The 65,549-nt window shown below is 35.9% G+C and overlaps 7 protein-coding genes, 1 long non-coding RNA gene and 2 pseudogenes across 8 annotated transcripts; 5 read left to right on the forward strand and 5 right to left on the reverse strand.

Moving 5' to 3' along the window:
- The first annotated feature begins 708 nt into the window (after positions 1 to 708).
- LOC106430479 lies at positions 709 to 7,088 on the forward strand (annotated as a pseudogene).
- A 4,044-nt stretch (positions 7,089 to 11,132) lies between these two features.
- LOC125604141 (probable trehalose-phosphate phosphatase H) lies at positions 11,133 to 13,622 on the reverse strand. The gene is made up of 12 exons (XM_048774694.1): positions 13,486 to 13,622; positions 13,195 to 13,397; positions 12,965 to 13,105; positions 12,795 to 12,866; positions 12,620 to 12,712; positions 12,448 to 12,501; positions 12,255 to 12,356; positions 12,079 to 12,156; positions 11,923 to 11,992; positions 11,763 to 11,833; positions 11,548 to 11,640; positions 11,133 to 11,425 (listed from the first exon to the last, which is right to left on the reverse strand). The coding sequence occupies exons 1-12, from the start codon at positions 13,487 to 13,489 to the stop codon at positions 11,369 to 11,371; spliced, it is 1,038 nt and encodes a 345-aa protein (XP_048630651.1). The 5' UTR covers positions 13,490 to 13,622; the 3' UTR covers positions 11,133 to 11,368.
- Positions 13,623 to 22,901: 9,279 nt separating this feature from the next.
- On the reverse strand, positions 22,902 to 24,247 carry LOC125604142 (ethylene-responsive transcription factor ERF060-like). Its single transcript, XM_048774695.1, has 2 exons — positions 24,032 to 24,247; positions 22,902 to 23,963 (listed from the first exon to the last, which is right to left on the reverse strand). Exon 2 carries the CDS (start codon positions 23,957 to 23,959, stop codon positions 23,150 to 23,152), a length of 810 nt encoding a protein of 269 aa, XP_048630652.1. The 5' UTR covers positions 23,960 to 23,963; positions 24,032 to 24,247; the 3' UTR covers positions 22,902 to 23,149.
- Positions 24,248 to 26,803: 2,556 nt separating this feature from the next.
- LOC106430487 (protein NEN4-like) lies at positions 26,804 to 28,906 on the reverse strand. The gene is made up of 5 exons (XM_013871276.3): positions 28,378 to 28,906; positions 28,142 to 28,188; positions 27,684 to 27,747; positions 27,152 to 27,280; positions 26,804 to 27,051 (listed from the first exon to the last, which is right to left on the reverse strand). Exons 1-5 carry the CDS (start codon positions 28,813 to 28,815, stop codon positions 26,959 to 26,961), a joined length of 771 nt encoding a protein of 256 aa, XP_013726730.2. The 5' UTR covers positions 28,816 to 28,906; the 3' UTR covers positions 26,804 to 26,958.
- Positions 28,907 to 29,115: 209 nt separating this feature from the next.
- LOC106430501 (trafficking protein particle complex subunit 12-like) lies at positions 29,116 to 30,762 on the reverse strand. The gene is made up of 2 exons (XM_013871291.3): positions 29,500 to 30,762; positions 29,116 to 29,408 (listed from the first exon to the last, which is right to left on the reverse strand). The coding sequence occupies exon 1, from the start codon at positions 30,707 to 30,709 to the stop codon at positions 29,501 to 29,503; it is 1,209 nt and encodes a 402-aa protein (XP_013726745.1). The 5' UTR covers positions 30,710 to 30,762; the 3' UTR covers positions 29,116 to 29,408; position 29,500.
- Positions 30,763 to 34,176: 3,414 nt separating this feature from the next.
- LOC125604144 lies at positions 34,177 to 35,235 on the forward strand. Its single transcript, XM_048774697.1, has 2 exons — positions 34,177 to 34,388; positions 34,498 to 35,235. The coding sequence occupies exons 1-2, from the start codon at positions 34,341 to 34,343 to the stop codon at positions 35,080 to 35,082; spliced, it is 633 nt and encodes a 210-aa protein (XP_048630654.1). The 5' UTR covers positions 34,177 to 34,340; the 3' UTR covers positions 35,083 to 35,235.
- Positions 35,236 to 35,478: 243 nt separating this feature from the next.
- Positions 35,479 to 38,001, reverse strand: LOC125604145. The gene is made up of 3 exons (XR_007335997.1): positions 36,970 to 38,001; positions 36,732 to 36,882; positions 35,479 to 36,647 (listed from the first exon to the last, which is right to left on the reverse strand). It is a non-coding gene; the product is annotated as an uncharacterized LOC125604145 (long non-coding RNA).
- A 12,558-nt stretch (positions 38,002 to 50,559) lies between these two features.
- On the forward strand, positions 50,560 to 52,287 carry LOC125604143. Its single transcript, XM_048774696.1, has one exon. The coding sequence runs from the start codon at positions 50,720 to 50,722 to the stop codon at positions 52,067 to 52,069; it is 1,350 nt and encodes a 449-aa protein (XP_048630653.1). The 5' UTR covers positions 50,560 to 50,719; the 3' UTR covers positions 52,070 to 52,287.
- A 2,956-nt stretch (positions 52,288 to 55,243) lies between these two features.
- Positions 55,244 to 63,563, forward strand: LOC125604140 (annotated as a pseudogene).
- A 153-nt stretch (positions 63,564 to 63,716) lies between these two features.
- Positions 63,717 to 64,873, forward strand: LOC125604139. The gene is made up of 2 exons (XM_048774693.1): positions 63,717 to 64,058; positions 64,169 to 64,873. The coding sequence occupies exons 1-2, from the start codon at positions 63,717 to 63,719 to the stop codon at positions 64,871 to 64,873; spliced, it is 1,047 nt and encodes a 348-aa protein (XP_048630650.1).
- Positions 64,874 to 65,549: the final 676 nt, after the last annotated feature.

Consider the following 65,549-nt stretch of genomic DNA (forward strand, 5'->3'; position numbering starts at 1 on the left):
CGTGTTGTAATCTTAAGGGATTAGAATCTGTAATGTCTTATTATTATTCATAACATAATGTGCCCTTATATATGTGAGATTACAAAGAGATAAAGGAAAGATACAAATATGGAAAGTATACAAATACAAGTAAAATGAAACTAGGGTTTGTTGTCTCTCCTAGCCGCCTTTCTCTCTCTCCTTTTGTTGCGGCCACCTCTCTCTTTCTCTAGGTATTGGGCCGTTTATGGACCGGGACGGTTATGGACATCCATCATATATGGTTTATAACAATTTCAAATTTTGGATCACACGTCAATTAATTAACCCGCAAGCAAACTTATCTGGACGTACGAGGGCTTCTTTGTGAGAAACTAGAACCACATGATTAGGTTCCAGAGCCCAATAATAGGCCTTGTTTGAAGCCTTCTTATAAGGCCCATTTGTCTTCTCAAGACGGACTTTGACTATAATTAAGTCAATGGGTCAGTTTTCAAGCAGGTTAAACAAAGGGTATATATATATATATATACTGTGAATGCAGGTTTTTATAAAAGACCTAATCTGTCTCTTTTCTTAATAATGAAGTATACAGAAGAAACAACATCTCGAGGCTGGTTTGATCTCAAGAAGGCGAAGAGGTATTTTTAACATAAGATTACTATATGATAATTCGTATTTTCATAATCTACAAAGCTTCATCTTACTTTTGTTACAATCTCAGCCGCTATGAGTTCCGATGTCGAACAACTGCAGAAGAAGAAGAAGAATCCATCTCCTCCGTCGTTGTTGTCACTTCCAGAAGAAATAGTTGTAAACTGTCTAGCCCGAATATCAAATCTTACTATCCAAAACTCTCCCTAGTCTAGTCTGCAAGACCATTTGCTCTCTCATCTTATCCATGGAGCTCTACGTGGCTAGATTGGAACTTGAAACCCATGAAAACGTCCTTCACGTCTGCTTACAGTTGCTCGATAAAACCCGTCCCTCGTGGCGTCAAGCCCCTAGCATGACGGTAGCTAGAGCAAATGCCGTTGCGTGCGTCTTTGATGATAAAATTTACGTGATGGGAGGTTGTCATGCAGATGAATATACAAATTGGGCTGGGTTTTTGATCCAGAGACTCAAACATGGGAACCCTTACACTACAAGAAAACAACATGGATACTGAGGGAAAAAATCGTCGGAATTTCGTCGGAATAACGTTATTCCGACGACATACCGACGAAACAAGTCCTCGGAAATAATTCCTCAGAATTTTTTCTTTCCTCGGAAATCCCTCAGATATTTCCGACGGAATTCTGAGGAAACACATTTCGAGGAAATTCCGAGGAGCACTAGTTTATCGGAAATCTCCTCGGAATATACCGAGGGAGATCTTCGTCGGGATATTCATCGATCGATGCGTTTTTGAACTTATACCCATCGATCGACCCGTTTATAAAAACACGTTCGGAATATACCGAGGGACACCTTTCCTCGGAATATTCCGAGGAACATGTCCCTCGGTATATTCCGAGGAACATCTCCCTCGGTATATTCCGAGGAACATCTCCCTCGGTATATTCCGAGGAAGATGTCCCTCGGTATATTCCGAACGTTTTTATATAAACGGATCGATTGATGGGTATATGTCCAAAAACGCATCGATCGATCGAGTAAAAAATATAATTAATTTCCTCGGAATGTAAAAAATATTAATTTTTTATAAAAAAAAAAAATTTTGAAATTTAAATTCGAAAATATAAAATTAAAATTAAAATTGAAATCATATTAATTAATATTCAAGTTTCAGAAATAAAAATAAAACATTCCGAGTTTTTGGAAAAAAAAAAACTACGGGTCTGGCACGTCCGGGAACACCTCGTTCGGGTACATCCTCTGCATCATCTCCATCATTTGCTGGTTCAGCCTCCTCTGTGCCTCATAGACCGCCTGTTGAGCCGCCATCTGGGTCTCCAACAAAGATATGCGATCATCCTTGTCCTTCAACTGAGCCGTAAGTACTTCTGGATCAACAAAGGGCGGTGGTGCAGAAGAAGGAGGAACCGACCGGGTGCGACGACCCAAACCGACCAAACGTCCCTTCTTCTTTGGAACCGACTGAATAGAAAATAGCCAAATTTACAAATTTAAACCAAGAAATAAATGAATTGAACTTTAAAAAAAAAGAACTTACGGATTCAACGATTTCGTTGATTCGAAACCGGGACAAATTGGTCGAAGCCGTCGAAGCGTCATCCTCGGTTTGAAGCTGAGACACCTCGTCTACCACCTGAGTTTGGATCAGGTCGACCACGTCCCTCACAAGACCGTCATCAATCTGGCCGGTCTTCTTGTTGGTATACGCCCTCCTCATTAGGGCGAGATCATCAACCGGCTCGCCATCATTTTATTCCGCCTTGAAAAAAAACATAAATTAAAGAAACATTAGAAATTAGAAGAAATGCACAATAAATTAAAATTCTGAAACTCAAATAATTGAAGAAAAAACAGTTGAACTTACCATGCGATCTCCTAGAGTGGCAATAGATTGAGCACCCAAGTTATGCTTGTAGATGTCCATCCCTTTACGGTCGCTCCTGCGGTTGGTGGAGTTGGTGGAAGAAGTTTCTTTCGTCTCTTCCTTATCCCAATGCGCACACAACTCCTTCCAGACCGTGTCGTTCATCGACTTTGGGACCTTTTAATAAAAAAAAAATAGTTTATTAAATTTAAAAATAGTTTAATAAATTAAAAAATTGTTTAATAAATTAAATCGAACCTTATTGATTTCCCACTTCTTCTTCCACTCGTGGATCTGCTTCCCATAGTTGTCCATAACTTTATGGACGAAGTGGTGATAGATAAAGAGCGTCTCATCGGAATTCCAGTTGAACTTTTGCTGGAAAAAAAAACACAATTAGTAGAAAATTTATATTAAAGATTAAAAATGGAAGTAAAAATTAGAATACTTACCGCAAACTGACGAAACCACAGAACCTGCTTGTCGGTAGGGAAGTGAGTGAAAATCGGATGTCCCTTGTCGAGGGCCGAGTACATCATACGGTTGATCCATGCGCTGATCCCGTTCCCGGATCGGTTGAACCTAATAAAAAGAACAAACGGTTAATAATGAATCCAAATTTAAAGAAAAAAAAATGTTTAATTACCATGTTTGACCCCGTCCATGTGGATACGGAGTGAGATACGGAAGATGGTCACGACCGGGCTGTTGAACCAACTCCGCAACACTCATCACTCCCGGAGGACCCGGAGGAGGAGGAGCGGATGCAGCAGCGGGAGCGAGAGGAGCAGGAGCGGGTGCAGCAGAGGGAGATGTATGGTTGGAGCTGTGGGGCGAAGGAGAATCCTGAAAATGGCTGGAATCCCGAGACTGGCTCCCCGTACCACCACGACCACGACGCTGTCGAGGCCGGATCTGATCATCATAAGACCTGTAAATTAAAAAAATATATTTAATAAATACATAAATATATAAATTATTTTTGTTTTTTTAAAAGTCTCAAATAATTTAATCAAACAAAAATATTTATAGATATTAAAAATATTTAATAAATATATAAAAATAGTTCTAATAAAAAATAGTTTTAATAAATAAAAAATAGTTTAATAATTACAAAAAATAGTTTTAATAATATATAAATATATTAAAAATATTTTTTAAATCCCAAATAATAGTTTTTAATCAAAAAAAAAGTTTTTAGATATTAAAAAATGTTTTGTAAAATCCAAAAAAATCAAATTTATATACAAAAAAGATTTTGTAAAATCCAAAAAATCGAATTTATATAGAAAAAATCGTTTTGTAAAATACAAAAATCGATTTTATATACAAAAATCGATTTTATAAATACAAAAAAATAAAAAAATTATAAATCAATTCAACAAAACAAATTATTTAACCAAATCACAATTCTAAACCTATTATACAACCAAAATAACAGTCCTAACCAATCTAACCAATCATCCTAACAAAAATCTATCAAAACTACACAAAAACCTAACAAATAGAACCTAAGAGAGTGGGATAGGGTCCTTACATGATTTGTGTGAGAAAAGAGGGAGATCGCCGGAGATATCGTCGGATTTCAGGGGGAAATCGCCGGAGATAAAAGAGAGGAGTCGCGCAGAGGAAGAAGAAAGAAATGGGGAAGAAGAAGTGGCTCGTGGTTATAAAACCTAGGGTCCGACGGATATTATCCGTCGGAATTCTAATTTCAATTTTCGCGAAATATTTGCCCGGTAAAATGAAAATATTCCGAGGACATTCCGACGGATAGTAAAATATCCGTCGGAATTTCCTAGGAATATTCCGAGGAAATACCGAGGAACTAGTGTTTGGGGTTTCAAAACATCAATTTTTTTGCCGTATTTCATTTCTTATACAATTGTAATGTATACCATTGAGGAAAGCATCAGTGTTATCTTGACAATATGGACATGATAGCCTTCCATGCGTTGTCCATCCAGACAACATACCATATGCTGGAAAATCACTTATTGTCCACATTAGTACTGCCCGCATTTGAAAGTTTTCTTTACACGAAACATCGTATGTTTCAGCACCTTGAGCCCATAGTTGTTGCAACTCATATATTAGTGGCTGAAGAAACACATCAAGTGATCTCTTAGGATGCTCTGGTCCGGGAACGAGAATCGAGAGAAACAAAAACTCTCGCCGCAAGCACAAGTTTGGGGGTAGGTTGTATGGTGTAAGAATGACGGGCCATAGATAATACTGTCTTCCACTCTTGCCAAACGGACTGAAACCATCAGTACATAATCCAAGGTAGACATTTCTTCTCTCATACGCAAAGTCGGGATACTTTGATTGGAAATGCTTCCACGCTTTTGCATCTGAAGGATGTCTGATCTCACCATCTGTTGAGTGCTCCGCATGCCATCTCATTGGTTGCGCTGTGCGTTCAGACATATACAACCTCTGCAACCTTTCCGTCAAAGGCAAATACCACATCCTTTTATATGGCACTGGAACTCTTCCACTCGTATCTTTATAATGAGGCTTCCCACAAAATTTGCATGTAACCCGCTGTTCATCCGCCCTCCAATAAATCATGCAGTTGTCGCTGCATACATCTATTACCTGATACGATAAACCAAGACCAGCTACGAGTTTCTGAACCTCGTAGTATGAACCAGGAGCTACATTATCCTCGGGTAGAATACCTTTTACAAAATCAGCAATCGCATCCACACAGTCTTCAGCCAAATTATAATCTGTTTTAATGCCCATCAATCATGTAGCAGATGATAAAGCTGAATGACCATCTCTGCAACCTTCGTACAATGGTTGCTTTCCAGCATCCAACATATCATAAAATCTCCTAGCTTCTGCATTGGGTAAATCTTCCCCTCTAAAATGATCATTTACCATCTGCTCAGTACCTACACCATAATCTACATCCGCTCTAATTGGTTCTTCTAATCTAACCGCTGGCTGAGGTTCGCTAGTACTACCATGTTCATAATCAGTTTCCCCATGATGATACCAAATTTTGTAACTTCGTGTAAACCCACTCAAATATAGATGAGTCCAAACATCCCACTCTTTAATAACCTTTCTATTTTTACAATTAGAGCAAGGACATCTTAACTTACCTGTTTTTGCTTCCGGTTGTCGGTGAACTAACCCCATGAATTCGGTTATACCTCGTTGGTATTCTTCCGTAAGCAATCTCGTGTTCGGATCCAAATGAGGTCGATCGATCCAAGAACGAAAATAATTTGAAGAAGACATATTTTTTATGAATCAAATTCGTGTGTAAATAGAGTAAGAGGGAGGATGAAGATATGGAGTGAATGAAGAGGAAGAGGAGTGCTTGTATTTATAGGTTAAATCTTGCCGACAGACCGAGGAAATTCCGACGGAATTCCGACGCCAACGGCTAGTTCGTTGGAATTTCCTCGGAATTTTGTAAAATCCCCAAACGGCTCTCCAACGGCTATAATATTTCCTCGGAATTCATCGGTTTTTTCCGAGGAAATAAATTTACTCGGAATTTCCTCGAAATATTCCGACGGATTGATATTTCCTCGGAATTCCGTCGGTATATTCCGAAGAAATTCCAAGGAAACCAAATTTTGTGTTTCCTCGGAATTTCCTCGGAAATTCCTCGGGATATTCCGAGGATTTCATTTTCCGTCGGAATGTCCGTCAGAATATCGCTGTTTTCTTGTAGTGTTACCAGACCCTGGAGCTGAGCTACGTGTAACTTTGATTAAGAAAGTGGAGGTGAAAACAGGAAAAATTTGCGTTAAGAGCATTGAGGAGATGGATTATGTTTATGATCCGAAGGAAGGTAAATGGGATGTTCCAGAAGCATTTGTGATCGAAAGTGAGTGTGAGATAGATAACGTAAGGTATCAATGTGGTAGACAAAGTTGCTTGTGGTATGACATAAAGCATAATGAATGGAAAGCTGTTAAAGGTTTGGCTACATTGAACGGGAATCGTCTTTGTTATTTTGTTGAAATAGCTAACTACGGTGGGAAACTGTTGATCTTGTGGGGAAAGTTTGCGCCGCCTCGTCGGCAAAACAAGAACATTTGGTGTGCGGTGATTGCGCTTGAAAGGGGCAACAACGATGAGGAAGTTTGGGGAAAGGTTGAGTGGGCTAGTGTTGTCCTTACGGTTCCTAAATCATATGTTTTCTTGCGTTGTGAAGTGAAGCCGGTTTGATAAATATCTGTGGTCATGCTTTTGTTTTGATTCTGTTGATTTGACCATCGACAATGCCTTTTTTCTGATGGTTGTGTATTGTGGTTTTATATTTAGCTCTTAAACAAGCAGTTATCTAAAATAAGTACTATATTCAAATAAGTTATTGGCAACACGAATGGGAATACATTCAGATATGGTCACCATAGTATACTGCCATAGCTAGTGCAATGGATTTTGGAATCGGTATTATGCTAGTTAACCACATACCACAACAACCCATTAAGCTTTAATTAGCGAATAAGTGGAACTAGATAGTGGATATCAACAGGCGAGGCAAATTGGCCATTTACACTGAAGATGCATAAATGGGCGAGGTTTATAAAAAATATAGTTGGGCAGTGGAACTACTTTGAGCCACCGGCTAATACTAAAAGGAAAAAAAAATCATATGATGATCACCTAGAAAAATCTTGTGTGTACAAAATCCACAGCCTCATACTCATCTTATTCGAAAATCATTTTTATAAACAAATTAATACAATTGACATGTTTTGTTCTTCATATAATTTTATTGGTGATCAAAATTTCTATCCCATTTGGAGACCAGTGGTTGGTGATACAAGTTAAACGCCGGAAATTAAAAGAACAATACAAACTTTTTCTCCTACACTTCCACATGGTCTCGTTGGAACGCATGGTTCTTGCCATCTCTTATTTATATATGTTTCTTCTTATGGTTTTTGTACTTTCTTTAACCGTATTCCCTTAAAAGTATTACTTTCTTATTTCCCTTGATTTATTTAGTTTAAAGCCCATCAACTATTCACTAAATCATTTAGACTTAGTAAACAAATAATTATAACAAGTTAGAGAAGATTGTCCAAGTAAAATATCGACACATAAGTTCTGCTCCCTATAATGAGGGCATCTGAGTCACATGCTTCCACATGCTGCCAAAGAGTTTGGAACTTCCCATACACACATATATATATTATATATTAGATGTGGTATGCGTATGAACACAACATTCAGAGAACACGTTTTAGAAAGTCATTCATAAGAACACCTTAAGATGATCCCAGATGGTTCAAGAAAAAAAGAATCTTGGTCATGTGAACTGTTCTTGGGGTTTCTAATGAACAACTATAATATATAATTTCTTTTACATTGTAGATACATCCAATGAGGTATTATATAATACATAGTACGCAAGTCTTGCTGGTCTTGGATTTATTTAATTGAAGGGTTCATTTACCCAATTTTTATTGTTTTGATTAATTGCTTGTTGTTTTACTTATTACAAATTTAGGAAACTTTCTATGTGTTTCGTCTTTACACATATTTCTTAAAATATATTTCATTAAAACATTAAAGATTATAACATTTAACAAGAAATACGATTCGTGGAATATTTATATATATATAATAAGTAGAACTTTTTGGAGAATAGTCGATTTGGGCAGGTTCCTTAGAAATTTAATCTCGGCTTTGTTTTTATTGTGTTAAAGTGCTAACATTATTATTACAAGGAAAGTAATGCCCGAAATTTCCAATTTATTTTATGTCAAAGTGAAGCACGTTAGCTTTAGTACGCTTGCATTCACTTGATATCAAACTAAAATTTCAAAGAATGCATGCATTATTTTCATACTTTCTTGAGTGAATAAATCTCTTAAGATTGACCTACGTGTAAAAGAAAAGGTCTACGAACTTAGAAAATTACGGCGAACAATAATTGGTCGAATACTACTATTATCGTGTTTCTAGGATTGTGAATTTTTGTCGGCCAATAATTGGAGCCTGAGATATTTATTTTTCAAAAGACATAGTTGTAGAAATTAAAGTTTAAAAGGTGAAATTATAGAGAATCTATCTCACCTTTTCTGGTGGGTTCCAACTCTTCACAACCAAGGCCCTGTTCGTTTATCTATCGCGCGACCTGCGACATGCGACCTGCGACTTATCGCAAGTCGCAGATTGTTGTACGTTTTGCTGTCGTGTAACATGCGATTGGTCGCATGTCGCAAGTCGCAGGTTGTTATTCGTTTTGATGTCGCGCGACTGATCGCACGACCAGTCGCGGGTTCCCATTCAAATCGTCCGAAAAAACAGCGACTAAAAATTAAGAAAATTTTGATCGCGCGACCTGCACGTAAACGAACATAGTTTTAGTCGCAGGTCGCAGGTCGCAAGTTGCAGGTCGCGCGAAACGAAAACGAACGTAATCTTAGTCGCAGGTTGCAAATCGCAGGTCGCACGACACGAAAACGAACGTAATCTTAGTTGTAGATCGCATGTCGCATGTCGTGCGACACGTAAACGAACAGGGCCTTAACTTTTTTTCTTTCCAACAAGTTTTAAGATATTGTTTAGAGTCATGCATTGTTAACCTATGCTTTTTCTTAGTTGAAATTCCTAACCCAATGGAAAAGGTTTTATTTTTCTTAAGCCAGAGTAGGAAAAAGTGTTTAAGCCAAAATAAAAATAATGATACTACATACTTATTAATTTTGGCTTGATTTAATCATAGTGGACATATATAATATAAGGTCAAAGTCTCAAAGCTTGTCCTCGGTTTTGCATTTTTGCCTCTTTCATATTTTAAATTCTACAAATAGGTAATTCTGCTTTCCAAATTTCTTATGAGTAACCGATTTTAAAAAGAATATGATAGAATTTTTTTTTTTTTTTTTTTTTTTTTTGCTAAAGGAATATATGATAGAATTTCCTTGCTAAACTCTAATTATTTGGTAAAATAGTTGGCGAGAGTTCGAAATTTATCGTAACTATGTTTTTATATCTTACAGAACATTGCCAAACGACTCAATTCTCAGATGCATTATGATTTATGAGGCACATATGATTCTATGAAAGATTCGGATCTAGAGTTGCTTCCCTTATTAATAAAAGCAAATTAGGGTTTGTGTAGTCGATATACATTAAATACTCCGAGGTTTGTTGAATCGTTTGAATAAGAAAATACATTAGTTAAATTTAGTGATAACACGTGTCAATGATGGTGTGATTGGAAATCTCAGACAAGCTTCACAGTTCACGAGCCAATTGGCTTAAGTCTCAATTATTTTTCTGTAGCATAGGAGTCTCCCTAAGAACTTATTAGGGTCGTTTAAAATGTATACGCACTTCATATAGATTAAAATATTACTGCGATAACAATTTTGGAGCTTTAACATTTAAACTAGTTAATGGATCGTATAGTTAAAGCTATAAATTAATCGCCACCAAATCTCACAACGATCTTCTTGTGGCACGTCGGGAGAAATGGGTGTAGTATCACTAATGGTTTGTTCTAAAGTTGACAGCCAATAACGTAAGACAAAACCCTAATCAAAGCCTAAATAACGATAATTATTTATCTAATTACCTACAGTCATTAACAAAATGTTTTCTTCCTAACCTCTCATGACTACAAACACACTTATAATTAGGTCCACGTCTAGGATATAAGAAGTCAATCAAGTTGGTCCTTGAACATGTTATTTAACTAGAGCTAGTTGTTTTTTCCTTACATTAATTATTTATAAGGAAAATATTGAAAAGTCTTATTTTGCATCTTCTCTCGGAGTCAAAATATTGAATTGACCACATGGGATGGTGACCCTATAACAATTCAAATATTAATACTAGACTGTCTAGATTCTATTTTTTTTTGGAAAGTATCAAAAATTTACTAACAAATAACAATGAGTTAAGGAATTAAATAAATAGAAAATGGTTTTCAAATAAATTTTTAATAATTTATGTTTTTTAAAAAACTAATGTGTATGTAGTTTAAATTTTAAAACTTGCTAATAGTATATATATATAAATCAGAGAAATGAAAACAAATAAATGGTGTACATGTGTGATTTAATCATTTTACAAAGATTTATCACTTTTCAAAAATAAAATTTAAAAAATTTAAAATTAAAACCCGAACAATAACTCCCAAAACATGGTTAAGAATATTAACTAGCAGTCGATTATAACCTACTCAAAAACAAAAAACAAAAAAGTATTTTGAAAAGTATAAATTGATAGTCTATAATCTACTATCAAAATAAAGAAGCATCTCACCGCCAAAAATTTTAAACCAATTTTATTCAAAATTCTAATTTGGCAATATAATATAAACCAATTTTTATTTAGTTCAGATATTTTAGTTTTATACTTTTATATATGAAATGGAGAATCAGAATAAGAATATAAAAACTCAAAATTTTTAATTAAAAGTAAGTTAGTAGTATATTTGATTGACTATTATCAAACATTCAACCCTGAACTGAAAAGTGCTAATTGCATCAATATCTGGTAGAATTTGTTTACTTTGATTAATTGTCATTATTTTGAACTTAAAATCCAAAAAAACTTATTAAAGACTGAAATATTATTTAATACTGAAATGAAAGAGTTACTTATACCATTATAGTTTCATTTCATTTTTAAAATCATGATAACATTTAGATGATATATGTCAAGTATTTATATACATGCGCAAAAAAATTATACAAAACTAATCGCAATTATATAAATATGTTCTTTAAGAATTGACAACAATTAGTAATAAGATTTTATACATACGCGTTGAGCCTTTGAGTACAATTTTTTTTCTCTGTTTGTCAAAGATACGGTGAGTACAATAGGGAAAAACTAGATTAACAAGTTATTAAAAAAGATTTCATTCTTATGTACTTATAGCTCTCATCATGCGCCAGATCTCAGTTGTTCCCATTCCACTAAACGTTGCAAGAAATCCATAACCTGTGAATAATTTAAAAATGGTGTGGTCAGTTAATGACATATGCACAATAAAGAACAGTTTAAGGAACTGTAAATTATTTGATAGGAACTTAATAACATAGATCGAACTATAAACTTAATACCTCATCAGGCTCTTGCAGAGAATAAGACGCATTAGTCTCCTTCGGAAATTTGGATACAAGAATGCCAAGACCTTGTCTTTTGTCTCTTAATATCTACAACATCAGTTGAATCAAATTTACTTAGATCGTTGAAAATGACTTTTTTTCTTGGGCAAAAGAACAATAACGATTTAATTTGAATATTACAGTAATTACGATTATATATATATATATACCTTAAATGCATCTTCGTCTGTGCGATCATCGCCGATGTAAATGGGGAAAACGTCAGTACAATTAGCATACCCTACGCAGGCCAATATTAATTTTAATTAATACTATAAATCTCAACAGTAGTCATGTTACTCATAATTAATTAATTGGTGAAGATTTTACCAAGTGACTCTAATAAAAACTCTAGTGCTTTGCCTTTATCCCACTTAATGATAGGACGAATCTCCAAAACCTGAACGATTTTACCAAAACATAACCCATTAATTAAGAAAGTAAACATAAAACCATTAAGTAAAATAGTATTAATTAATATCTTACTTTTCTTCCTTGAGTAATACGGAGTTTAGGGTATTCCTTAATTACTGATCCAACTTGATTAGCCAGATCACTCCAGTTCTGTCAATATATAAATAAATTAATTGATCGCGTCATTTTATTTTTGTCACACTAATAATAGAATATTAAATAGAATAATAAATAGAATATTATCGTACTTTCTCATCTACGCGTCGGAAGTGAACAGATGCACAAAACTTATTGTTCTCTACGTTGGCTCCAGGAGTTACTTTTGTTTTCTCCACTAATTTTTGATAAACCTGCACAAAAACATTTAAAATAATGTAAGTAACAATAAAGTAGCTTTTTCTTATTGTATATATGAGACTGAATCTTGAAGGCGAATGTGACCTCGTCGATCATGGGGAGGAACTCTGTAGCTGGTTGGCAAAGAAGAGATTTACCCTGTAATTTTCATAATAATAATTGAAAATGAGAAATATATAAGAAAAATTCTAAAGTAGAAAAATATTAATGGTTTATTTACGTCAACGGACTCAACACTATAGAAAAAAAAACTTACTTCCTTATACTTGGACCCTTGCGCTGGTCCCTTGATGTCCATGCCATGACTTCCAGCATAGTACAACTCAGTTAATTTCACGAAATTATAAACCTGAATATTGTCATTGTTGTATTTAGATTCAGTATTTAGTCATGACTAGTAATTAATCGCGCTACTTTAAAATTTAAAATACCTTTTCTCTGCACCTCCCACTAACTATGGCAGTCGGAAAGCAAATTGCTAGTTTCCTTAATGTTCTTCTCATCTAAAAATCAGACCGAAAAAGAGAATAAGTAAAACATATTTTCTTTTTGAATAATTAGATTTCTTCTATTGTTTATATATATAGGTTTAGAAATGAACCTTCTTAGACATGAAAGCTCGATCTGGATTATCAACAATGGGGGATAAAGTGCCATCATAATCCAAGAACATAACGATTTGTTTTCCTTCAGAAACATGAAGAATCTCTTCGAACATATCTAAAGCTGGTGGATGCTCTGTCTGCAAATATTATACAACCCTCTTCTATTATAAGAGAGAAGATAAGAAGCAGATATAAAAGCTTGATGATCACTGAATAATATACGTACGAGCCAAGAGCTTTGTTTCATCAAAGATTTGAGATGAGTAGGAGAACAAGCTCTCATGGAATTGACCCATGAATTGACTAATCCTCCTCCATTGTTGATACTAAGATCTTGAAGAACTTTCTTCTTCACCGTCGTTACATCCGTGTTTGATATGTTTCCTGTTTCTTTTTCCATATGTTTTGTGTTTTCTTCAACGAATCTTACTGAAAGTAACATAAAAACAGATGAGGACATATGAACTATATAAAAGTTTGTTTACGTATTATCTAACAAACTGAACAACTTACGTACCCATTAATTGTTTCTGTTTGCAAATATGAGCCGAAAGAGAAAGAGATTTGAGTTGTGAAATTGTAAATCAGTAAGTGTGTGTGTGGGCTTGATAGAGACAGAGGCTGAAGCGTGGTATGGTCTAAATTTATAGTTGCAAATTATTATAGGAAAATAAAACATGAGACTTTAATGTTTTGGCAAATGTTTTTACTTGACTAAAAAAGAAAAAGGAAAACCAGATACTGCGGTGTGTCTGAACGCTGGAACCCATTTGACTGTGGGGCCTACAAAGCGCTTTCCGCCTTTCCCGCTCTTACCGATCGCTAAGAACATGATTATTTGCTAATAACATGATTATTGGGATTCTTAAGGTGGAGGTCTTAGCGGAATACAAAAACCTGTCTCTTAACTTTTAACTAAAAAAGTTAAAAACCGTTTTAAGAACCGATTCTTAGTTTTTTTACTTAAAAATTAAGAAACAGGTTCTTATATTCCGCTAAAAATCCTACTTTAAGAATTCTTCAATAATCGTGCTCAGAGTTCGCGCTGCAGAGTTCCCAGCAACTGCTACGTGGTCCCCTTCCATTACTACACCATATGCTTTCTCAGTTTCTTCTATTTTTTTGTTGCAATATTAACAAAATAATATTATGCATTAAATTGTAAAGTTGCAATTGTTTTGGGAGGTTTATGAAAATTACAAGATACATAAAATTTCAATATATGCTAGTCTGCTGGTTAATTTTTTTTCTTAGTTTTTTTTTCAATAAATCATGAGTTCTAATTAATAATGAGTGAGTGTGGATATATTATATACTAACTTAGAAATATTATATTGTTTTTTTTAACTGTTAATTATATTGTTAATTAGTCTAAGAAAATATTATATTGTTAATTAGTCTAATTCTGTAGTACCCATACTTTTAAAAGGTTTTACTGTTTGATTCCATCAAAAGATGTATTCATACAAAATATTTTCTTATGGTGAGATACATGTGATGTAAATACATCTACGCATATCTTAACTCCTTGAGTTAGCTTAGCTCTCTTGGAAACTCTGGGGATATCGACCGTTCTATATTTTTCTTTATTAATTCGCCTTATTATAAATGTGTTGTATATTATTAAAATAAAGATTAGGCAACCATATTTATCATCTAATTCGGAGTACGATCGATTAAAATCGAAACCCCATATTCTATTACATTGTTCCGCAATTAAAAAAATTCAAAATGAGTTGAAGAATTTTTTTATTAAACAAAATAATCATGTTAGCTCATTATTTTAACGGTTACGATTTACGAATAAAGACTTTAGTGGTGCATCAGCCAATCATTCCCGCTAATATGTAATTTTATAAAATGACAAGTGTCTCGTAGTTGCATCGAACATTTCCATTAATAATTTCTGTTAGCTAATAGCTATAGTCTGTAGACTATATAGATGTTGAAATTTTTTTAAATACCACGTGGGTAAGCAGTCATCACTAATAGAGATTCCTCGAGAGTTCGAATCACACTTGTATGCAAAGCATATATTCGGGTTTATTCCGTCGTCAGTTTCGATCCAATAAATTATCCAAGAATGATTTGCAGAATCGATTATGGATCGTATACGAGTATTAAAATCAATTAACCAACCAAGTTGATCGAACATTTCATTGATATATTTAAACCTGCATGCCCCCGCGCCGCACGTATGCTTAGCTCAGGATTTAATTATGAAAATTTGAAGAATCCGAATAGGGTTCTTAGTGACTTCTAGGAGAAGGAAACCTCGTGAAAAACATGATTGTGGGACTAAAAGAGTCTAAGATTATTCTCGTGGCCAGTCTTTTCAAATAGTTCGGTTTACATTTGCGTAGAACTTTTAATTAGCATATTTAAGGTGTGATTGGTTAATATGAGAGTAAATGGTGAAAAAAAAAATGGGAAAAGGAGGACAGAAATTAGAAAATGGGGAGTGGAGATAAATCTTACTCTACTTTTGTTGAGTTTTCTCAAATTTTTGAGTAAAATGGTTGAAATATTATTCACTTGATTAGTGGAAAGAAGTGAAAATGAGAGTAAAAACTAAAGTTAGAGTAAAATTTTACTCTAATAGGTACATCCAATCACACTCCTAGAATAGATAACATGAAAAGTTCAAACGTTTCACATACATAAAAACAACTAATATCACATTTTTATATAACTTCTGACAGGTCTATAAAACATAAATCATCAGTCTCCAAAAGTAATTAACACCTAAAATTTGAATTAAATTTGATATTCTTAACCAACGTTTTTATCTGCTTGACGAATTCTAAAGCACATATATACAATGCATAAAGAAGTTTTCGCGTCGTAATACTAGCTTGAACAAACCTAAACTTAGTATAAGAAATTAGGAAAAATCTCCAAAATAGTGTTAAAAATCTAAAATAGCATACAATGATAAAATCTAAATCAAAATTCTGAATTCTAAATCCTAACCCTTAGTAACTAAAATCTAAATCAAAATAAGAATTTTTTTTTTTTTATCTTTGATAAAATGTGAGATTTTTGATGTGCTAATTTTGTCATAAAACATGAATTAGTGCTATTTGAAAATATTTTTCTAAAAATTAAATAACCAAGAAATTGACATATATCATTATATGATACATATATTTATACCGGTATACGTGAGTTTGTGTGTGTGAATTGCATGAAAGTAATATATGCGTCTCATTGCATGACATTTAGGCCATGTTCAAAATTCCGAACCGACACATCACATGTAACGAATCGCGAGTGTCCTATCAAATAATTGTCCATTTTTGTTAACCCTCTCTTATCGAATCCTTAATTACCTCAAATCGGATGATATTAAAGCGGTATGATGGGTTAGTTAATTACGCCTGATCGAAAGAAAAATTTGGAACAAGATTATAAGTTTATACTACTGGAGACAGTTCAGAATTAAGTTTATACTACTGGAGACATTTCAGAATTAAGTAGTTAAAACAATCTAATGACAATTAATTTTCGATATGTAACAAGTAAGTTTCATGTTAATGGTTGACAATTTGACATCATCCACATTTACATCGATTCCTTTTTCAATAAGTTAGCACTTTTAAGAAAACCAAGCATAATGTCGTAGGCATCAGACATATTTTATAGTACTTCTTTGACCATATAATTATATCACATGACATTTTTGGATGAGACAAGCTCTTATTGTAAACCACCAAACGAGTAAATTCCAGGACTGTGTACTTTATGGAAAAGGCATAGAATAATTATAACCCCGTTAGAAAAAACATGATGAAAATCCTAAAAATCAAAAATCTGACCTCTTTTCTTTTGGGAAATATAAAAAAACAAAACAAATAATGGGAGAGAAAATAAAAATCTTGACAATTGAGTCAATGGCTTTGACTAAACTGTTAACGGCAACCGCTTCTCCAAACTTTTCGGCGTAACTCTTGATTGGTGGGTCCCAAGCGTGCAACCTCGACAGAATTCGCCACGTGGGATAGTCCATGGGTGTTCACAGGTCCTGCTATACCTGCTTTCCGGTTAATACTTTCTTCCATAAAATTAAGTACTTTTCTTCCGTAAAACCAAATATATTGCATAAATAAACCAAATATATAGCTGTGATGAAATTTATGAAAATCTATATCTGCGATAGGTTTTGTTAAATTTCAAAAGAATATAAAAAGTTGATAGCCTTTAATATGAGAATATTAACAGATCACTATATGGACGTCGCCTATGAAAGGAGAAAAGGAACGATTCTTTTTGTCAATATATATTTCACTATTCCATCAAGTTGCTCTCGTTTCTTTAATAACAAGTTGCTCTATATTTTCATTCTAGATACCAAATTCTAATTAAGTTTACCTGGCGTCCCAACCAACCAGTAAAACATTCTAAATCGTTTAATTTATTTTGTAGAGTCGATCCACGGCTACATTATATGAACCTATATATGCAATAAACATTGTAATTACTATGTGATATGAAGAATATTATAGATCACATAGATACTATATGCCACTATTAAACTAAGATTTTGGGTTCTGATATTGGTGTAATGATATAATCTTAGGTCAAAATGCCCCAATCATTGAGACCTTTTCCACTATTTATAAAAGTAATAAATTAAGCACAAGCTATGTATTACTTTGTTAATTATATAAATAGCTCAGTTATAATATCTAGAAATGATCGATTTGCTAAGGTTCGGCAAATAAAAATGAACATGCACATATATACGATCATAATGAACTCGTACAACTTATTTTTCATGTCACATTTGATTCTTACACTCTCGATATAAAAAAAATACACTAGTTTAAAATGTACTATGTAAAATTATTCTTCAACAAATGCAGACAATATTGTTTTAGGATACTTTTATTTTCTTAAATCAAGTATGTACTACCAATTCCAACCATCACCACATAAAATAAAACAGAAATATATATTAAGGTTTACTAATACTGAGAACCTTTCAGAAGTGTTGGGGCTAAATCACCAGCGGCCTTTTGGGCTAGTGGTACTTGAGGGGAAAACCCCCAATACGGTACCAGCAGTTCGAACTCCGCTGACCACCCGGGCTAGGGTTAAATCCCAAGAATACGTGGAGTGCCGTGGGCCTCGCGGGAATAGTCGGTTGACCACGGTCGTCGGAAACCCGCGGTTACCTAAAAAAAAAAAAAAAAAGTGTTGGGGCTAAATATGTAGTGCAGAAAATTCGCTAAAGAGTAAAACAAGCACGTTCTTACTTTATAATCATCGATATATGTGTTAAAAGGAAATGTCTTAGGTTACTCTTTATCATCTCCAAGAGTCGCCAATCTACAACTTGGGTGGCTTCTCTTTATATCTCCATGGCCTTCATCAGACCTTTAGTGGACCGACACCTTTTCGATAACTAAAGCTATGAGGTTGATATGATCTTCCTTTTAACGTATCTGAAATGCATATATGTTAATCATCCCAGCTCGTTTTCATGCGATGAAGTTTTTACGGATATATACTTTTAGTTATGAAATATCCGTAAAGGAAATTACCTGGTTATAAATGTGATCTCCATTTGTATGATATCTATAGCTGAATTGTCGCGATGTGAAATATTTCTATACTATATTGAATTCATTGTACCGTTTAACGCACAAATTAAATAACTCAGAAGCATATCACTGTAATATTGAATCCAATTTAATCACTAAAAATACATATATCTATCCCACGCGAACCACACAGTGCATAAATGTAGCTAGGGATGTCGATCACGGAATTATTTTAGTTTTCTTATAGAAAATGATCAACTGGTTAACCATTCTAACAACGTGAAAAGACAATCCATTAGAGATCATATGTGTATATTACAAAATGAAATCGTTCGACGGATTTGAACAGAAACTAGTTGAACTGATTGTGATATTTGTAAAGAATTAGAAATGGATCATAGTAAGCTTCGCGTTGGAGTTGTTCACTTTCGACGTGTCTTGCATTAGAGATTAATCCTAAGCCCCTTTTTGTTTTATATGATTAGATATATAAGAAACAAAACATTATTATTTTATCTAAACTCATAAAGTTGAAATATCCTCTAATGTTCTCTTTATTTTGTCCTTAATCGACCAAGCACGTACCTCCATCACATTAATGTGTATATGTGTATTTATATTATAAACACATATATTTAAAGTTTGACGTGTATATTAGTGTATACACGTCTAAATCTACACTACAAACACTTAAATCATATATCTACTCCCAACTGGATGAAAGTATATATAGTAGATTTCTATAGAATAATCACATTTAGATTATAATATTTTATTAATTTTAGAGAGATCAGTTTATAAAAATACCAGATCTAATTTAAGATTTACGAATTCTTCTAATTTATGAAATAATAATTTATAGGGGTTATACTGCATATGCTATATATTTGGCATGCGATGGAAAATATAAAGAAATCGATTGATGAAATCTTTCTTATTAAAACATAAACTTTCCTTTGGACCCAGTCTTTTTGTAAGTTTTCAAATTAAATTCATTCATTTATTAGACTATTATAAAGTAACTATGGAAATAATATTATATTACTATCTATATTTCCAAACAACATCATAATTAATCTTAAGTCCAAAACATTATAATTGATTAAAACATTCAAAAAAATTAATGAAAAATCAAAATAAATATAAATAATAAAACATTATTGTGTTTATTTAAGTAACATAATAATTCAATAATAGCCATTACATTAAAAATTATATATATATATAAACATTATACATTGAAAATAACTACAATGTACAATAAATATAGTAACACAAATAATTATGAAAAATTTCAAAATATATATTATTTAAAGATAAATGCTTAACACTAATTAATAAACAAAATATCAAATTAATTATAATATGAACCAAATTATTAGATATATAAATTAAAAAAAGTTATGACTGTTAATTAAGCCACATTAAATAAATATTATATAATTAAAATCTCTCTTAACACTAAATACCATTCATTTAATTTATGAAATTTGTTTAATCAATTGTAGCTACATCAATGGGCTGGCCTGGCCAATTTTAGTATAAATATTGTTTTTTCTGAAAGCTTATCGGGCCTGGTTTTACAAATGGAATCATAATCCAATCTTTTTGGGTCATACTCACTGAAAACACTAGTAGTATATCATCTATACTTTGGCCCAATTATCTCCAATTCTGCTATACCATGCCCAAAAGGCCTATAATGGTACTTTTGTATAATGATTCCAACAAATATATATCAATAAATTTCAAAAGAACTAAACATATAGATAATAGATCAACTAGTTGATTCTCTTGTGCTCTTGCACGTGAATAAAAATTTACAAAATTAGTAACTATAGTATTAAAAATATTTTCTTTTGTTTGTTTATATGTTTTAAACAATTTTGTTATTTCTATGTATGAAGAAAAACTGTATTAAGTATATTTATGTTACGATCTTAATTAGATATATGATTTCATATAAAATATTTTGTATTAGTTTAACTATTCATTACGGTATGTTGATTTGTTTCTATTTTTTTAAATTGACGATGATTTTTTGTTTTTGTTTTAATCAGGTTTAAATTGACTTATTAGTTGGTAGTTCAGTTTATCCTCTTATATTTGTAAATATATTTTATAAAATTTTGTATGGTTCAGAAATAGAAAAGAGAAATATCAAATTAGATATGCATTAATAAAAATTACTTGTAATATTATGAAAATTAAGGCACATATATGAATATATATATATATATATATAATAGATAAATCATAATAATGGGTTGATTTAATTTTTCATATTTTGATTGGTTGCATTATTTATATTTTGGTATATTGGATTATATCATTTTTTGAAATGAATCATATTTTTTTGTTATAATTAAATTAAAATAAGAATAATATTGTTAATTATATTTTTTAGTTTTTCCTTAGGTTGATAAAAAATATTTTTGTATAATTTTATATATGTAATTCGATAAAATATATATCTATATTTTTAAAATTTATAGATATTTAATTTTTGTTTGTGTTTTTGGACAAATATAAAGAAAAATAATTTTTTATATATAATCTATCTTTTTATATTTTATAAATATTTACTTGTATTTTTATGTGCCATTGTGAAAAAGGAAGTTTAAGCTTTTTTGAAAAATGGAAATTCGAGTTAAAAAGCTAATTATTATTTTTTTTCAAAAAGAGAAACAAAATAATTATCAAAAATGGTATTTAGGTATAATTTTAGCTCATTAAGATTATCTATGTAATTAATATTTGTGAAACATATGATATTAGATGATGATTTATGTTTTTAGATTATTTTATTATTAATCATTTGATAAAACATTCATAATAAAATATCATTATCTTATATAAAATAATGTCTAAATTATTTTACTTTTTAAAATTTTTTTGTGAAGTTGTGTTTCATATACATAAGTAAATACATTTTAAAAATTTCTAGATATTTTATTTTTATTTATGTTTTTGGGAAAATATAAGAGGTAATAAAATTTAAACTCATTTATATATAAAAAATTATATGTATATATTTTATAAATATTCCTTTGTCTTATTTATGTGCTTTTGAAAAAAGGAAAAATTATTTTAAAAGTTTATTTAAATTTTATTAAGAAAAAAAAAGAAATAAAAATAGTTGTTATTAATGGAAATCATATAAAATATTTTTAGTTTATTAAGGGTAGTTACGTAATTAACCGTCCTGAAAATTAACGTGAGTGTGACACATAGAAAGTGACTTCTCAAATAATATTATACATATATATCTATGCAACATTAGTTTATTCAAGTATATGCCAGTATAAATAAATATTTAGTAGTTATAAAGAACTAAATGTTTACAAACCTCCATTTCAACTTTTGGCGTATGGAACACTGTCTGTATGTGCTGAAAGAAAAGAATCAGAATCTTGGGGTTGGATAAGGCTGTTTTGTTATTTTTATCTGTATAATATTAATAAAATACTATACTGGCTTCATATATACTTTTAGAGGGATATATCGAATATGAAATGTAAAGTGTTTGATTGTTAAGCGAATCAGAAAATTTGGTGTGATTTTTGTCAATTCTAGAATTTTATATAAATTTTTATTTTTATTTTTATAACTAAGGAACCCTATTTAGCAAAAAAAAAAAAAAACGAAGGAACCCTTCTTAAATATTTTAGAAGTAACTAAAATATATATTTTTTTTTTGGATAATCCAGGTATCCGGACCTCTCACTTAGTCCGGAACCGCGTCCAACCGGAACTGGCGAGGAAGGTCCTGGAAGCCAAACGGAAACCATGTTAAATCCGCTGTTGTCAAGGCTCGAACTCGTGATGGCGGGCACCTCAGTCGAGGTTCCTTTACCACCAGACTACGAGGCCCGATTGTAACTAAAATATTTTAAAATCTTCAACTTAATTTTCTTTTAATAATAGTAAATTTCGGAGTATTTTATAAAATGATAAGTTTAAAAACACTGGATTTTAAAATGTTTTTTTTCATCCACGTTTGAATTATAGTAGATTTGTCATTTTAATATCAATAACTTAAAATTACCAGTTGAATACACCTCCCTATTGACAAAAAAAAAAGAATACACCTCCTTAAATTAGTTATATGTGTACATAATTTTTAACATTTGTTTTTTTTTAACTAAAAACCAAATTTGTTGTATTGCAAAGATTCTTTACCTTAAAAAATCAAACTCTGTGGTTTATGTGTTCTTATATGTCAATTATGGACCCCTCTCTGACCCTCTTCCTTCCACAATAAAGAATAAACACGATGGCAACATAAACCTTTTAAAAATAATCTCGTGGATAAATTCATAATTTGTTTTTATAAAAGGATTTCTTTAGAAGAAATAGAAAAGACTATGAACATAAGATCGTAAAATAAAAGAGTAATAATTTACATTCAATAAAAACTTAAAAATATGATAATACACAAAAGCTTCTCTGATTGGTCAATGACAAGGTTTCTGAACAAAAAAAAACATAAACCAGCCAGACCAAACACATAGAGGACTTCTTTAGCATAAACAAAGCCTTAAACAAGTCTCTACAACTGTAAAAATTTCAGTTGCAGAGATTAACTACTAACTAATATGAGACATCAATAGACACTGAGTCGAAGACAGGCTCCTAAGATTCGGACAATTTGCTAATCGCATCCCAATCAATCTCCACAGAAGGAAACTTCTCCAGCACGAAACTCCCACTCTCATCATCAAACCCTGAATCCGAAAAATCCAAGAACGTACCCGGCGACGAAGATCCCACCTGAGACTCATCAGAGAACAAACTCTCATCAGCTCTCAAAGACCACCTACATTCACTTTCTTGATACTCTGCTTTTGGCGGGAAAAGCTCTGTTTCAGAACAGGGGAGATCATCATCATCCTCTGTTTTCCCCAAGCTCTGACAAATCGCCTCGAGTTTTACTTCAACAGAGGGATGAAGAGCCTTGAATCTGCTATCACCATACTCGTGCCTGATGTATGGGAAATTAAGCCTCGCTAACTCGCCTCGGAGCTTGTAAGCAGCTCGATCATAAGCCATGGCTGCTTCTTCAGCTGTGTTGAAAGTTCCAAGCCAGAGTCGGGTCCGGTTCTTGGGTAAACGTATCTCAGCAACCCATTTCCCCCAGTGCCTTTGTCTAACTCCTCTGTAGAGTTTCTGAGCTGCCATGTTCTTCATTGGCACTGGCTTTGGGGAGAGGGTTGAGATGGTGGCGTTGCGTCTCTGGTTAAGCTGGTTTTGGATCTGGTGGATTTGGTAAGGTGTGAGCTGGTTCAGACCGAGAGGTGTGGTTTGATTGAAACCGAAGATTGAGTTTGGAATTGGAGGAAGAGAAGAAACAGAGTTGGTGAAAGGTTTAAGTACTTTCATGAGCTCTTCTTTGAAAGGATCTGAGAGATTTGTGCTGCTATTGAACATATCTATTGCTGCCATGGATCTTAAAAAGGAGAGATGTTTGATATTTAGATTGAAATAACAAGTAACAGAGAAGGATCAGAAACACACCTTGTTGGTTTGATACTTGGTGTTTGTTTTTTGCTCTCTCTAAATTTGATTTGATTTTTTTGTTGTTGCTCTTGGCTTTGCTGGATGCAAACTTCTTTGCTTATATAATACGAGAAATCAAGCCCCCCATTGAATTCGTAGTATATGTTTTTAATTATAAAAAGTAGGTCAATGCAATTTTTTTCATTATTATATCTTTGTCTACATTTTGTTTGATGCTTTTGTTCTATTCACATTCTGTTTGACGCTTTTAAAAAGAAAAAAAATTAATTTGATGTTTCACACTTGTTTTGGAAAATGTTTTCAATAAAATTCCGAAAAGAATCTTTTCAGCAGTAAAAATCATAAGAGCCAAAAGGGGTATTGTTGATTCTAAGGCAGGTTGAAAGGTCAGTATCATTTTTTTCATTACGTCAAACTATAACACCAAATTACATGAAACTTTCATAAACTGGATCATTTTTTCTTTCATAAACTGTATCATATATATAACTAATGTGAATTAGAAGAGAAAAAGCGTGAAATAATTCATGGAAGTATTGTATATCATCCATGTCAATAAAATGAAGAAGTTGTAGTGATAGTGTAATACCAACCATGAGAACATTTGGTGGTCATAGTATTTTTTCTACGGTCATAAAGTCGTATTGCGTATACCGCACAGAAGTGAAACTCTTTAGCAAATTATACGTTGGCATGCATATATATAATATAATGTATGTAAAAGTAGGGAATATGAAGATTTAACATTAAACTAAAAGGCTTATAAGTTTGTGAGCAAGAAATATAGTGAAAGAACGTCAAGAAAGCTATTAGAGGTTGATGGAAAGAGGTTAGAATTGGTATAAAGTTTGCGTCACAAGGCAGCTAATGGATGTTCTTCTTCACCGATAAAGCACCACTTTCTTACATCAGCAGGGTTGTTTTCCCTCCACGTTTATTCCCAAAAAGGAAATTAAAATTTCAAATTAACGGTGGATTTAATATCAATTAAGAGCAGCCCTCCACGTAATTGTATTCTCTTATTGTCTTACTTCAAGAAAACAGATTCTTGAAAACTATATTACGCGAAAAAAAGCCAGTATGTGGCCAACTATTTAACGAGCAAGAAAATAATTTATGGGACCTGCTTTGGCGTGTTCACACGTAAGATCCTACATGGAAGTCACTATCTCTCGGTTCTGTAAGACCTGACAACTGACAAAAGATAAAGAAAGAACCCCTATCTTTGATCTAATCTAAAGCCATCGAGATAAACTCTGATTACACGTCTGATAAAGTTAGCCGATAGAGAATCTTAACTTTCTATATTTTTCCTTCGTAGATAATGATCTAGAATATGGCAAAGACACGTAAATCAAAAAAAAAAAAAAAAAAGACACGTAAACCGACACACAAATCTAATAGAAAGGCCTACCCAAAACAGCTCTTAGACCTTAACTTATCGCATCAAATTTTCAAGCTTTACAACCACTCACTTAAATATTGTAAGAATGATTATGAAGTTCATGTACATTTTCTTATAATCCTTTAATCTTATTATCTAATAGAAAGAAGCCATGTAATCATATTAGCATGACAACCTAACCTTATCATGGACAATAGTTAATATCCAAAGTCATCCCCGAAGTGTATTTAAATTTATTTTCTAATTCTATATGGACAAGATCATGGTGATGTAGTGGCCACTGAACACATTGAGTAATTATTATAAAGTCTTGGATATTGTTTAAAATTCAACGGTTTGACTTTTGTAAATGTCAACTCTTCCTCCACCATTGGAGGCTTGGAAGTCAAGATAACATCAAATGAAAGCTATGATTCCCTGACGGTGACCCAACTTTTTGACTATTGTCCTCTGGTGACTGAGATATAACCGTTCTTTATAATTTATGCTTTCTAATTCTAGTTTATAGAATGCAAATCTGCAAGGATGTATTCAAAATAGTTCTTGAACCCTAGAATATTATTTCTAATATTTACTTAGTAGATATAGAACTACATTGACAATTTAAACATTAAAAAAAAAAAACTGAATTGACAAATTTCTTTGGACTGAAACCACGATTTTATATATAAGTTGTTTACACACATATGGAACCGATTATGAAATTATGGTCCAACCTAGAACACTTGCACAATGTACTAACCCATCCGGTTTACTACACATACAAGTTACTTCACACCATATAAAGATCAAACTAAAAGCTCTCTGATCTCTGAAAAGTGAAAATACAACATTCATCATAAACATTTAATAATAATAAAACACACAAAGGACACACAAAGGTATTGCGACAGGGAAATCAACCAAGACAGATTTCATCTTGTTTTTTTTTTTGGTTGAAGACAGATTTCATCTTGTTCTGACCACTCTTGAGTCTTGAAATCATCTCCACCGATTAAAAAATTGTTCTTAATAGCCAAGTCAATACGACCTGAAACAAAGGGGTTCTGAGGGCTTCCATTGATGAAGGGGATGTTTTTGATAGGTATAGTTGTAGCCATGCATGCGCACGTTTGAACATTAATAATTTGTCCTAATTTCTAAACCCTTCTTCTATATTTCTCAACATCACATATTTCTCTTTATTTCACTGTCTTGTTTTTCACTCTTAAATCATATTATATGTAAACATGATTTATTGATAAATGAAATAGCTAATTAGTTAAATCTATTAAAAAATTGTTCTTAATTACAATTTTTTTTGTTCTTATAGGTAAATCTATTAAAAAATTTGACATGATATATATTGTTTTGTTGAATTTCACTTCAGATTGAAAACATGATTTATTGATAAATGAAATAGCTAATTAGTTTGACCCATACTAATTTACAGTTGTTGAGGATACTTCTACAATATATACAATTGAATTCCTTTTTATTTTAAATAAACAAATTAATAATTACTAAGGATATATATTAATCATCTAAGCAAAGAATGAGAATGTTTGATCAAGTTTTGAAGAGCTTGGTTGCCTTGAGCTTTGCTTAAGAGATTCTTTACATTCTGTGTCATCTGTATTGATTCAAAAACAAGTTATAACTAAAAGATATATATATAGTAAAATCTTATATAAAAATTTAATAACTTGAGAGGAGAAAAACAATAGTATTACCTTCCCGAGACTACCACCCTTCGAGTAAGGCATAGCCCTTGGAGCTATTTGTTTATTACTTCGACTTCTTGTCATGATCTTTGAAGAACTTTGCCATTGTGCTTCCAGTTGATTGGGAAGTGTAGATTCCTGTATAAATACATTTCATATAATAAACTCTCCGATAGCTATTTTTAAGTTTTTGTTACAAAAATAGCTCTCAAGAAAGAAAATGACCAAAATAACTTCTTTTTATTTTGAAAATTTTAATTTTTTATTTTTTAAAATTTGAAACCATATCCCCAAAATTTCACCCCTTAACTCTAAACCATAAGTATAGATTAGTTAACCCTCGGGTAAAAATACATTTTTATCTTTTAATAAAAATTTTATCCTTTAATAAAACATTTTTGGCCATTTTCTTCATTGATAGCTATTTTGTGATAAAAATTTTAAAAAAACTATCATAGAGAATTTATCGTAAATGAATTTGATATATATTATAATGAAAAAGAATAAAGAAATGGGAAGAAAATACGTGAATACGACATACCAAGAAAAGAACTGTTGCACAGTGCTTGAGGACCTCTAAATTCATTCGAACATCGTCAAGACTCCTGCAATTATCAACGTATATATGTGTGTAACATTATCTTACAAAAAACATAACATTAATATACACAAATATTATTTAGGGCAATTCTTTCAAATAACATTTTTTTAAGTTTTTGTCATAAAAATAGCACTCAAGAAATAAAATGACCAAAATAACTTTTTTTATTTTGAAATTTTTAATTTTTAATTTTTAATTTTTTTTCAAATTTGAAACCATATCTCCAAAACTCCACCCCTTAACTATAAACCTTAAGTCTATATTAGTTAACTCTAGGTTAAAAATACATTTTTACCATTTAATAAAACTTATTTTAGTTATTTTCTTCATTGATAGTTATTTTTATGACAAAAACTTAAAAATGATTATCATAGAAATTTTTTCTATTATCTATGTACCTGTGTTTTTGCACTCCAAGACCAAAATAGGCAGCCAAACTTGCCATCTACAACATAATATGATTTAAGCTTGTTAAATACACATTTTTAATCTTTTAGATTTCGCAAAGACCATGATATAAATTCGATTTTATCAAAATAAATGTATTATACTATATGATTTTAAATAATAAAGCTTTAGGTCTCTAATCAGTTTTTAAAATATGGTAATATCATTTAAAGAATCTCGGATGTACCTTCATGTTACCAGCTCTTTTGCCAAACTTGTCGCTTAATAACCCCAAAGAATCAATGATCCCAGAGGGCTCAGGGGCAGCTTTACCAATCTCAGCAAAAGCTTCTTTAATTCTAACGCAATCGAATCTTCTAATGTTATGACCAGCCCAAATCCGACCATGCAACAAACCATAGATCTTTTCAGCCACATCTTCGAAGCTTGGTGCGTCCCTGACCTTAGCCCTCGTGATCCCATCGGACCTAGACGACCTTAGTGAGACCACCGATATGTCTTTCGGCTGTATAAGCGTTGTGAAGCTATCTAGCTCCTCAAGTTTTCTTGGGCATACGATGATTGCACCAAACTCTAGGATGTGAAAATGTTGTCCTGTTTTGTTTGGTACGGTTGTTTCTAAATCAAAGAAGACGATTTCGCTGGGAAATGTTTGGATCTCCATATCAATTTATGCTTTTTTGGTCGATTTGTAAAGCGTACGTGTGTATGTATATAATGTAGAGTTAGGGTTTGTTACTTGTGACACAAGCTAACTGTAGGTTCGTCTTGGAGGTTACTTCGGTGGTTATTTAGCTTCATGGAGAAAACTTTGCTGTGTAGGGTAAGTAAGAATCTTTAGCTTTTCTTTATCTGATTCAATTAAAAACAATTCCTTAATTTTTAATTGCCCCCACAAAGCTTTCTTGTGTGTTTATTAACTTCTATAAACGCCATATATTCTACTCGAATTACTCAAAATACATGGCTTTAAATCATCCATTAGTGTTGAATTAACAAACTCTCTTCATTAGTGTTTAACAGCAAGTGTAGCAAAAATCTTTATATGAAAATGGACATGGCGTACCATGCAAGAAAGTTCCCAGGGTTTAGGGGCAACAACCATTTCCTGACTCGCACAATAGAGAAACGTACAAACAATATGCAGTCATCATTACTCGCATCAACAGAGACTCAAGCTGGAGGCCAAACTCAGCAAGATCAAGATCCTTGGTTCTTTTCTTAGTCTTTGGCTAATTACATTTGCTTAGCTGAAAACTGCAATTTTGAATGCTAAAGGATCAATTTTGTAACCATAACATTAACCAATCAGTTCTAAAGGAAGTTGAAGAATGGAAGAGCACAATACCTCAAACTCTGGTACAAGAAGAATCAAAGTCATCAGGAGCAACACGTGCAATCCAATTGTTCAAAGTCCTCTTGACATCAGTGTGATTAACATAAGCCAACTCATACATACTACACAAGTTCCCCACCAAGCTCTCGTTCAAAGCCGCGGTGGGCACTCTCTCCAACGCACTCTCCATCACCTTGATCGCATCAGACAAATCTCTCGAGTACATCAAACAAAGCGCCTTGTTGTTAACCGCGACAACATCAGAGTTATCTCTCTCAATACACTCTTCATACTCTCTCACAGCAGCAGCATAGTCCTTGGCCACAACGTGAACCAAAGCCTTGTTCCTCCCTACAAGATTCTTGAACTGAGTCTCACTCACCAACCCATTGTGATTGCTCATCTTCTCGACACGATCAAACGTGGCTTTAGCTCCTTCTATATCCCCAAACTGCATCTGAACAGAGCCTAGCTTCGAAACCAAGACAGGATCCAAAGGATCACGCTTTATCAACTCCTTTATCAACTCCAAAGAAACACCAAACTCCTTGTGACCTAAGTGAAACCCTAACAGACAACTCATCACAAAGATCTCTCTCTTCTTCCACAACTCCACAGAATCATCATTCCCCTCTTTCTCTTTAATCCTCTCCCTAACGAAGTCGAGCAACGTGTACAACCGATCTAACCCTTCCTGGCGATTCCCTAGCCTAGTCGGAACCAAAGCGTACATCCACCGTAACGAGAAAGGCACCATGGATCCCTTCCGGTCAGGGTAGATCTCGGGGAACGATTCGTACCTGTAGTGCTCCCCGTCGAAGTCGTGCAGGGAGTTGAGCTCGTGCGAGGCTTCGTCGGAGCGGCGGAGCTTCGTGAGGGCGATGACTTGGTAGGTTAGGTAGGTGAGGTGCTCGTGAGGCTTGGTGAGGAGGAAGAGGGCTCGGGATTGGGATATTTTGTCGAGGATCGCTTCCCATTGGCCTCGGGTGGAGAGATCGTGGAGGGAGCTGAGGTCGTGAGTTAGCTCGTCGAGGGAATTGGATCGTTCCGGTGGTGGATCGGCGACGGGTGATGGGGTTGATTCGAACGCCGTCGCTTCGGGTCTAGCTTCGATTGGTTGTACGGCGGCGGGATTGGTAGCGGCGGAGGATGGATTGATTTCGGGTCGGGTCTCGGATTCGGGTGAAGTCGGATCCATTACCGGAGACGAGTCCGAGAACATCGTGGAAGAGCACGTTATGGAAATTTGTGGGGTTGGACTGTTTGATGGTTTTGATATGTTCTTATAAATGGGCCCAATCAAGGCCCGTTTCAGTTTCGGGCACATGCTTAACACATGGTCCTCCTTAGGTCTAGTCATTCGGATACCCGTTCGGGTTCGGATCCGGTATTTCGGATTTTCGATTTATACTCATAAGCCTTTTTTTTTTAGACAAATACTCATAAGTCTTATTCTAATATTTTATTAGTATGAGTTGGGTTCAGATAATAACACTCTGGTTTCTGTTCAAATTTGTATTACATCATAAAACCAATAAAATGACGATATAGCGTTCGAATATATTTGAAGTACAAATAAAATTTAAAAGTAAAACATAAAGAAAACACTTAAACTGAATATAAGTTCAACACACATCAGATTGATAAAAATAACAATAAAATATTAAATAAAACATGAAAATAAACATAGTTTGTAAACAATAAGCATTACGTTACAGACAGAGTAAACTTGTTATTTAACGAGCAAATTAATGAAGTACTTGTTTATAACTAATTGTATATTTAAGTTATTTATCTAAATTTTAGTATTTGTTTTTATATATCATATCAATATAAACATTAAACTGATTATTTGAAATACTTATATATATTTTAAATATTTTTATTGACTATTAATTTTAGATATTTTTAGATTATCCGTTTGAATTCGGTTAATAACACTTCGGATTCGTATATATTTTATACCATTCTATAAAATCCGCCTAGATATTTTTACATTTCGATCGGACAGCGGGTCGGATTTTTGGTTCTGATTCGAGTTTGGGTTAGATTTCGATTTTTATGCTCAGGCCTAGTCCTCCTCACTCATTTGAGCAAACGATTAAAGAAAACGCATGTTTCGCTTAGCTTTACAATAAAACTAATATACAAATTACATGTATTCAAAAGTAAATTATTAAGATTGGCTCTCAGAGATGATCTGATGAAATAGATAGAAAAGTTAGCACTATAGTTAGGCGTATTCTAAAGATACTATTGGCTTTCTCCCACTATTTGCATAGGATCCGGCGATATAGGGGACAAAACATTAATAGGGCTGTTCGTTTGGTTCCCGCAGGTTCCTGCGGCTGCGGCAATGTTTTTCAATTTTTTTGTTCGTTTGATTGACGCAGGTTCTTGTGTCCAACCGCTGCGTCTGATGCCATGACCTGCGATCGACGCTCTGAAATCCCGCTGTCGCGACATAAATGATGCGGCCAGAAGGTCAATTTACATTTTTACCCTTAACATCTTTCAATATTTACAAATAAACCTAGCCCTAATTAGACGCAGCCGCATCTCTCCCCTTTCCCATTTGACGCAGCCGCAACTTTGCTTGAGCTCTCTTCTCCTGATTCATATCTCGATCTCTCATCTCCATATTTCTCATCTCGATCTCTCATCTCCATATTTCTCGATTTCGAGCTCTCGAGCTCTCTGTCTCCATCTCCTTTGAGCTCTCTGTCTCCATCTCCCTCTCTCTCTCTCTCTCTCTCTCTCAACTCTCTTCCCCGACACAAAACCTTCTCAAGCTCTCTCTCTCCATCTCTCTTCTCCGACGGAAACCCATCTCCAGAGCTCTCTCTCTCTCTTCTCCGACGACGCTCTCTCTTTTCTCCGATGCTCTCTCTTTGAGGTATGTTGCATTTCAAGCTCTGTTTGATACTTATGTTTGTTGTTGTAGCTTGTAGTTTTAATTTCGAACCAAGCTCTTTGAGATTAACACTCTGTCTCCATCTCTCTGTCTTTTTGTCTTTTTGCAGGCACTCTTCTCAAGCTCACACTCTCCAGCTCTCTTTCTTCTCCCTCTCGAGCTCTCTCTCTTGTAAGCATTGTACATCTTAAGCTCATTACTTCCATCTCTGCGTATTGATTGATGTTGTACGAGTTTGGTCTTAGTTTACTCTGCGTATTGATTGATCGTTTGAGTATTTGTTTATGGGCTCTGTTGTTTACAGGAAGAAGACGTATTATAAGCTTATTATAAGTACTTTTGATTGGTTTCAGAAAAGATATCTTCTTGTCATAGATTCTGAAGCTTATGACTACTTTTGATTGGTTGTGAGTTCTGCTTTTAGAGGTTATGTTAAGGTTGCTTAGAGCTAATCAATCGTAGTGTATCTAAGTTTAGTTTCTTTATGTTAAAGTGTAAGTCTTTACCTTGTTGATGAATGTGTTGTGTGTTTGCTTTTGTAATCTGAGACATGAGATTGATATGTCTTGGCTCTGTCTTGTTTCAATGCACTGTGTCTTGGCTCTGTCTTGATCTTGTTTCCATTTATAAACATTTATACATCATGCGTACTGGTTTGAAAATGACCAGATTGGTTGAACTTGATGGAATGTCTATAGCTTTGTTATGATCGGTCTCTGACACTAACCCATCATGTCTTGTTTATGCTTAAGTTTGTGTAAAGCCGAGCTCTCTCTCACGAGCTCTCTCTGTTATTTTTTTTTGCAGGTCGCAGGTCTCTCAAGTTCAAACCCTCTCCAAGCTCAGACCCTCTCAAGCTCACTTTCTCAAGCTCAGACCCTCTCAAGCTCACTCTCTTTAGTAAGGTTTGTTTCCTAAGTTTGAGTTTGTCTATCCTCCTTTTCTCGTTAGCTTTTTAATTCACTTCTGATATTCCAACTAATTTTTTTTCTCAGGTTGTCCATGTTCCTCTCAAGCTCACTCTCTCAAGCTCAGACCCTCTCAAGCTCACTCTCTTTAGTAAGGTTTGTTTCCTAAGTTTGAGTTTGTCTCTCCTCCTTTTCTCGTTAGCTTTTTAATTCACTTCTGATATTCTAACTAATTTATTTCTCAGACTGTCCATGTTCCTCTCAAGCTCACTCTCTCAAGCTCAGACCCTCTCAAGCTCAGACCCTCTCAAGCTCACTCTCTTTAGTAAGGTTTGTTTCCTAAGTTTGAGTTTGTCTCTCCTCCTTTTCTCGTTAGCTTTTTAATTCACTTCTGATATTCCAACTAATTTTTTTTCTCAGACTGTCCCTGTTCCTCTCAAGCTCACTCTCTCAAGCTCAGACCCTCTCAAGCTCACTCTCTTTAGTAAGGTTTGTTTCCTAAGTTTGAGTTTGTCTCTCCTCCTTTTCTCGTTAGCTTTTTAATTCACTTCTGATATTCCAACTAATTTTTTTTCTCAGACTGTCTCTGTTCCTCTCAAGCTCACTCTCTACCGTTGTTCCTCTCACTTTTTAAGATGTCAAAAGATGTAAGGCTCTCTCACACTAGTCTTGTTTGTTATATGTATGGAACTGTCTTGCTTTAGGTCAGTATAGAACTTGAGTAGTGTATGGAACTGAACTGTCGTTAGGTCAGTATAGAATTTGAGTTTATGTGTTTCTATGATTTAGACTTGGACTCCTGAAGAAGTTAGGTATTTTTTCGAACTCTACGCGGAAGAGAGAAGAAAATGAAATAGGACGACATCAATGAATAAAATAGGGAAACAAAACATCATAGAGGCGTTTGAAGAGAGGTTTAAGAACGGTATCTCGATTGGTCTGTGTTCAAGAACAAGTACGACACAAGTAGAAAGAAGTACACCAAATTTAGGAAGTTGATTAAGAATAGGACAGGTCTTGGGTTTGACAGCATGGGAAGGGTTGATATGTCAGATGATTGGTGGAGTGAACGCGAAAAGGTCAGTTTCTCTTATCTCTTCTGTGTATTTTTTTCCTTATATTTGCTTCATGAGCTTATATTTGCTTCATGATTCCTCATTGACTCACTCTTTATTTTTTGTTATATAGGAGTGTTCTGGGATTAGAAGATCCATATGGAAAGAGGAATTTAATATGGATATGTTTGAAGAGGAGTTTCGAGCTGTAGTAGTAACTGGAGCAGAAGGATGTAGTGCTCAACATGGAGAAGCAAGCTTGAGTTCTAGAGTCGGTGTAGATGATGGTGATGAAGCCGATTCTCAGCCAGCAGCAGAAACTCAAGCAGCAGCAGAGACAGAAACTCAACCACAAGCTCAGACACAAACCCAGGGCCAAACTCAGACTCATTCTGGAAGTTCGAGAGGAAAAAGAAAGCGTAAGGAGAAGGATATGGTTGTAGAAGCTTGTGACAAACGTACTGAAGCTCTTATGGTGAAGAATAAGATAGCAGAACGGATGTTGGAGCGTCAAGAAGCTTCTAGTGTTGAGAATGTATTAGAGATTCTGTACACATTGCCTGGAGTGAGAGAGTGGTCTCCATTATTTGAAGCAGCAATGGAACATCTTATAGACAGTGAAGGGAGCAGAAGGGCTTTTATAACAATGAAGACAGATGAAGCTAAGATTAAGTTTCTAGAGCTTAGGACTAAGATAAAACGTGACTATGAAGCTTAGGACTATTATGGAACTTAGAACTAGTATGGAGCTTAGGACTATTATGGAACTTAGGACTAGTATGAAACTTAGAACCAGTATGGAACTTTTGCTTTTGATCTGATCTTTGTATGAAACTGCCTTTGTTCTGTGTTAATAAAAAATCTTGGTATTGTTTATGTCTTGCCATTAAATTTATGTCTTTATATGTTTGGGAACAGATGACTTAACTGAACTTATACATTTAAATTCCTGTTACAGTTTATATGTTACAGTTTAAGCAGTTTCTTGATACAGATTTGTCTTGTTGTGTCTTGTTTTAGCGTTCTTGTTCAGATACTATTGGCTTTCTCCCACTATTTGCATAGGATCCGGCGATATAGGGGACAAAACATTAATGTCATGCAGATGAACAGTTATTTAAATGTCAGGGTATTAGGATATAAATCTTATAAATAATAATTTATTCGCATTACATGATTACAAATTACATTAAATATAGTGTGCCAAAAATTTGTCAATTATTTTCCAATTTATATGATTCCAAAGTCCACATTCACATTTTGGGATCTGTTTCCGAGTTTTTAGTACACACCATATTCTAGATCAAAGGCCTTGGTCAACGAATCAAAACTTTTGTAGCTAACATTATTACTTTTTCGTTAAAAATAACTTTACCTACCCAACTAGTAAAAAACCTTAACTCTGTTCAAATCATCAGGTAATCTCTCTATTTACAAAAATCCTACAATATTTCAGTTTTTATCGCACTTCTATGCATCTAAGGGCATGATTAACCCACAACCTCACTTAGGTATTTTAGTGATTATTTTATTAATTAAATGTAATTAAGAATCTTAGCTAAGAAATACTTTGATTTTGTGCTCTAATGAGAATCTCTTATTTAGAAGTTCTTAAAAAAAAAAAATTGTCCAAACATGTATATGGTTCATGAAGATTGGATACAAGCATATATATGTTTATAGATATGCAAAACACAGGAGCAATTGGTCTGCAATTTGAGACCTAACTCAGAACAATAGTGTTGTTGAGTGAAAGAAAGTAAGGTCCTAAAAAGCTCAGTAGCAGCCTAACAGGTTATTAAAGAACTCAGTAACAGCAATCAAGGCAAGAGGAATAACAACAAATATAAGCTTCAATCAAAACTATTCAGTGAAGAACATAACAGATTCTAAAAAAACATAGAAAAGCATGAATACACAATTCTGAAAAAAACAAACAAGAAAATGGAACAGATACAAACTTACAATCATGTAGAGAGAAGATGCAGCCAAGGCAAGAGGAATGGCAACGGAGGTGACCTTGTCCATTGGTCGCTTCAAGTAAATGTGTCTCTGGATGCTCTGGAACAACCTGGTTAGTAGAACAAAAAAGTAGTCCTCAAGGTCAATCTCACAAAGGCGCCACTAATCAAAGGTGGAAAACTATATAAATAAAACACACTGCCACATGAAAATGATGAGCTGTGTGGAAACACAAAAACTCACCTTCTGGCGCATTGCAATGATTCTGTCTTGATTCAGATCGTTTGAGAGGACTAACAAAGTCCGGCAAGTAAGGAGTTTCTGACAAAAACAAGACACACACAAACCTTAATAACAAAGAACGTCTACAAAAGGGTTAGATCAATGAGTGCCAGTCTTGTTTACCTGACTAACACAAGAAGCCCTCAGCTCCATAGTTGAAATGTCAGAACTCTGCTGATCAAAGAGATTAGTAAGCTTGGAAGCAACAGTACCCAAGTGATCAACAACATTAACAAGAGCCTTTACAGTATAGTCCTTTAAATTGTCCAACACCCTAACAAAAAACAGAGCATATATATTCTTAAACAACCATCATTCAAAGCTACTAAGTAGTTAAAGGGAGACACATGGTTTAACATACATTTGCTTTTGTTCGCTGTGGAGATAAGACTTCTCAAACTAATCAGCAGCAGAGTAGAGCTGAGCTCTCAAGTTCTTCAGCTCCTGTTACATCAAAAACGTAAAGGATGAAAGTCCGCATCACAAGTTAACTAACAGCCAATTGTTGGAACAAATTACAAAGCTATTAGAGATCATTGGATCACAAAGCCTTGAGAGCATACAAGGAGATCATGAATCTGACTCAGACAAATCATGTTCATAGATTTTTAACTTTTTAAAAAGAATCTAATCAAACAGAAGCAAAAGAATATGCAGCGAAGAGAGAGAGAGATTAAAGAAAAGGAAACATGCAAGGCCTTGAAGAAGCTCTTGCTGCGTTCCATGGAACCTCGTCGAAGGTCATCGCTGGATTAGTACTCACTGATCAGTTTTCTGGTCTGTATTTTCAAGAACCTTTGATGACTCCATCTCCATGATCAGATTTGTAATCACGAGATTTTCTCTTTGGAATTTTCTCGAGAAAAGGCAAAAGAAACGAAACAGAAAAAATAGGGGAAAAGAGCAATAAAGCGACGCGTGTCATATAAGAGGCGGCTCTTGTATTGCCTATTTAAGATACGTTGCTTATGGTAATTACCATTTTTCTTTTTCTTTAATTCCTAATTAAACTAAGAACCCCATCTAAAATCTCCGGATAATCATGATCTTATGTCACCTAATTAAGATAAGTTGCTTCTGGTTATTAGCTTTTTTCTTTTTATTTAATCCCTAATTAAACTAAAAACTCCTCATATAAGATCTCATGCTCTAGTTATTTTTTCACAACTTTCACTTTTTACCAAACTCCCTAGTCAAAGACTCGTGGAGTCAAAAGTCGTCGATCATTGACTCGGGACAAATGGTTGAGTAAGTGTTAGGTGTCCAACCAAAAATTTGATTTTTCTTTAAGCGTGTTTGTCATAGTTGCTTAAGAGAAACTAATATTGAATTTGTAGTGTTTATGAGTTTATCAAACAACTTTTGTATTTGTACGCTGTGAGTTAGTGTATAAAATACGAACAATCACATCGTTTGTAATATAAGACAACGATCAACTGTTATAAAATATTTGTGAATAGTTAACGGAAATGATTCACCATCTGACTCATAAGAAAAGTGATTATTAAAATATCCATTGATAAAAAAAAAATCCATTGATATTTTGATTTTGTGTATATCCATAAACTCGATACTTGCATTACTATGAGTGGAATACAAGCAAGCGATTTCATTATCTAACACATTTGTCTCAAGTTAAATATGAATCAAACTTAGGTAGACGTACGTGGCATGTGACTATCTTTGCATCCAAGTTATTGATTATGTATAAGTACATGTGAATCATACAAAAAGTAGAAAAATGAACACTGAAGGAGTCTATATAGTTTACAAACTAACAATTAGCCAGTCAATTATTATTATGAATATGCAATTTGCAAGTTATCAATAAAGTTATGCATCATGATGAACTACAATTATTTGATTTTAATTTGCTAAGCACATGAGCAAAAACCAAATGGAAGCGCGTTGAGAATGAAAAAGAGATTAAAAAGTGTAGGTTTTGGTCCTCCATGTGAGTGATCTCAACTTTCTCACTTTGGCATTAAATTCTTATCCTTTTCTTTATTTCCTTTACATGTTTGCATTGACGAGTAGCTGACGTAAATTTTTTTAAGAGTTGTTCTTGGGTTTATCACGTGGGGTGAACCTCTAGGTTCAGCAACCAATAGAATTTCATTATTTCAAATTCAATATTTTTTTTAAAAAAAAAATATTGTCAAGTTATATTATTTTTTTTAATAAAAAAGTTAAAAAAAAATAGTAGTTACAGAAAAAAAAGTTACAGAAAAATATTATCAACATCGTCAACAAAACACTAAACCCTAAATCATATTCCATAAACCCTAAATCTTAAACCCTAAACCTTTGGGTAAACCATAAATTTTTGGGTAAACCCTAAATCCTTGGCACTACAAGAAAACATCAAGGATTCTGAGGGAAAAAATCGTCGGAATTTCGTCGGAATATCGTTATTCCGACGAAATTCCGACGAAACACGTCGTCGGAAATAATTCCTCGGAATTTCTTTTTTCCTCTGAAATCCCTCGGAATTTTCCGACGGAATTCCGAGGAAATAAATTTCTGAGGAAATTCCGAGGATCCCTTGTTTGTCGGAAAAGTCCTCGGAATATACCGAGGTTTCTTCGTCGGGATAATTCCTCGAAAGTTCATCGATCGATGCGTGTTTGGACATATATACATCGATCGATAGGAGTATACCGACGGACTTTTTCCTCTGTTTATTCCGAGGAACTGTTCCCTCGGTATATTCCGAGGGATCCGTTCCTCGGAATTTTCCGAGGGAGTTGTCCCTCGGAAAATTCCGAGGGAAATGTCCCTCGCTATATTTTAAAAAAAAAACGGATCGATCGATGCGTTTTTGTTCAAAAACGCATCGATCGATCTAGTGAAAAATATAATTAATTTCCTCGGAATGTAAAAAATATTATTTTTTTGAAAAAATAAAATTTCTGAAATTTAAATTCGAAAATATGAAATTAAAAGTAAAATTGAAATCATATTAATTAATATTCAAAGTTTCACAAATAAAAATAAAACATTCCGAGATTGGGGAAAAAAAAAACTACGGGTCTGGCACGTCCGGGAACACCTCGTTCGGGTACATCCTCTGCATCATCTCCATCATTTGCTGGTTCAGCCTCCTCTGTGCCTCATAGCCCGCCTGTTGAGCCGCCATCTGGGTCTCCAACAAAGATATTCGATCATCTTTGTCCTTCAACTGAGCCGTAAGTACTTCTGGATCAACAAAGGGCGGTGGTGCAGAAGAAGGAGGAACCGACCGGGTGCGACGACCCAAACCGAACAAACGTCCCTTCTTCTTTGGAACCGACTGAATAGAAAAAAGCCAAATTTAGAAATTTAAACCAAGAAATAAATGAATTGAACTTAAAAAAAAAAAAACTTACGGATTCAACGATTTCGTTGATTCGAAACCGGGACAAGTTGGTCGAAGCCGTCGAAGCGTCATCCTCGGTTTGAAGCTGAGACACTTCGTCTACCACCTGAGTTTGGACCAGGTCGACCACGTCCCTCACAAGACCGTCATCAATCTGGCCGGTCTTCTTGTTGGTATACGCCCTCCTCATTAGGGCGAGATCATCGACCGGCTCGCCATCATTTTCTTCCGCCTTGAAAAAAAACATAAAATTAAAGAAACATTAGAAATTAGAAGAAATGCACAATAAATTTAAATTCTGAAACTCAAATAATTGAAGAAAAAGCGGTTGAACTTACCATGCGATCTCCGAGAGTGGCAATAGATTGAGCACCCAAGTTATGCTTGTAGATGCCCTTCCCTTTACGGTCGCTCCTGCGGTTGGTGGAGTTGGTGGAAGAAGTTTCTTTCGTCTCCTCCTTATCCCAATGCGCACACAACTCCTTCCAGACCGTGTCGTTCATCGACTTTGGGACCTTTTAATTAAAAAAAAAAGAAAAAGTTTAATAAATTAAAAAATAGTTTAATAAATTAAAAAATTGTTTAATAAATTAAATCGAACCTTATTGATTTCCCACTTCTTCTTCCACTCGTGGATCTGCTTCCCATAGTTGTCCATTACTTTATGGACGAAGTGGTGATAGATAAAGAGCGTCTCATCGGAATTCCAGTTGAACTCTTGCTGAAAAAAAAACACAATTAGTAGAAAATTTATATTAAAGATTAAAAATATAAGTAAAAAATTAGAATACTTACCGCAAACTGACGAAACCACAGAACCTGCTTGTCGGTTGGGAAGTGAGTGAAAGTCGGATGTCCACTGTCGAGGGCCGAGTACATCATACGGTTGATCCATGCGCTGATCCCGTTCCCGGATCGGTTGAACCTTATTAAAAGAACAAACGGTTAATAATGAATCCAAATTTAAAGAAAAAAAAATGTTTAATTACCATGTTTGACCCCGTCCATGTGGATACGGAGTGAGATACGGAAGATGGTCACGACCGGGCTGTTGAACCAACTCCGCAACCCTCATCACTCCCGGAGGACCCGGAGGAACAGGAGCGGATGCAGCAGCGGGAGCGAGAGGAGCATGAGCGGGTGCAGCAGAGGGAGATGTATGGTTGGAGCTGTGGGGCGAAGGGGAATCCTGAAAATGGCTGGAATCCCGAGACTGGCTCCCCGTACCACCACGACCACGACGCTGTCGAGGCCGGGTCTGATCATCATGAGACCTGTAAATTAAAAAAATATATTTAATAAATACAGAAATATATAAATTAATTTTTTTATTAAAAAAAAATCCCAAATAATTTAATCACAGAAAAAGATTTATATATATTAAATTTTTTAATAAATATATAAAAATAGTTCTAATAAACAAAAAATAGTTTTAATAAATAAAAATTGTTTAATAATTACAAAAAAATATTTTTAATAATATATATATATGAAAAATATTTTTAAATCCCAAATAATAGTATTTAATCACAAAAAAAGTTTATAGATATTTAAAATGTTTTGTAAAATCCAAAAAATCGAATTTATATAGAAATTTTTTTTGTAAAATCCAAAAAATCGAATTTATATAGAAAAATCATTTTGTAAAATACAAAAATCGATTTTATATACAAAAATCGATTTTATAAATACAAAAACTAAAAAATTATAAAAAAATTCTAAATCAATTCAACAAAACAAATTATTCAACCAAATCACAATTCTAAACCTATTATACAACCAAATCACAATCCTAACCAATCACCCTAACAAAAATCTATCAAAACTACACAAAAACCTAACAAATAGAACCTAAGAGAGTGGGATAGGGTCCTTACATGATTTGTGTAAGAGAAGAGGGAGATCGCCGGAGATATCGTCGGATTTCAGGGGAAATCGCCGGAGAGAAAGAGAGGAGTCGCGCAGAGGAAGAAGAGAGAAATGGGGAAGAAGAAGGGGCTCGTGGTTATAAAACCTAGGGTCCGACGGACATTATCCGTCGGAATTCCGTCGGAATTCTAATTTCAATTTTCGCGAAATATTTGCCCGGTAAAATGAAAATATTCCGAGGAAATTCCGACAGATAGTAAAATATCCGTCGGAATTTCCTCGGAATATTCCGAGGAAATACCGAGGAACTAGTGTTTGGGGTTTCAAAACATCAATTTTTTTTGCCGTATTTCATTTCTTATACAATTGTAATGCATACCATTGAGGATTCTTTGTATACATGAGCATAAACCATGAAATAACAAATTTCAAAACTAATTGAAAGTATTCCCTTTACCGTTCATTAAAAGGTATAAGTGTTTCTCTTATGTTGCGAGATTTCGTTCATACAATCGGAAAAGTGTTAATTATACGGTAAGGAACAAATTTTTGACTTCATAATGAACGTAAGACACTTAATAAGGGTTATATAGGTGTTATTCAAACGGTAAAACGTTGTTTTCGGTTTAAAAACCCTATTTCCTCGGAATTTCCTCGGATTATTCCGAGGGAACTCCGAGGAAACCCTCTTCTTCCTCGAAATTTCCTCGGAATATTCCGAGGAAATTCCGACGAACTGGTGTTTGGGGTTTCAAAAGGTAATTTTTTTTAAAAAAAACGCATCGATCGATGCGTTTTTGAACAAAAACAAATCGATCGATTACTAAGATGGCCCGGGCCGTAAGATTGTGATCGATCGATGAGAGTATCCCATCGATCTATCGACAATCTGAATTGTTCCTCGGAATTTCCTCGGAAAATCTTGTATGTTTTTTTTAAAAATGCATCGATCGATGCGTTATAGAACAAAAACGCATCGATCGATTACTAGGATGGACCGGGCCGTAAGATTGTGATCGATCGATGAGAGTATCCCATCGATCTATCGACAATCTGAATTGTTCCTCGGAATTTCCTCGTAAAATCTTGTATGTTTTTTTTAAAATGCATCGATCGATGCGTTATAGAACAAAAACGCATCGATCGATTACTAGGATGGACCGGGCCGTAAGATTGTGATCGATCGATGAGAGTAACCCATCGATCTATCGACAATCTGAATTGTTCCTCGGAATTTCCTCGGAAAATCTTGTATGTTTTTTTAAAAATGCATCGATCGATGCGTTATAGAACAAAAACGCATCGATCGATTACTAGGATGGACCGGGCCGTAAGATTGTGATCGATCCAGAACATGGGTCTAGGCCAACTATGCAACCTCAAGGAACCCACTTATCCGGAGTTGGTACGCTAGTTCATAGCATCCGCATACGTCACCCGTCCCGATGATAGCCATCAGGAAGGTTTTCTGGCATTCGTATTGCAGAAAGTATACTATGAGGTATCTTTCACAGACCTCTGCGGACTATTTGGATTGAGTGCGGGGGAGAGGACATATGGTCTTTATTGGACTTCAGAGCTGTTGAACTTCTGGGAAACGATTGGCACAGGGGTTTATAGATCTTCTCAGGCAAAGGAGTCACTTATCCGGAGCCCAGTACTGAGATATGCGACACGCCTCATTGGCTCATTGCTATACGGGACAACCACAGCCGCATCAGTCACACAATGGGAGTTGTGCCTCCTGTACCAAGGTGTGAGGCATTTGCTACCGGCATTTGGAAACTCTACATTCCCACCTGCTACTGCCTTCAACATGGGAGCGGTGCTGGCCGCAAACTTAGCAGGATACAAGGGGAAAGTAACCAAATCCAAGAGCAATGCATGTGGATTTGGTGCAGTGATTACTCGGATCCTTAGACATGTGGGCGTAGACTGTGAGAACCACCAGGTAGCACTGGACAGATCGAACAACATTGCTTGGAACTACCTGGATGTCATTTCTCTAGTAAGTAAGGAGTTCATAGCTGGTCCCCACTCGAGGATCGATCGGGATGGTCCTTACGTCTACGTATTCCAGGACCGAGCGAAGAAAACACTCTACTGCCACCTGCCTCAGATCGGCCTGACTGCTCTACTTTCAGAGGCTGCAGTTGAGTTCCTACCCCCTGCTACCGCACTAGTAGACAAGCCATCCTTCTTCACGCCAAAATATCAGACCAAAGGCAAGGGCGTGGTTGATGAAGAAGGACAAGATGAGGCTGCACAAGCCATTCCAGATGATTCACAACCCCATCAGCTACTCCCATCAGACTCCAGCCAGTACAAGCTGCAAGAGCTTCCACCGAACGCCACTTCGCGCCAGCAACAACATTGGAGAGATCAGAGCATAAAGACAAACAACGACATGCTACACAAGATCTGGGCTGCCATTTCACGTATCAGGCCGTGTCGTTGCCAAAAGGATGATGTAGTTCATCGGGACAACTCTCCATCCAGCTCTGGTTCGGGTTCGAGTGGTACACACAGGGTAAGAAAGAGGTCCAAGAGACCCAACGATGCAGGAACATCTGGAGCAGGAGACGAGGAGTAGGAGCTATCACCGGCTATTTTATTTTCTTTTCTATTCTAACGTTTTATGGTCTTATTTTCTGTTAATTTTGAACTGAGTTTTTTTTTAGGTTTCTTAATTATGAGTTCGTATTTCTTTTACATGGTTTCTTTGTTTTATTTGGTTGTGTTTTGTGTAGCTTTTAATTCGTATTCAGCTTTGCCTTGCTAGATAAACCAAATAACTATTATCCGAGGAAAGAGGTTATATCAAGTGTTCCTCGGAATTTCCTCGGTATTTCTTAAAAAAAAAAAAATAAGTTCAATGGTAGTCTGTTTCCGAGTCATCATCACCAGATGAATCTGAATCTGGATCTTGGTGAAACTCTCCAAAGTCGGTTAAATCGACTACAAGGCCAACTCCAGCTAAATCTTCTGCTGCACTACAGTTGCCGGATGTGCTTGGTTGTAGTGGGTCTTCCAGCTCAGAACTTCCCTGAACTCGGCCTCTCGGGTTGAGTCTTGTAACAGTAACCCATGGATCATCTCTGTTCCTTACCCGGGGGTACTTGATATAACAAACCTGTAACATTTAGAAAAATTATAAATTAATACACATGATGATGAATCATTCTGAATAATTAACATTTAATTACCTGATCGGCCTGGGAAGCAAGAATGAAAGGATCATAATATTGCAGCTTTCGCCTCGAATTTACTGATGTAACACCAAATGCATCTGTTCTCACACCTCGATCTGGGGTGTTGTCGTGCCAATCACAATAGAAAACAGTACAGCGCAATCCAACCATGCCCAAATACTTGATTTCCAAAATCTCATGTATGTGTCCGTAGTATACATCATCTCCTGATGCAGAACAAACGCCAGCATCATAAGTCGTACTCGAACGTCTCCTCTTCTGAGTTGTGAATGCATATCCTCGAGTACAAAATCTCGGATATGACTTCACAACAAAGTTTGGTCCAACGACCATCTCACGTATCCAATCGTCAAATGTTTCACCTCTGGCCAAACCAGCAGACACCTATTAATAGCACATATATATATATTATATCAATAAATGTGAATTAGTATAAATATGTGATAAAATATATTTTAATTTGTTTAAAGCACTCACATAAGTAAACATCCATCCAGTAAATTCTCTCTGCTTCATTTCTTCTAGTTCGTCCTCTGTGGCGTATCTATACTCGAACCGCTTTTCTGCCATGAAAATCCTGTATATGATGACAATAATGTAATTAATTAAGATTTAAATTTCAACTTGTTAAAATAAAAATTTGTAAGCTCATTTATTTACCTCTCATATTGAAGAACGTCTTCGCAGTTGGTGAGCAAATATGTTTGCAAATGACTGCGCTCCTGCTCAGTAAGTCGACGGTCCTTTGGTTTTCCGCTAAGTCGTCCAACGTCTGTGAAAATGTCTGGAACCGTAACATGATATGTTGCCCGTTCGCCTCTATCATCATGCCGAGCAGGTCTTCTGTTTTTGGTCTGAACTTCTGCTGGAAAGTAGTACTCGGCAAAGTTTGAAGTTTCTTCATTGATCATCTGTGCGACTATAGAACCTTCCACCCTACTTAAATTTTTCACCATCTTCTTCAAATGGAACATATACCGCTCATACAGATACATCCATCTATACTGCACAGGACCACCAAGTTCCAATTCTCTTGCCAGGTGAATAACAAGATGCTCCATAACATCAAAAAATGAGGGAGGAAATATCTTCTCAAGGTTGCACTGAATCACGGCTATGTTAGTCTTCAAATTTTCAATACCTTCAAGAGTCACTGATCTCGTGCATAAATCGCGGAAGAAACCACTTATCCCTGCAATTGCTTCATGAACATTTCGTGGTAATATTTCCTTGAAGGCGAACGGAAGGAGGCGCTGCATCATTACATGGCAATCGTGGCTTTTCAAGCCAGTAAACTTTCCTTCCTTTCTGTCGATACAGTTACGCAAATTTGATGCGTAACCGTCTGGAAATTCCACATCGTTTGAAATCCAATCAAAGAACGCATCTTTTCCCGCTGCATCAAGTCGGTATATGGGAAAAGGAGCCCTACCATTCTCATCAACATGAAGTTCTGAACGAGCACATATATCGACTAAATCCAGTCTTGACTTCAAATTATCCTTTGTTTTACCTTGAACATTAAGGATCGTGTTCATGAGATTGTCAAAAAAGTTCTTCTCAATATGCATGACATCTAAATTATGCCTTAGCAGATGATCCTCCCAGTATGGCAGATCCCAGAAAATACTTTTTTGTGCCAGTTATGTAGTTCTCCAACAGCATCTACCGGAAAACGCTCATGTCCACCGACTTCTGGCGTCCTTTCTGCACCAAAATCTCTTAGTTGTATCTTCAAATCTTTCCCACAAATTTCCGGAGGTGGACTGTCAAACACCCTCTTGTTCTTCGTAAACAAATTCCTACTCCTACGATATGGATGATCAGGTGGTAGGAATCTCCTGTGACAGTCAAACCAACACGTTTTCCTTCCGTGCTTTAGTTGGAAAGCATCAGTGTTATCTTGACAATATGGACATGATAGCCTTCCATGCGTTGTCCATCCAGACAACATACCATATGCTGGAAAATCACTTATTGTCCACATTAGTACTGCCCGCATTTGAAAGTTTTCTTTACACGAAACATCGTATGTTTCAGCACCTTGAGCCCATAGTTGTTGCAACTCATATATTAGTGGCTGAAGAAACACATCAAGTGATCTCTTAGGATGCTCTGGTCCGGGAACGAGAATCGAGAGAAACAAAAACTCTCGTCGCAAGCACAAGTTTGGGGGGAGGTTGTATGGTGTAAGAATGACGGGCCATAGAGAATACTGTCTTCCACTCTTGCCAAACGGACTGAAACCATCAGTACATAATCCAAGGTAGACATTTCTTCTCTCATACGCAAAGTCGGGATACTTTGATTGGAAATGCTTCCACGCTTTTGCATCTGAAGGATGTCTGATCTCACCATCTGTTGAGTGCTCCGCATGCCATCTCATTGGTTGCGCTGTGCGTTCAGACAGATACAACCTCTGCAACCTTTCCGTCAAAGGTAAATACCACATCCTTTTATATGGCACTGGAACTCTTCCACTCGTATCTTTATAACGAGGCTTTCCACAAAATTTGCATGTAACCCGCTGTTCATCCGCCCTCCAATAAATCATGCAGTTGTCGCTGCATACATCTATTACCTGATACGATAAACCAAGACCAGCTACGAGTTTCTGAACCTCGTAGTATGAACCAGGAGCTACATTATCCTCGGGTAGAATACCTTTTACAAAATCAGCAATCGCATCCACACAGTCTTCAGCCAAATTATAATCTGTTTTAATGCCCATCAATCTTGTAGCAGATGATAAAGCTGAATGACCATCTCTGCAACCTTCGTACAATGGTTGCTTTCCAGCATCCAACATATCATAAAATCTCCTAGCTTCTGCATTGGGTAAATCTTCCCCTCTAAAATGATCATTTACCATCTGCTCAGTACCTACACCATAATCTACATCCGTTCTAATTGGTTCTTCTAATCTAACCGCTGGCTGAGGTTCACTAGTACTACCATGTTCATAATCAGTTTCCCCATGATGATACCAAATTTTGTAACTTCGTGTAAACCCACTCAAATATAGATGAGTCCAAACATCCCACTCTTTAATAACCTTTCTATTTTTACAATTAGAGCAAGGACATCTTAACATACCTGTTTTTGCTTCCGGTTGTCGGTGAACTAACCCCATGAATTCAGTTATACCTCGTTGGTATTCTTCCGTAAGCAATCTCGTGTTCGGATCCAAATGAGGTCGATCGATCCAAGAACGAAAATAATTTGAAGAAGACATATTTTTTATGAATCAAATTCGTGTGTAAATAGAGTAAGAGGGAGGATGAAGATATGAAGTGAATGAAGAGGAAGAGGAGTGCTTGTATTTATAGTTTAAATCCTGCCGACATACCGAGGAAATTCCGACGGAATTCCGACGGACAAAACTAGTTCGTCGGAATTTCCTCGGAATTTTGTAAAATCCCCCAACGGCTCTCCAACGGCTATAATATTTCCTCGGAATTCATCGGTTTTTTCCGAGGAACACAGTTTTCCTCGGAATTTCCTCGGAATATTCCGACGGACTGTAGTTTCCTCGGAATTTCGTCGGTATATTCCGAGGAAACCCAATTTTGTGTTTCCTCGGAATTTCCTCGGAAATTTCTCGGTATATTCCGAGGATTTCATTTTCCGTCGGAATGTCCGTCAGAATATCGCTGTTTTCTTGTAGTGTATAACTTTTTATTTTTTTCATAAAATTGCAATATTATTTAAATTAGACATTTTATTACAAATGACATTAGAAAATAATAATAAAACAAAAATAGACATTATCTAAACCATCTCATTACTATATTTTCCCCATAAATGGTATACCCTAAACCCTTGGTAAAATCCTAAACTCTAAATAAAAACACTAAACACTAAAAATCTAAACCCTAAACCCTAAATACTAAACCCTAAACCCTTGAGTGTTTTAGTGTTTAGTGATTTTGATTTAGAGTTTAAGATTTATCCTAGAGTTTATGGTTTACCCAATGGTTTAGAGTTTAGGATTTAGTGTTTAAGGATTAGGATTTAGGGTTTAATGTTTTGCTGACGACGTTAAAAATATTTTTTTTTTGTAATTACTACTATTTTTTATTTATTTATTTTTACCTTTTAATTTAAAAAAAATAATATAATTTGACAATATTTTGTTTCATTTTTTAAAAGATATCTAATATGAAATAACACAATCCTATTGATTGTGAATCTATAGGTTCATCCCAGTGGTGAACCCAAAAATAAATCTTTTTTTAATTTGTTGTAAGTAGTTAGTAGTGTGCGTATTTTATGAAACTATACATTCGTTGAAGTGGTGAAAAACAAGGCAAATTTAAAGCTATAACCAAAGAACCAAACCACTTTTGTTTTGTTAGTTTTGTAATTATCATTATTTTAAACCAGGTGTATACATGTCATCTAGAAACCAAACTAAAATATAAGTTTGATTTGGAAAGATAGAGAGAATGGGATCAAATTAACAAAGTTGTCCAAAAAAAATGAGAATGGGATCAACTTGTGTTAAAAAAAATTGTGTTATAAAAAGAGAATGAACCATGTTGCTTTGGGCTAGTGGTACAGGAGCTCCAGCCGGAGTGCCCGCCCCTGGGTTCGAATTTTGGCCACTGCAGAATTTACATGTGGGTTGCAGCACCCGAGACCGAAGACCATTACACGGTGAGCCATATGGTGATGTTTTGGCAGCGTCCATGCTCACTTCGGCCTCTAGTCTGGACCACCTCGGTGGGATTAGGATACGCAGTTAGCAAAAAAAAAAAAAAAAAAAAAAAAAAAAAAAAAAGAAAAAAAGAGAATGGGATCAACATTACATTGAATCGAAAATCGAGTAAGAGTTGTGGGTATTAAATTCCTTTTGCTTTTAATATATAAAAGTGTATGAATATTTTGATTATATGTACAGTAGTACACAAAAGCTTCTTCAATTATGCGAAAGCGACTTTTCTAATCGTTAGATGTTTACGGGTTTGAATCCTAGGCTATACAATTTTTTTTTTTTTGCATATTACACATTATAAGAGGTTTATATTTTAATTTCCAAAAAAATGACTACGGAAATTTTTTTTACAATCGATCTTCAACATAGTGTCGGTCATACATGGATCATCATAAGACGGTTCTGGTGATGCAATTATGCTTAGATTTCCATAAAACAAATATTATTATTATTGGTCGTGGAATCGTCTATCTAATTTTTTTTTTAATTGTAATATTATAATAAATCAGCGTAAAAAAATTTGTCAGATCCTTCAGACGACGATGGCAATTGTTTTCACTCTCCCACGTACAATTAAATTTTCAATTTTGTTTTAGGTTCTTGCTTATTTCAGAATACGAATCACATACATATACATACCAAAAATGAATTAGCTAAATAAGAATGACAGAGAATCTGCGCAACATGACCAGTCGGTGAGGTTAAACAAGTAATGTACATTGATATTATCAAAACCACTGAACGAGTAAATTCTCTGGTCTCCATCTTCTCCCTCTCGTTCACACACAAACCCTCATATATATACACACACATACGCACACTGTCACTAATGCTTTTCTCTCTTTATATATATTGACAACCTTAATTTTCAAAAAAATATATTGACAACCTTGCGATCTCTCTTTTGCAAGATCTGTCTGAATAGTGAGGGGATTCCTAGGTTTCAGAGAAAATAATGGCACCACTCAAATACTTGTGTTTTAGAAAGTTACTGTTGTTGCTTTATTTCATTCTTTTCCTTTTCTCTTGTTCTTCTTTCTTTGTTACTTTTGGCTCATCAGAAACTTCTGTTGATGATGACCGACAACAAGTACAATCCTTAGATCCACATTTTAGAGTGAGAAGATTGTTGTTGAAAGATCTCGAAACTGGTGAGGGTGATGAAGAAACCAATCCCCCTCCCCCTAAGAAGAAGAAGCTTACTGGTTCTGTTCCATCAACACCTAGTATTAAGAAGAATCAAACCAAGCTCATCAAACCGATCTCTTCTTCTTCTTCTACCAAGAACCAAACTAAACTCGCCAAGACTACGTCTTCCAAACTCAACTCCACCAAATCTTCTTCTTACACAACCAAGAACGGATCAGACCTCAAGAAGTCCTCAAACTCTACAAAACCCACTACTTCTTCGATCAAGAAGTCATCAGATCTGTCCAAATCAGCCTCATCCAAGAACAAAACCACCACAAAGCCCCCAAGTTCCAAACTATCTCCTCCTCCTCCAGAAAAGAAGAAAACACCATCCTCCTCAAAACCCACAACCAAACCAAAACCAGCAGAGAAAGAAATAAAACCAATCTGGCTAGACAACGAGGAAGACGACGACTTCGTCAACGAGTTCAGAGACCTCCCCACGAGATTCCAAAGAACCCTAATCCCAGACCTAGAAAAAATCTCAACCACATCCAAAAGCTACATCAACAAAGCCAACAAAGAGATCACCAAGAAGTACTTCAAACCCTACTTCGGCAACAAGTACGCACCAATCATCACCTCCGTAGTCTCCTTCGTCTTCATCCTCGTCCCTCTTCTCCTAGTCTCCCTCGTCTTCAACCGCTTCAAAGCCTACTTCTCACTCCAAAAACTCCTCATCTTCATCCAAATCTATCTCTCCATCTACTTCTCAATCCTATGCCTCTCGTCCCTCGTCACTGGCATCGAACCTCTCAAGTTCCTATACGCCACGTCAGGCTCGACCTACGTGTGCTTGCAGATCATGCAAACCCTAGGCTACGTGTTCTACCTCTTGGTTCTTCTCATGTACCTTGTTCTCGTCTTCTCCACGGACTGTGGCTTGGCCCTCAAGGTACTAGGTTTGGCGCAGACGTTCGTGGGGTTTGCTGTGGGGTTGCATTATTACGTGACGGTGTTTCATAGGGTGGTGCTTCGTCAGCCTCCGAAGACGAACTGGAAGGTGCATGGGGTTTATGCCACGTGCTTTCTTCTCATTTGTGTGTTGTCTAGTGCGGAGAGGAGGAAGAAAGAGTACTTGGAAGAAGGCGGCGACGAAGGGAAGAAAAATTAAATTTTTGCATTTTGTATTTCTCTTTTTTTTGGTACGTTGTATTTTTATAATTTCGGCAAAATTAGCTGAAAGTGCAATAGAAGAACAATTACTAGTGGACGTTGGAGATATTTACTTCATTAGGCAAATCGATAAATGTGGAATTAAATTCCATACTACCATTTCTCCTTTTATCCTTGTAAATAATCAACAAAATAATATTTTTGTTTTGTAAAGTATATACGAACTGATATTTACGCAACAAATATAACTCGTAAAATGTGTCTTTATAAATTATAACAGAATTTTGTAAAATATATTTTGGACGGCGGAAAAATAAACATTGTTAAACATCAGAAGTCAAAATTAGTTAAGGTGGAGTCCACAGAATCGTGAATCGACGGCTTTGGTGAAAAGGGGGTATAACAGTCATTTAGAAGTTGCCGACAGATCTAGTTGTGATTGAAAACTTGTGTCGGTGGCTATACGATTGAAGTTGACGACGTGTGGTGAGGCAAAGGGCCTTTTTATTTCAAGCCCATTCCCCATATTACGTATCCGTGTTCCTTTTTTCAGTTAAGGTTCAAATTACTTTTAATTAACCCATTAAAGAAAGTTCCTCATGTTGTATATTGTATAGCACATGATGGTTCAAAGCCCATACTTTTTTGCCCATAACATTTTTACATGGGGCTTCATATGAAGTTAAGGTCGTAAAGCACTCCCATCCAAGGTTCAAAACTTGTGTCTTTTTCTTTTGTTATGGGTGATGTAATATTGTCAGAAAATATGTGAAAGACATCACACATTGATTTGTGTGCTTCAGACATTCGGTGTACAATTTGCACTTTGCCCACTCCACAAAATTTCATTCATGAACTTTTCTCTTTCTTGTCAAATCTCATAAACAATTTTCATGAAACAAAGGTTTTTGTCTTTAAGTACCAAAACTTACTTAAAATCAAGATTACAAAAACAATAAACTTATAAAACTTAAAACTCTAGATTTTACCAATTGACATGTAGAGAGGTACTATTTATTTGTGCCAAAGTTTTCTTATGGTGGTGCAGTACTAGTAGCAGCTCTACAAACATAGTTACAAATAAAACGTCTTATGCATTGCGAATCTGTACTTGATGATGCCATGATTTTTTTTGAAATAATTACTCATCATGATTTTTTTTGAAATAATTACACTGGGAGATACAAGTTCGGTTTACAATTTCTCTAAAAGACACATTGTATATATGACACACTTTCTCATAGCAAATTGACTAAGATAACTCCTAACTAAAACAATGAAATAGTTTCTTTCTTCTTTCCTTTCGTTAGCCTTTCTAAAGGAAAGAGTAAACTCCATTTATTTTTATTTTTTAAAACAAATAATCTTCTCTTCAGATTCCCAAATTAAGAAAAGTAATTCTAACCCTTTTATCTCTCGACATTTTCTCGATCTAGAAATCGAATTCTGGAAAAGAACCGTAATATTCACGATCCAAAATTCTCCATAACCCCTTTCTCCCTGCCAACATCTTCTCCATCTCTATTCTCGAGCATACATCTATCAGTCTTCTCTACAGCTCATGGAAGCGATGGTGGCTATGAACAAGGCGGTGGTACCTATAAACGGCGGCGCTTAGTCCCATGGAAGCGGTGGTGGACACCGTGGTGAGATGGCAGTGGATACCATAGTGGAGGCGGTGGTGGTTGTGGAGGAGACATTGGTGGAGGCGGTGGAGACATGGTAGTTAAGAAGGTGACAGTGGCTCTCTTGGTCAATGTGCGTGGATATTGTTGATGTTGTCGGAAGAGTTGTGGATGAGGATCAGTGGCTCTCTTGGTCAATGTGTGTGTGGATATTGTTGATGTGGTCGGAAGAGTTGTGGATGAAGATCTCGTCATCAGTGGTTGTGTTGATGTGACCGGAAGAGTTGCGGATGAGACTCTCGCTGGTGGATAAGAAAGTGGTAATAGAGGGAGAGGAGATACTAGAGGTGGTGATTAATGGAGGTGATGGTAGCTCACTTGGTCAATGTGTGTGGATGTTGTTGATGTTGTCGGAAGAATTGTGGACAGAGATCTCATGGTTGTGTGTGTGGATGTTGTTGATGTGGTCGGAAGAGTTGTGGACAGGGATCTCATGGTCAGTGGTTGTGTTGATGTTGTTGATGTGACCGGAAGAGTTGCAGATGGAGCTCTCGGTGGTGGATATGAAAGTGGTAAGAGAGATGGAGGAGGTAGTGGAAGTAGTGATTCAAACGAAGGTGGCAATTAAAATGAAGGTGGTAAAAGAGGTGGAGGAGGTGGCGATGGCGGATATGAAGATGATGATGGATGTGGTGATTGAAAGGAGGTTAGTGATAATGGAAGTTGAGGAAAGAGACACTGGTTGAAACTAAAAAAAATGAAAAAAACAACTCTTAGATCAAAATTTTTTTTTTTTTAATTGTGTGGTCCAAAATGTTAGATATTTTCTGTTAGATCCTATTACCAAAAACAATTCACTTGCTCCCATATACCTACTTTTTTATTACACACTTTTAACATTAATTGCAATTCAAAGCAAACTTAGTTATTCTAGTTACAGTTCATTAACCTTATCGTTTTTTCCTTAAAGGGAATATACTTCTCTTTAGACCAAAAACATGGGTATTTCTGTACAAAAAATGACAGCTGTATAGAGAATATGTGTCAACTTGCTATTGTGTGTCTCAGTGTTAAACAAAGTCGTATTGTGTCTTTCAATGTAACTCTCTCATGATTTTTTGCAAACTTGGCATGTCCTTTGTAATTTCGAATGAATCTTCTTAACCTTTCTTTCCAAAAGAATTAAATAAAAATAGGATTTCTGTAGTTAAAATGTCTATATCATATCAGTGAATGATTACACTCCATTACTCCAATTATCAGAGGAAACATAGCACTTAATCTCTCTACGTAAGTTAATATGTCAATATCATATCAAAGATTACACTCCCAATCACATTTTCCTTTCCGGGGAAGACAATCTTACCAAACAGAGAATGGGCGTAGGTCCATAGGATTCAACAAGTTACATGCATATATATCGTAATAAAAAAATCAATCTCAAATAAATTTATTAATTCGTAACGAAATCGACAAAAGAGGGGAAAAAAATAAAAACGACACGTTGACAAAAAAAAAAAAAAAAAAAGACACGAGTGAAAGATTAATACTATTCACACGTGTGAAGAATCGTCATCATCTTCTCCTCTTCCCCAGTTTGGGCTCCGCTCGCTCGCTCTTCTCTATCTCGATTTGAGGAGTTCCGTTGCGGTCGACTGTTTACGTCTCGTTGGTCACGGAGCCAGAGATTCGAGCGATTTCGCTGCAATTTTTGTTTGTTCCGGTGAAGAGATTCGTTGGTTGGTTGAATCTCTGATGCTGAGGTAATTAGTCATGGATTGGCTAATTCGTCGCGATCGTTAGCTGTTAATTAGAAATTTATATTCGAATTGAATCCGTTTTTTTATATTTGTTCTTTTACAAGCTATTTGTGATTATCTCGCTTTATTGATTCAGTGGGCGATTAGATTGATTCAATTTTTTCGATGATTCGAAAGTTTTGAACCAGCTGTTTCGTTGGGTTCTTAAAACGTTTTTGTTCTTTGTTGCTCTTCTTGTTACGCGTGTTACTTTACAGAATCTCATTTTCATTTTCATTGTTTTTTTTTTTGTTTGTTTGTTTGTTGTTGGTGTTTTGTGCGTAAATCACATTTCTTTTTAATACAGCTTTCTTCTTTTTACTCAAGCGTTATAATCTAGTGGTTACTTTGCGTTATACTTGTTATTGTTTAGTTGTTCATAACCTTGGTCGTTTCAGGTGTTGTGGACACTTGTTATCAAGAAGAAGAAGAAGAACCTAGTTTTTGGTTTTGGAGAATTCAATTCAATTCCATTCCATTCCAGCCATGCCTTCTCTCCAGCTATTGCAGTTAACTGAGCGTGGTCGTGGTCTTGTAGCTTCAAGACGGTAACTTTTTACTTTCCTCTGAATTTGTATTTTTAGTGAAAAAAGTTATTGCTTTGCTTATTCTTGTGATGTTCTTGGGGATTAGCATTCATACTGTTTTTTTTGCTCTGTGCTCATTAGTTATTTTTTTTAATTGCTCGCCTACTCTGTTAAATTCTCTATAGGAAATCTATACTGCTTGCGGCTGGGATTGTAGCTGCCGGTGGGGCTGCTGTTTACTTGAAATCAAGGATCAGCTCCCGGAGGCTTGGTTCTTCGCGTCAATGCAATGGTCGTAGTGATGATGATGAGGCGTTGGAAAAGATGACTGGAAACGATAAGAAAACCGCGAAAAGAAGAAAGGAGGAGGATTGAAGTCTCTTCAGGTTCTGACTGCTATTCTTCTCTCCCAGATGGGGAAAATGGGTGCCAGGGATCTTCTCGCACTTGTGGGCACTGTGGTATGCATTTCCTCTCAATACTTGTGTTATCTTCGTGTACGAACTGTTGCTTCAATGTTATAGAATTCCGGATGTCTCAAGTTTATGGCCAAGAGCTTGGAAAATTCTTATTATCTTATTGGTGCGAGCTTAGTACTCTTTCTAATCCGTTATTTTACAAAATGCAGGTTTTCAGAACTGCTTTGAGCAATAGATTGGCGAAAGTTCAAGGTTTCCTATTCCGTGCTGCTTTCTTAAGGCGTGCGCCATTGTTTCTACGTCTTATCACCGAGAATATTATGTTGTGTTTCATGCTTTCCACTATGCACTCTACATCAAAGTACATAACTGGGGCCTTGAGTTTGCGATTCAGAAAGATATTGACGAAACTTATCCATTCACATTATTTTGAGGTAGCCATTGCCGTCTCCTCTACCATTTCTTTATACTTCTTTCTGCTGGACATCACTTTAGTCTTCCTTTATTATTGTTTCAGAATATGGTATACTATAAAATATCACATGTGGATGGTCGGATTACGCATCCCGAGCAACGAATTGCCAGCGATGTACCAAGATTCTCCTCTGAGTTGAGCGAACTTATTCAGGATGATTTGACGGCAGTTACTGATGGGATATTGTATGCATGGCGTCTGTGCTCATATGCTAGTCCAAAATACATCTTCTGGATACTGGTGATTCTTGTTTAACCTTATACGTTTACAAGAATGACTTTCCGTTGAGCCATTTATGCTGCTTTGCCTTATATCCGTTCACAGTACAGTTCTTTCGATCTGATGTTTATGTACTAACCTCAACAATTGTTGTGTAGGCATATGTACTAGGAGCTGGTACTGCGATAAGGAACTTTTCTCCTTCTTTTGGGAAATTGATGTCCAAAGAGCAGCAGTTGGAAGGGGAGTACCGGAAACTTCATTCACGCTTGAGGACACATTCGGAAAGCATAGCATTCTATGGTGGGGAAACCAGGGAAGAATCTCACATACAACGAAAGTTCAAGAACCTTGTTAGCCATATGAGTGTCGTGCTTCATGATCACTGGTGGTTTGGCATGATCCAAGATTTCCTGCTGAAGTATCTTGGTGCAACAGTTGCTGTTATTCTGATTATAGAACCATTCTTCTCTGGGAATCTAAGACCTGATGACTCGACACTAGGGAGAGCCGAGATGCTAAGCAATATAAGATATCACACCAGTGTCATTATTTCTCTCTTTCAGGCGTTGGGAACACTTTCTATAAGCTCCAGGCGGCTCAGCCGACTCAGGTAATTCTTTATGTTAGATCTTTTGCTAGACGCTCAGATGGTAAACGTCGTGTATCTGTTTCTTTCGCGTTTAAGAGAAATAGTACGAGTTCAGTTGGTAGCCCCCTGAAAAACATTGGCAAAGGATGAAAAAGATTTCTGATTCAAAAAATAAGTCTGGGTGTTTGATTTTGCGCTATTGGTGAAATCATATACGGAGGAGAGAGGAATAGTTAAATTTACTTTTACACCCATCAGTAGTGGTGGCTACGCTTTTTAATTATTGAAATGTCTTTACTTCCAACAGTGGTTATGCTGACCGAATCCATGAGTTGATGGCTGTCTCGAGAGAACTCAGTGGCGATGATAAAATATCTTTCCAGAGAAATAGAAGCAGAAATTACCTAAGTGAAGCTAACTATGTTGAGTTTTCCGGTGTCAAGGTAGGTGGAACATAGATTCATGTTACTGGTAATCCTTTCCCAAAATGATGTGTTCTTAATGTCGCTTACTTCAGGTTGTTACTCCAACGGGAAATGTTTTGGTGGAGGATCTCACCCTTCGAGTTGAGCAAGGGTCTAATCTTCTGATTACAGGTGAACCATCGATTTCCCTTTTCATGGCCTATTTTGGCAAACCGTCAATTATTCTCAGTACAAAAATATTGTTCTATGATTCTTGAGACGAGGAGAAAAGTAGTACCCTTGTTGTCCTTATGAAGGAAATAAAAAAATGGGAATGTGAATGTGAAGTACTATTCTGGAAGAAGCAATCATTCTTGTACCCTGGAAGGGGGAAGGGATAGCAATCTAACCTTTGCCAAAATTAGATTTGCCATGCCTAGTTATAGACGATTCTTTCATGTTCAGTTCAACAATGAGGGCCTTAGTGGAATGTTGTGTCTGCACGTCATTTTCTGGGATTGATTTACTGGAGTTTTTTAGAATCCTGGTTTTCAAATTTTTGTTACTTTAATTTATGTTATGTTGGTCGGCTTGCCTGATATTATCATTATTCTCCCATTTTATTGTTTATTAATCAATATGTATCATTAGGTCCTAACGGAAGTGGCAAGAGTTCCCTTTTCCGAGTATTAGGAGGTCTATGGCCCCTGGTGTCTGGGCATATTGTGAAGCCAGGAGTTGGTTCTGATCTTAACAAGGAGATCTTCTATGTCCCTCAGCGGCCGTATATGGCAGTAGGAACACTTCGTGACCAGTTAATATATCCTCTTACTTCTGATCAAGAGTCTGTACCACTCACTGAAACGGGGATGGTGGAGCTATTGAAAAATGTTGGTATCCTAGTTTCTCTATTCTCTAGGAGAATAGTTTGTGTGGTTTAAGTTCGTTTTCTGTCAATTGTGCGTCTTGCTTATTTCTTTGACTGCTACTTATAGGTCGACCTAGAATATTTATTGGATCGATACCAACCAGACAGAGAGGTTAACTGGGGTGATGAATTATCTCTTGGAGAGCAACAGAGATTGGGAATGGCCAGACTGTTCTATCACAAACCCAAATTTGCAATTCTTGATGAATGCACAAGTGCTGTGACAACTGATATGGAAGAACGTTTTGCTGCTAAGGTTCGAGCTATGGGAACTTCTTGCATAACAATATCCCATCGTCCAGCCCTTGTTGCATTCCATGATGTCATTCTGTCATTAGACGGTGAAGGTGGATGGAATGTTCACTACAAGAGGTTTGAATTGTTTCTTAACCATATTTCTGAGGATTCTTGCATCTATAATTTAAAATGACTAACTTTCAGGGACGACTCTGTACTTCTGACGGACGCTGGAGTTGATTCAGTGCAAATTTCAGATACTAATCGGCAAAATGATGCGATGGTTGTTCAACGAGCGTTTGCCGCAGCTAGAAAGGTCTTCAGAAGCTCATGAATATTTTTTAATCTTCGTTGAGAGGTGCTTTTTTGGTGGTTGTAACCTTGTTACTTGGTGCTATGTAGGAATCTGCCAAAACTAATTCAAAGGCTCAGCCGTACTCGACGCAGTTAATCGAAAAATCGCCTGTTGTTGATAAAAGTGTTGTGTTGCCTCGTTTTCCTCAACCTCGAACATCCCCAAGGGCGTTGCCACTAAGAGTAGCTGCAATGTTGAACACATTGGTGAGCTTCGGTTATTACTGTGAAATTTATGAGAAAAACACTTGTAACATATTTTGTTAATCTAGCAAAAAGATACATACGCATGTCAGTGCATTTCCTTAGCTTCCGTGGAAGCTCCACTATTTGTTCCGCTTGGCTATTCGTCCCACATTAATGCTAAAAGTATCTGACCACTTCATTGTTACGTTTCAGATACCCACTCTATTTGACAAACAAGGAGGACAGCTGCTTTTGGTTGCTTGCCTTGTCGTCTCAAGAACCCTGATCTCTGACCGAATAGCATCGTTGAATGGTAAACATACTCCGATCTCTTACCTGATTAGTTTTATTGATAGGGCTCCTTTTTCTAACAACCGCACGTGATTTTTCAGGGACCACTGTGAAGTATGTCTTGGAGCAAGATAAGGCAGCCTTTGTTCGTCTGATTGGCTTGAGTGTTCTCCAAAGTGGTGCATCTTCTGTCATTGCTCCTTCATTAAAGTAATCTTTCCTTTTTAGTTTTTATGCATGTTTAAAACCTCATTGTGCTTTTTTTTTTCTTTTTCTTTTTGTCGTCTTATGAAATTAGTTTTTGTTTGATTATTAGTTACAGTTGAGGAACCCCGTGCTTATGTGGTTTCACCTAACCTTTTTTGTTACATTTTCTTCAGACATCTAACGCAAAGACTAGCTCTAGGGTGGAGGATTCGCTTGACTCAACATCTGCTACGGAATTACTTGAGAAATAATGCGTTTTACAAGGTTAGGTCAAATCTTTAACGTTCAAAGATACTATGCTAACATGATTTATGAACTGTGAATTATGACTGAACTTGAGTTATTCAGTGCAACTTGAATTAAAGGCTAAAAGAAATATCCTTACAAATGTAAGAAATATGCTGAGATTACCAATCCTTACAAATTACTAGTTCTATGCTTCATAGAGGCTGTTTATTGTTCTTTTCTTTTAAATTGATGTTGCAAATTTAGAGACACTTAGGAACTCATTGGGTTCATATCTTCTTTTCAGGTCTTCCACATGTCAGGCAATAGTATTGATGCGGACCAAAGACTCACTCGTGACCTGGAAAAATTAACCCATGACTTGTCTGGACTTCTTACTGGAATGGTAAAGCCATCGGTTGACATTCTTTGGTAAGTACATTTTCTTGGATTGTTTTCCTGATATTTGTTTCATGCTTCTTAATTGGTTTGAAATATAAATAACGCCAAAAAAAAATTGAATTGAAGGTTTACCTGGAGGATGAAGCTATTGACTGGACAGAGAGGAGTTGCCATACTTTACACGTACATGTTACTTGGTCTGGGTTTTCTGAGACGTATTGCTCCCGATTTTGGTGATCTAGCCGGTGAAGAACAGCAACTCGAGGGGAAGTTTAGGTAAGAGTTTTTTACGTTTCTTCCACTTTGCAGATGATTGCGTTATAACGACTACCTGGACCAACTTCTTCATGCTTATGTAGGTTTATGCACGAGAGGCTGAACACGCATGCTGAATCCATTGCATTCTTTGGAGGTGGAGCTCGAGAAAAAGCTGTAAGTGTCGTAACTTCTGAAGCTATAGTCGTTGGATTTTGGTCAATCTAATTGTGAAGCAGAGCTACTAGAAGTGAAAGCCAATAAAGATTCTCAGTTTTTATGTGATGATGGCCTTTTCATGCTAAATGCGTAGAGCTTTAACACGTCTTATAGGTGAATCTGCCCTTATGTTTGTTGATTTTTCATGGAGCAGATGGTTGACACAAAGTTCAGGGCACTACTGGACCACTCTCTCATGCTCTTGAAGAAGAAATGGGTGTATGGCATACTTGATGATTTCGTGACAAAGCAACTTCCCAATAATGTGACTTGGGGATTGAGTTTGTTGTATGCCCTAGAACACAAGGGAGACAGAGCACTTGTCTCCACTCAAGGTGAAGATCTGTCACACTTTTCGACGTGAACCAATTAATTTTGTAAATTTTCTCTATATAAGGCTTTCTTGCATGACGTCTTTCATACTAGGTGAATTGGCACATGCATTGCGGTATCTAGCTTCCGTCGTGTCTCAAAGTTTTATGGCGTTTGGTGATATTCTTGAACTACACAAGAAGTTCCTTGAGCTCTCCGGTGGTATTAACAGAATTTTTGAGCTCGATGAGTTTTTGGAGGCTTCTCAGTCAGGTACTAAGAGCATATATATATTTATATATATATATATATGTTCACACTTCTTATTATTAGGCATAGACATATGCTATAGAGAACGTCCGTTGATCATATTCGTTTTGTTTAACTGTTTTCAGGTGCTAGCTCAGATAATCACAGAAGCCGTTTGGATTCTCAAGATCGAATTTCCTTTTCAGAGGTGGACATCATTACCCCAGCTCAGAAGTTGATGGCAAGCAAGTTGTCATGCGAAATAGTTTCAGGGAAAAGCCTCCTCGTCACAGGTTAGTGAAATTATTCTTTGTCATTGAACTTATTGCATGAGTGCCAGAGCTAACACTAGCAAAAAAAATTCAGGTCCAAATGGTAGTGGAAAGACTTCTGTATTTAGAGTCCTTAGAGATATCTGGCCCACTGTATGTGGAAGACTTTCCAAACCATCATTGGACATCAAGGAACTTGGGTCAGGGAATGGCATCTTTTTTGTCCCTCAGCGACCTTATACATGTTTAGGGACGCTGAGAGATCAGATTATATATCCTCTATCTAAAGAAGAAGCAGAGAACAGGGCAGCAAAGTTGTACACCAATGGTAAGTCATTTACTTCAAAAGGTCGGTTTGATTCTCAAATCAATACTCTCTGCACATAATCTGTAGAGCTAATTGATGATCTTCCCATCTCTCATGCTATAATGTTGCAAGTAACAGGAGAAACCTCAGCTGAAGCTGGAAGCATTCTGGACGTTCATTTGAAAACCATCCTGGAGAATGTTCGATTAGTTTATCTATTGGAAAGAGATGAAAGTGGTTGGGATGCTACAACCAACTGGGAAGACATATTATCTCTTGGAGAGCAACAGAGGCTAGGCATGGTAAGTCTTCTGTAGAGGCAACAACCAGACATATACAGCTTTATGATTAACGTGAATAATCTGAGTTTTTGTATTGTAGGCACGTTTGTTCTTTCACAGACCCAAGTTTGGAATCCTTGATGAATGCACCAAGTAAAATGATCAGAGTCTTCTTCTCCTATATAATGAAGTTTGCAATCATCATTTTTTTCTCACTTATATCTGCTCTTTTGGGTTTTGCAGCGCGACGAGTGTAGATGTTGAGGAACAGCTCTACAGGGTTGCAAAAGACATGGGAGTTACTTTCATAACCTCATCACAAGTAAGTTCTTTTTTGTTGCCCATTCACTCATTACCATGAGGCCACATGACCAACCAAAATCTCACTATTTCTTCTTCTCACAAAAACGTCAGCGTCCGGCTCTGATCCCGTTCCACTCCTTGGAGCTAAGGCTGATTGATGGAGAAGGAAACTGGGAGCTACGTTCTATCGAGCAGACAGCAGAGTAGACTCAGCAAGACACTTGCGTAGTTTTAAAACAATAATAAAGCCAAAAGCTATTAGAACCTTATGCGAATACCTCTTGTACCACAGATTATATGGTATGTAGTTTCTCGATTCTTTCTCCGCAGAAATAGAACGCTTCCATCCATGTTACTGATTTCGTTTGATTTGGAGGAAATAGAATGTAATTAATTTGATTAAATTATTTCCCTTAAAAAATATGATTCAATCAATATATATGGAATGAAAGGAATATTCACTTTGATTGTTAGTAGAGTAGTAATAGGAAAATCAGACTTGGAGGTCCAAGGGTTTATATATTTAACGTATGAAGGAGTAAAAAGAAGAAGCAGCCATGTCTCATCATCTCAGGCGGCTCAAGCCATCCTTTGGAGTAAGCCACCTCACAGCAGCTTCTTCTCGGAGCTTCTCTAATTGCATCTTTAAGGTTAAACCTTGTGGAACTACTGTGAGAGACGGCGACGTTGGATATCTAGCTATCTACAGCTATGTTGATAAATTGATCGACTGCACACAAAAGAAGGTGCCTATGGAGTTAGCAAAGGGGATGGGAACCACCATAGGAGCATCCCACGGCTGGGTAGCAACTTTGAAAAATGGGATCATTCGTCTTCAAGATGACTTCGACCCCTATGCGTCGTATACAGACCCAAAACGCATTCCTCTGCCTCCTCTTGTAACTCTGCCTCATTGCCAAACCCAAATCGTAACCAACATAGCAATGTCCTCTTCCTCCTCCCAGAGGATGAAGACTGCATCGTGGCTGTCAAGTTCTTGGGACCTCAGCTAAGCTTGTGTAGGCCTTCTCAGGGAGATTGCAAGTGGAGCAACATCAGAATCACAGACCCCAGCTTCTTCTCCTCCCATGTAATGTACTCCAAGAGAGATGGCATGTTCTCCATGCCCGCTGCTGGAGGAAACTACACAGCATCGTGTGATCTTGGGAGACACGTGAACGAACCAAAGATTCAGATGCTGTCGTACCCGAAACAACGCGTGTTTGAAGATCTGTATGTAAAGAGCACGGGTACGTTTATCGAGAAAGAGTTTCTGAGAAAGTTCGACTGGAAGCACTCGGACTGGTCATGCAGGATGGAGCACTACTTGGTGGAGTCGTCACACACAGGTGAGACGTTTCTGGTGAAATGGTCTAAAGATATTAACCCACAAGACGGGAGAAGTGAATTGGACCTATTCCTTGTGTTGAGAATAGACGAGGAAGGAAACGCTGAATATACTAAAGACTTTGGAGGTGAGTGCATTTTCATCTCTAAGGCTGAATCTTTTTGTCTCCCGGCATCTTGTTTAAATGACAAGAGACCAAACTGCATCTATCATTTAAGCGACACGAGTTTTGGAATAAGTTGCATGGATGATGATTGGAAAGAGAGGGGTGGAGACCTAGCTTTCCCAGGCCCTTTTTGGTTCCCACCAAAGCTAGACTCCAAAGGTAAACGTATCCTTTCATCTGGTATTCAATATCAAGTGTAATAAAATTATGCTGTTTCATTTGATTTCTTGTTGGCCTTCGTTTTTTTTTGAATCTATTTAAATATACATTCCAAAAGTATTTATCCTTATTTTCCGCTTTACTGATCGATACTTGTCTTGATGTCACAAAAATTTAAGGCTGGGTATGATTAAAGAACCAAAAAAAAAAACTTTCTTGATCCGTTCTTTTGTTTGCTTCACAAGTTTCTTAATTTTTCAATTAAACAAGAACAGCCTCCTCCTCCTCCTTGTAATGAATTTGAAGTGTTCTTTTGGTTCACATCACCATGTCCTTTAATACTTAAGTGTCAAAGTTTTCTTTGGCGCTGGTCTTATTAGTGAACATCACTCCAAACACACGTCAGTTTTGTCGCCTCCTTTCTCTGCCTAGAGGGTGTGTAATCTGATCTCTCAGCGTCCCCTAAACATGTACAGGGACAAAAAGAGATTCTATTCCCTCACACAAGTCACATACGTAAGTCTTTCCAGTGTTAATTGGACCTGAACTTTGCTAGTGTTAGCTCTGGACTCATATGCAATAAGCTCAATTACAAAGATAAATTTCGACCCCGAATCACAAGACTATTAGTAGTAGTAGTACCTGACTGAGAAGCATCCAAAAAACTCATCAGGTCAAAAAGTTCAGTTAATACCACGTGAGAGTCTCAAGTAACTA

Source organism: Brassica napus, unplaced genomic scaffold (genome assembly GCF_020379485.1).
Source record: "Brassica napus cultivar Da-Ae unplaced genomic scaffold, Da-Ae ScsIHWf_46;HRSCAF=85, whole genome shotgun sequence".
NCBI classification, from domain to species: domain Eukaryota; kingdom Viridiplantae; phylum Streptophyta; class Magnoliopsida; order Brassicales; family Brassicaceae; genus Brassica; species Brassica napus.

What these genes read in the sequence shown, in the direction of transcription:
- LOC125604141 (XM_048774694.1), bottom strand. An exon ending in TCCGACGCGTAGATGAGAAA is followed by an intron (nt 12,157 to 12,254) that starts GTACGATAATAT and finishes ATATATTGACAG; the next exon opens with AACTGGAGTGATCTGGCTAA. An exon ending in CTCTGCAAGAGCCTGATGAG is followed by an intron (nt 11,426 to 11,547) that starts GTATTAAGTTTA and finishes AATTATTCACAG; the next exon opens with GTTATGGATTTCTTGCAACG.
- LOC125604142 (XM_048774695.1), bottom strand. Translation starts at nt 23,959, where the DNA reads ATGGCAGCAATAGATATGTTCAATAGCAGCACAAATCTCTCAGATCCT.
- LOC106430487 (XM_013871276.3), bottom strand. Translation starts at nt 28,815, where the DNA reads ATGGAGATCCAAACATTTCCCAGCGAAATCGTCTTCTTTGATTTAGAA. An exon ending in CTTGGAGTGCAAAAACACAG is followed by an intron (nt 27,748 to 28,141) that starts GTACATAGATAA and finishes TGATAATTGCAG; the next exon opens with GAGTCTTGACGATGTTCGAA. An exon ending in GTGCAACAGTTCTTTTCTTG is followed by an intron (nt 27,281 to 27,683) that starts GTATGTCGTATT and finishes GTATTTATACAG; the next exon opens with GAATCTACACTTCCCAATCA.
- LOC106430501 (XM_013871291.3), bottom strand. Translation starts at nt 30,709, where the DNA reads ATGTTCTCGGACTCGTCTCCGGTAATGGATCCGACTTCACCCGAATCC.
- LOC125604144 (XM_048774697.1), top strand. Translation starts at nt 34,341, where the DNA reads ATGGGAAGGGTTGATATGTCAGATGATTGGTGGAGTGAACGCGAAAAG. An exon ending in GGTGGAGTGAACGCGAAAAG is followed by an intron (nt 34,389 to 34,497) that starts GTCAGTTTCTCT and finishes TTTGTTATATAG; the next exon opens with GAGTGTTCTGGGATTAGAAG.
- LOC125604143 (XM_048774696.1), top strand. Translation starts at nt 50,720, where the DNA reads ATGGCACCACTCAAATACTTGTGTTTTAGAAAGTTACTGTTGTTGCTT.
- LOC125604139 (XM_048774693.1), top strand. Translation starts at nt 63,717, where the DNA reads ATGTCTCATCATCTCAGGCGGCTCAAGCCATCCTTTGGAGTAAGCCAC. An exon ending in GCATTCCTCTGCCTCCTCTT is followed by an intron (nt 64,059 to 64,168) that starts GTAACTCTGCCT and finishes TTGGGACCTCAG; the next exon opens with CTAAGCTTGTGTAGGCCTTC.